Source organism: Camellia sinensis, chromosome 2, assembly GCF_055761805.1.
Source record: "Camellia sinensis isolate YWXY chromosome 2, ASM5576180v1, whole genome shotgun sequence".
Taxonomy (NCBI): domain Eukaryota; kingdom Viridiplantae; phylum Streptophyta; class Magnoliopsida; order Ericales; family Theaceae; genus Camellia; species Camellia sinensis.
Genome location: NC_138962.1, coordinates 114,357,824 through 114,429,912, shown reverse-complemented (window position 1 = coordinate 114,429,912; position 72,089 = coordinate 114,357,824). Strand labels below are relative to the sequence as shown.

At 38.5% G+C, this 72,089-nt stretch overlaps 2 protein-coding genes across 2 annotated transcripts; one reads left to right on the top strand and one right to left on the bottom strand.

The window, feature by feature from the left end:
* Positions 1-18,600: 18,600 nt before the first annotated feature.
* On the top strand, positions 18,601-19,353 carry LOC145818701 (uncharacterized). The gene has a single exon (XM_082912917.1). The coding sequence runs from the start codon at positions 18,601-18,603 to the stop codon at positions 19,351-19,353; it is 753 nt and encodes a 250-aa protein (XP_082769043.1).
* Positions 19,354-29,400: 10,047 nt separating this feature from the next.
* Positions 29,401-45,014, bottom strand: LOC114280516 (Bacterial sec-independent translocation protein mttA/Hcf106). Its single transcript, XM_028222895.2, has 2 exons — positions 44,525-45,014; positions 29,401-29,721 (listed from the first exon to the last, which is right to left on the bottom strand). Exons 1-2 carry the CDS (start codon positions 44,867-44,869, stop codon positions 29,590-29,592), a joined length of 477 nt encoding a protein of 158 aa, XP_028078696.2. The 5' UTR covers positions 44,870-45,014; the 3' UTR covers positions 29,401-29,589.
* Positions 45,015-72,089: the final 27,075 nt, after the last annotated feature.

The window sequence follows — 72,089 nt, the reverse complement described above, 5'->3', positions numbered from 1 at the left end:
CCTAAAAAAAATACCACATCATGAATTGGTGGTAGATCAACCTACTAAAAGTTTGTCTGCACTGCACTTGTCTTCTTCCTACTCCTACGACTTCTTGTTTCATAATCCCAAAATTTTATTACATATACATTTTTTTAATTAAAATTTGATTTTTTTTAATTTTAAAGTAGTGTTTGTTTGGTGGGGAAAAAATTATAGTGAAATAGACTTTATATATTTATATAACATCATTTTATTTCACTTATAATATTTTTTTATGAATTCTTATATCGTATTTGGTTAATTAGAATGAGATGAAATAGAGTGATTATGTGCTTTTATTACAACTTTAGTTATGAGTTCAGATTCTCTAAAGTAATTTTGGATTTTTTTTAGCTAATTAGTATTTAATTTTACAAAAATTGAAAATACAATAGTCAAAAGTTAAGAATATAACAACCATATAAATAATCACTCTAACATCACTTTAAAAAAAAGGGAGGAGGGGTAAATAATAAATACACAGCTTAAAATATGGCTTGCCCCTTGTGGTTTGCAAAATAACAAATATCTCCTTGTTAGAATATTTTATTTAACATAATTAATTGAAAAAATAAATTTTATAACTGTTCTCGTATACAATAATAAAATTACCTAAATTAGAATTGAATAAATTTCTGACATTACTAGAAGTTTTTAATTGACTTGATGATTTATTAATAAAATGAACTATTTGTTATGAAATTTGAAATTTGAAATTTGAAGGGGTATGATGTAATTTTTAGAACTACAAAAGACAATTTGTATTTAAAATAAACCTTAGGAGTGTGTATGTAAAATATTAAAAAAAAACTCAACAAAAATTTTAACTTTTAGACTATTAAGCTAATTACAATTAACTCAAATTTCTTAAATATTCTAAAAGCCCTCCTTCCAAATTAATTCACCAACCAAACTAAGGACAAAATAAAAAAATTCAAAAATAAACTTCAGGGCAAAATGAGAAATAAAATACGAGCTACCAACAACAAAGCCATTCTTATAAAGATAGATATATTTATTTATCTAACTTCTTATTATTTTATCTTCAAAAAAATTTTCTTTCAAAATGGGTGTTCTCATTTATTGGCTTGCCGACAAAGGCCACCTTTGAAATGATCTGTTCAAGAAAACGACGTTCTAAAGTGATTTAAAACGAAACATATAGTGAGGAATATTAATATGGCCATGGCTTCTTTTCAATCTTTTATCAAATTAGAAAGGTGTTGTTGAGTTTTATGAATTTAATTTTGGATTGCATTTTGATAATCTGAATTGTTCATATTTTAAAATTCGTCGAGTACATTATCTCTGTAAAAAATTAAGTCAATCGGATAACAACAACCATGTGTTTGGATCAGTTTTGTGTGAAAAAAATAAAAGGTGAGAAAATAAATGGTTCATACAAAATTGATTTGAACACGTAATTTCTATTATTTGATCCACTTAATTCTTTGCAGAGATAATGTACCTAACAAAATCTAAAATATGAACGATTCGAATTATCAAAACGAGATTCAAAAATAAGCCCATTAAACTAGATTAGACTATCCAATCCGATTACAAATGGGAGACAGTCCAATCCCCATCAATATTTACTATTTGATGCAATACACATGCGTAAATTCAATATTAAAAATTACTTCCCTATTAATATTTACTATTTGATGCAATACACATGCGTAAGTTCAATATAAAAAACTAAAGTAATTTTATATGAATGCTGTTGATATTGTACTACCAACTTACCAAGTCATACAATGGGGGCGTTTGGTGGAGTTTTTTTAAGTTAACTTATGGCTTTTGATTTTTAAAAAGTTATTTTGGACTGTTTGGTTAAACTTATTTCAAACAGCTTCTGATTCTAACAACTTATTTTAAGTCAAAAAAGCTGATTCTGAGAAGCTGCTCATCTCTTACTTCTGATTATCAGCTTCTGCTGTGGACATGTTAATTCACGGTTATACTCTTAGATTTTTTTTTTTTTTAAATAGAAAAAGACCCAAATGGATTATTAAATATTATTATTATTTTTTATGAAAAATGTAGACAAATAGTGAATAATAAAAAATAAAAATTAATTGAAAAAACTACTTCACAGCTTATTTAACAAACACTACTCAGTAACTTAAATCTATAATCCAACAGTTATACCAAACAGATTAACAGCTTCTGATTAAAGTCATAATCTATAATATGTTAAGCTATAATCTATAATCTGTTTTAGCAGCTACACCAAACAGCACCAATAAATAGACATTGGGGTTGGACCCGATTGTCCAGTTGTCATATTTGGTCCCTACACTCTAGGTTTATTATTAATTTGATCATTTTGTCTAAATTAGAGATTAAAATTAATAATTTTAGAATATTTGTCAATTTTCTAAGGTTTTAATTTCATTTTTCCATCTAAATGAAAGGTTAAAATTAACAATTTTAAGACACTTGTCAATTTTCTAAGGTCTATACGTAGACAAAATTAACAAAAATTTAGACAGAAAGACCAAATTGAAATTAGACTTAAAAATGTAGGGAACCAAAATGTTCAAATTAAAATTACAGAAAGTAGAGTGAAATTTGGATCAAACTACAAGAGTGACAAGTGTTATTAACTTCAAATATAGGCCCCGTTTGAAAAATGATTATTTTAATTAACTTTTTGACTTTTTATAAAAAGATGAATAAAAAAGTAGAAAGAGATGTGATGGAGTGTTTTGTTTTATTGACTATTTTAGCCAAAGCCAACCCAAACACAATAATAATAAGAGAAAATGGCTATTCTAAGTGAACTTTCCTAATCAATGTGGAAAATGCTATGGTATGCTCAAAATGGTGTGTACCTTATGTATGTCATGTTATATGTAAGTTTGATTATCACAAATGACATAGTTTAATACTATGAGAATTATAACTAAAAAGAAAATTGAGTTATAACCAAACATCATATGAGGTATAATTAAACAACTCGTGTATCATAATCAAAATAATGTTGAAAGGGCAATTTGTATAGCTAAATTAGGTCGAGCTAGGTGGAAATGGGCTTAAGATTTGGGACGTGTTGTTAAATCGGGCTATGTGCTGGAGATAGCCAGGTTTAGGCTGAACAGCGATTCTATCGGTCAAAGAAGTTTGACAGGGTTGGAGAATGCCAACGTTCTAAGACCGAGCCACCCTGCTATGGTGGTCAAAGGTTTGATCGAAGTATAGAGGAGCCACACAACGTCAACATGGTGGTGCGCCGAACAAGGTTTGCATGGCACTGTGCGTTGTATGGCTAGTTTAGAGGCAAGTAGCGAAGTTAGTCTAGCTGTTCGGTTAGAAGCCATACAAAGATTTATGCCATCTCACTTGGCTTGTAGTGAAAAGGGTGTTAAAGGATAAGTACTATCCTTTAGGAATGTGACTTCTAGGAGGATTTTACAAAGAAGAGATAGAGTCCCACTAAGATTGTGCCATGCAGAACCTACTGTCACAACCCCATTCCACCCCAAAACAGGATAGAAGTTATGACTGGCCAGTAGTGCTAGACTACCAAAGGCCCAACAAAACAAAACAAGGTTGGACTAAAACTTTAGGGCTTATACGAAATTACATCATTGTCTATTAATTACCAAGAATCCATCCAGAGCCTGTGCATAGATCATATGGTACAAAAAAGACAACTTTATTTATTCATATCTGATATTTACAAGTTCAACATCCCTCAAATGGCCCAACATATCTCGGAGACAATTTTTCCTTTTTCCCAAATCTAGTTTGGCCCATCATTTGAGTAACTTTCAAGAACACATGGTATCCAACTTCAAACTCAACACCCTTTCTTCTCAAATCTGCATAGCTCTTCTACCGACTTTAGGCGGTTTTAAGTTGTTGAATAACTTTAATCTTTTCTATAGTGACTTGAACAATTTCGGGCCCTAACATTGGTTCGTCCCCAACTTCTATCCAGCAAACTAGTGATCGATATTTTCTTCTATATAGTGCTTCATAAGATGCCATGCCAATACTTGCTTGGAAACTATTGTTGTAGGCAAATTCTGCCAATGGTAAATGAGTTTCTTAACTTCCCTTGAAATCCAATGAACACAAATGAAGCATGTCTTCCAAAGTCTATATTATCCGTTCCGATTGGCCATCAATTTGTGGATAGAAGGCCGTACTAAATTTTAGTTCTGCGGCCAATGCTTTCTATAAACTTTGCCAAAATCTAGACACAAATTTGGAGTCTCTATTCGACATAATAGAAACAGGTACGCCATGAAATCGAATAATTCCATCTATGTATAAGGTAGCTAACTTGTCCACGTTATAAAAAGACTTCACAGGTAAGAAATAAGCAGACTTGGTCAATCCATCAACGATGACCCAAATCGAATCCATACCTCTTGGCATGTGAGGCAAGCCAACTACAAAATCCATTGTAATGTGCTCCCATTTCCATTTCGAGATAGAGAGAGGTTGAAGCAAACCAGAGGTATATCACTCATGGTTTAGACCCGACCAGTTGATATTTTGAATCCGGGTTTCATTTGTCTTGTTTAGATATTCATACCGTGTTTCCCCTTATTTCTCATTGAGTTTGAGTATTGAAGTGTCTTGGTTGTGTTTGGAACACGTTGGTTGCTAGTTGGTTCAAACTGTTGTTGCCTAGAATTTGGCCTCTTCACTCGAGCGAAACTTCTTGCGCTCGAACGAGCTTTGTGAGCTCTCAGTACTTTTGCAGGCCTGTAGAGATACTAGGAAGGCAGTGTTCTTCGCTCAAGCGAGACTTTTTGCACTCGAGCAACAATCTTTTGTTTGTAAACTTCTGGGAGTTTATATTCTGTGCTGAAGCGAAACTTCTTGCGCTCGAGTGGAACAACTTATTGTGTCTGGTCGCTCGAGCGAAAACTCTTACGATCGAGCGAGCTACGCGTATTTTCGTTTGCAAAAACACCTTTTTACATCACTTTTTTCATCACTTTTTCATATAATTTTCTCTCAAAACCCTAGATCGACTTTCTCTCTCTCTAAAACCCAACTTCTCTCTACAAATACACTTAGATCTAAGGATCTCTCTACCCTATACTCTTTGATAAAAAAATAGAGCACTCTGAGGGCTCTCATTTGATTTGAATAGAGTTGAGTTTTGGCATCTTTGAAGTCTCTCCATTTCTTCCTTTGGTCTTCTAAGCTTGAGGTAGGGATTTTCTACACTCGTTTATGATTTTTAACTTAGTTATTTGTTTTTCATAAACAATATTATGAATTTGGAGGATTTTGAACAAACCTAGGGATTTGAGGGGTTTACAAATGGATGTATCAAAAATGGTTATGAAAGTGAATACGAAGTTGTATTGCAATAAAATTGTTGACTTTGGTACTTAGGGTTGGATTTTGGGAAGGAAATGGAGTTTGCCCTAAAATGTCTCAAATATTTATTTTGTATAAATAAATAAAATTAGTATTGAAAATGTGAAATTGGGTGGATGTTTATATAAATGATGGAGTTAGATATGCATTATCATTCACCTACGGAATTTGGATAATTTATCTATCTTGGAGATTGTATATCTGTTTAGAAATATCTGTTTTTGGCTATCGGTGGAGGATAGCTATGGTTGTTGTAGAAATTGTATGAGAATTAGGTGAATTGAAACCAACTTCTCATCCACTTGCATTGAGTGTTGTCACATCTTTAATATATTGTAAATGTATGATGTTTGGGAAGAGAAATGGGATGTAATCCATGTTTGGGACAGGAAAGGGGATGCACTCCATTGAATTAAATTGGTTGGAGTGTCCAAGGTGAAAGTCCTGAAAACCACGAGTATACATGGGTACCGATTCCTGCAGACGAAATATCCGTAAAATGGAAAATAGAAATATCTATATGATGACTGTATTGGTTAGAGACCCACTGAGTTGCATCCTCAGTTTGGTTGTCCGAATAAAATGGAATGACTCATGAATGAAGACAAAATGGATCGAGATAAGAGTTCGGCATAGTATAAGTTATAAATGGTTTTATCACGGGCATTGTATGTGCGTATTACACTTATATCTTTGTTAAGATTCATATATTGTGTTAGATTATTTCTACTGGGCTTTGGCTCAGCCTATTTGGGAAAACCGTTTTCAGGTGCTGGTGATACGCCTCCACCAAGGACTTAGCTTGGGATGACTGTGGAGCTAAAGGCTTAGTTTTGTTATTTTGTTACTTAACTTTTGTATAGCCAAGGGCTTTAAATGTATTGGACCTAAAGTTCCCTTTTGTTGTAACCAAAAACTATCTTGGAAAGTTGTAAGCGTTTAAGGCATTTCTTATCTGTTTAACTTCCATTCTTTTCTGTTATTTGTAACATATGCTATATATTTAGGCCTAGACATTATGAATGTATGCTGCATATGTTTCCCTTTTGTAATCCCAATTAGATTTAATGGAAAATAATTATTTTATCATTATTGTTGTTTATGAATGTTGTCGAGGGATTATGTTAATTATTTCGGGGAGTTACAAGCGTGCTTTTGGTGTTCGACTTTTACTTGCTGGCATTGAAGGCAACGAGAAACAAATTCAGCTATGTCCCTTTTCATGTTTGGCCACCAGTAGACTTGCTTAAGATTGTGGTACATTTTGGTACTTCTAGGGTGGACTGCAAACTTGGAATGGTGTGCCTCTTCCATTACTTTTTTTTTTTTTTCCAACTTCGATATATTTGGAACACATAATCTGCCTTCAAACTGTAGTACTTGTTCTTTGATTGAAAACCCCGACCGTAGCTTTGAATCCATCTCCTCAAAAATCTTCTTGCAGTAGGCATCCTCCATTTGCTTTTGTTTGATTTCTTCAATGATAGATGGTTCGGCTGAGATTTCAACTAAAGTTCCTCTCATCTCGTGTAGGACCAATTCTATCTCCATCTTTTGAAGGTCTTGAAGTATATCTCCTTGTTCGGTGAGTAAGCATGCCAAGTTCTCTATTGACTTCCGATTAGAGGCATTTGTTACTATATTTTGCCTTGTCAGGATAATACTGTATCTGCAAGCCATAATCCTTCAACAACTCTAGCCATCTCCTCTGCCTCATATTGAGCTCCTTCTAGGTAAACAGGTACTTCAGTTTCTTATGGTCTGTGAACACTTCACATGTAACCCTATACAATTAGTGACGCCAAATCTTTAATGCGAAAACAATGGCTGTCAATTTCAAGTCGTGAGTTAGACAGTTCTTTTCATGTGGTTTTAATTGGGAAGAAGCATAAGCAATGACTATGTTTTGCATCAAAACACACCCTAATCCTTTGTGTGACGCATCATTATAGATAACAAACCCCTCTGTACCTGATGGTAAGACAAATCCTAGTCTTTAGGTCTTGAAAAGCAGAATCCCTCTTTTCTGTCCACTCAAAACGGTGTTGCTTTCCTTGTCAATTGGGTGAGTGGCACTGCTATCTTGGAGAAATCCTTAATAAATCTTCTGTAATAACCCGCCAAACCAAGAAACCTCTGAACCTCTGTCACACTAGTAGGTCTTGGTTAGTTAACTATTGTTTCAATTTTCTGGAGATCTACGAAAATGCCTTCTTTGTTAATTACATGTCCCAAAAATGTCATGCTAGATAGCCAAAACTCACACTTCTTTAACTTTGCATATAATTGTTTATCTCTAACAGATTGAAGGATCAATCTTAGATGTTGTTCATGGTCCCCTCACTTTTAGAGTAAATTAGAATATCATCAATGAAGACTACTACAAACTCATCCAAATAGGGTTTAAAAATCCTATTCATTAAGTCCTTCAATGTTGCTGGAGCATTGGCGACCCCAAATGGCGTAACCAAAAACTCGTAATGGCCATACTTGGTTCTGAATGTCGTCTTCTCAACATTCTCTACTTTAACTTTGAGCTGATGATATCCTGATCTAAGATCAATCTTGGAGAAAACTTGTGCCTCTCGAAGTTGATCAAACAAATCGTTAATTCTTGGCAATGGGTATTTATTTTTGATGGTCACCATATTCAGCTTTCTATAATCAATACACATACGAAGAGTTCTATCATTCTTTTTCACAAATAGAATTGGTGCACCTTAAGGTGAAGTGCTAGGTCAGATGAAACCCTTATCTAGCAAGTCTGCAATTGCATTTTCAACTCCTTTAACTTTGCTGGTGACATTCTATAAGGAGTCTTGGAAATTGGTTGGGTTCTTGGCGCAATATCAGTTGCAAACTCGATTTCTCTATCAATCAAATTAATCATCAATTCATCAGGAAACACATTTGAAAATTCCCTCACTACTGGTATGTCATTCAAACTGTTATCAGATTCATGTATAGTCAAAACACTACACAAATATCCCCGATACCCCTTCTTGAGTAATTTGCTTTCATAGATGAAACAAGATACTGTGGTGGCACTACGCCTCTACCTTGCAAAGAGAACCCTTATTGATTTGGGAGTTAGAATGAGACAGAATTTGACACATAGTCTATTGTGGCACAATTAGTTAACAACCAATCCATTCCCAAGATGGCATCAAAATGACTCATTTCTATAGGTTGCAAATCAACAATCAAGCTAACATTCCTAACTAATATCTCACAGTCCTGATAACTAGATGTACATAGCATCGACTCATCGGAGGGTGTAGATGCTATACATTAGAAAATTCAAGGGTTCTGGCAACTTTTTCAATTTATTCACAAATTGGCTATGTAAATATAAATGCATGGAACCCGAATCTATCAAAATATATGCATCATGAGTATATATAAGGAGTATACCTGATACAACGGGCTCCGTACTCTGAGCATCTCCTGGGACTAGGGCAAACACCCTTACTTGTTTGACTGGTTCCTCTCCCGTGGTGCTATCTCCTGGGAATGGGGCAAACACCCTTGTTTGACTGGTTCCTCTCCCGTGGTGCTAGGCTTGGCGATTGATCTCTGAACCGATCCCAATGGACTACTTGCACCTTTTGAAGAGTTTTGCCAGATTTTTTGACGATCCCTTATCTGGTGTCCCATTTGTCCGCATCCAAAACAAGCCCTAGTGTTTCGACTGCAGATCTCATAATGATTCATTCCACAATCCGGACAGACTGGCATAACTTTGCTCCCCTGACTTGTACCATTGGCGGTTTCTACACTTGGCTTCTTGACAGATAAATTTATTGGCCCTTTCCTGGTATCATACCCAGGTATTTTATTGAACCAATTCCTGGATTTCTGTTCATCCTTTGCATTTGCCTCTGTCATGAGTGCTCTGTCCAAAACTTCCATATTGGTGGAAAATTTGAAGAGGCTTACGTTATCTCAAAGGGGTCCTCGAACTTGTTTTGTTGTACTTAGTATTAACCATGTGGATAGAACACACACACACACAGTTCTTCAAAGCATAGGATTTCCCTAGAAGAACTTTAGGAATGTATTCATGATGATGCGCTATCTTATGTGTTAATTATTTCCCTTAAATCATCATATGCATATATGATATTATTTGATATATGCTTTGCATGCATAGCATCATGGTGAGAAAAATAGCTGAGTCCTCTACCAGCCGTATGGACTGACTGGAAAGAATGTTAGAAGGGTTAGCGGAAGCAGTAGAGGCCTTAAGATAACAAAGAAACCAAGAACAACCACAACAAAAACCATAACCACAACCACAACCAGAGTAACAACAACTACCACAACAGTAAGTACCTCTACAAATGGACTTTCCAGACCAGGCAACAATGGCACTGATCAAAGAATACAAGAAGATAAAACCAACTCAGTTTGAGGGAGGAGTTGATCCACTAAAGGCAGAAGCATGGGTGTTAGAGGCGGAGAAGTTCTTTGAGGTTTTCCCCTGCATAGAAATTCAGAAAGTCGCAGTAGCCACTTTCACTTTAGCAGAGGAAGCATGCAGATGGTGGATGTTAGTAAAAGGCTATCAAGACGGTATTACTTGGACCTGCTTTTTGGAGATCTTCTATGATAAGTACTTCCCACAATCAATCAGGGATAGAAAAGCAACAAAATTTCAAGAACTTAAACAATGTGGGGGCACAATAACAGAATATATGCAAGGTTCACAGAGCTAGCTTGATCTCTCATCCATAACATGATCCTCGCCATCACCTACATATATATAGGGGAGAGAGGTGAGCTAAAGCCTAGTGAGTAGTAGTGCAGTAAAGTTATGTTCTTAAAAATTATGATTCGAAATGCAAACATATGATATGTTTATGAAAGTTAAATATTGTTTTGTTACGAATGAACATCCCATATTTTTATATTATGTTTTAAGATGACTTCTTGGAATCTATTGGTTATTGGAAATCAAGCCAATAATCTTTTGTTAACTGAGCTCTTCAGCCACCTGTTGTGGATTATGTTCCATTCCAAAATGTTTTGGGAATTTCATCGCTATGTATATGCTTGCAAGTTCGATTTTATTATCATGTGCAAAATTATATTACGTTCAAGATGAGATTGTGTTTGGTTTTAAGTAAAGTTTATCGGTATTCATTCATTTACCACTTTACTACTCTACTATTCATTGGGCTTTAGCTCACTCATCTCCCTTATATGTATGTAGGTGATGACGAAGATCATGTTACGGATGAGAGATCAAGATAGAAGTCTTTTTCTTTTGTTTTTGTACTTTTGGGAGTGGGAGCTTTTAGACGAAGGCCTTGTCTTCGAGTTTTGGTTTTTGTTAGTTGTGTATTTGTAAATGTTGTACTTTTCTTTTTAGATGTTGAACTTGTAAATGTTAGATATGAATAAATAAAGTTGCATGTTTGTACCATATGATCTATGCATAGGCTATAGATGGATTCTTGGTAATTAATGGACAATGATGTAATTCCGCGTAAGACCCAAAATTTTAGTCCAACCTTGTTTTGTCTTGTTTGGCCTTTGGTAGTCTGGCACTATTGGCCAATCATAACTACTATCCTGTTTTGGGGCGGAATGGGGTCGTGACACCTACAAAAGCTCAAACCAAACCCTAATCCTAGGTATTGCTCTAGAGTCTTTTTGCTAACTTAAGCATCAGAGTGATTTCTGATACGCCCATGTCGGCTAATTCACGTTTGTGATTTCAAGTATTACGACGACGTTTGGAGGACCGCAAACTTGATCTACGGGATTACACAAGTGACAATTATTTTTTCATCATACAAATGCCATAATAAATATCAAAATGTGTCAAAACTAACAGCACAATAAGTCATCACTAAACAAAAAATACAAAAGACATAACTAAAGATACATAGGTGTATCATAGAATTTTCCTTTTTTATTTTATATATATATATATATATATGGAAATCAATTAAGTTGGTTTTGTATTTCAGATTACGTTGCGAATTAACACTTTTATTTCTTCAATCAAAACTAATTTAAGGCCTCATATTGACATGAATTTTTGCCTTGAAATGGCACGACCTTTACACCAAAATCCCAGTTTTATGTTTCGAAAAAAGAAAATATTATAGGTCATAAAGCCATACCAGTATTTTTTTTAAGATTTATGATTTCTTCATTTCATCTCTAAAATATTAGTTTCATCTATTTAAATTTTAAATTTTTTGATTTTTGCCCATAAAAAAAATATAAATAAAAAAACTTTTGATTTCGGTTCGTGTTAGTGACAACTGTAAAAATCACTAACATTTGAAACCTAATTTAATGGTTAAAAAGGTAATTTTATAAGGGATAATTTGATGGTTAAAATGGTAACATTTGAAGCCTAATTTGAGAGTAATTCCATTTCCACAGGCCAAAACATCTCACTCCACATCCTCTCTCAATACATACACTAACTAATTTCGAATTTTGTAATTTTATTCAATGCACAACCCTTTTTGCCAAAAATATCCCTCTCTTTAACATTGAAACCCTAAACCAACACCCATTTGTAAGTATTGTTTTTTTTCTCCCCTGCTTCGGTCTTGAAAAGAATTTTCATTCATTCATTCAAAAAAAAAAAAAATTTGTTACATTGAGGCACTGTAAATGGCATGGTGATTAGAGCTATGGTTTAATTATGGATTTATAAGTTATTAAATTTTTTTTTTTGGTTATATATTCATCAGAATTTTTTTTTGTTTGTTTTTGATTTTTGGGTTAAATCTAGTTGATATTTGAAATACACAGCCATTGATAGACCTATTATAGAGCTTAATTAATCATATTTCACTTATGTTTCTGGATCTGTGGTTCACCTGTTTTAATTACCATGTATTATGCATCTATTTGTAAATGAATTTTTTTGTAAATATTCTGCAGGATTAAATTTGTTCAAATCTATTCACTCAAAAAAATTTTGTTCAAATCAACATGCATTGTTTCCTATCAACAAGCCTAGCCAAACGCAATCTAAATCCTCAGGAGGGGATGTCGGTTTTGCCGCAAAGAAGTTGTAGTGGAGTTGACGGCAGTGGCGTTGGCAATAGCGGTGGGTGGGAGCTAGGGTTAGGGTAAAGAAATTGGGTTTTGGTGAAGAAGATAAGTACACTTTAGTAATTTTATTTTAGAACAAAACTGTAACAAAAAAATAAATCATTAAGTGTGTGCACAGATGTAGGTAGGTCTGTGGAAATAGAATTTCCCCTAATTTGATGGAAAAAAATTATAGAGCCAAACACTTAGTGGTGGGGTGTAGTTTGTTCAAAATAGTTATAATTTTTTTTTTTTAAATGAGCATTTCGTCGTCTCTATTTCATTTGGATTTTTTTTTTTAAAAAAAAAATTGAGTTTTCAATTTGTATTTTTGTGATTTTTTTAAATATTTTAATTAATTTTTTTTTTAACTTTTTAGATCCACTTAATCTTTAAATACTTAAAAAATATAAAATTTGTATAAATTTTTTAAAAAAATCAATGAATACAACAAAATACAAAAATGTACTGAATTTTCATATATTTTTATATTTTTTTTATATTTTCAATTTTTTAAATTTGTTTTCACAAATATTATACTCTAAATTAAGTGTATCTAAAAAATAATTTACATAAAATATTAAAAAAAAATCAGTAAAAGAAAAAGATACAAAAAATAAAAAACTTGATTTGTTTCGACGTAAAATATTTTACACCCAAAAATATTTTTCATGCAAATTCATTTTAGGAAAAATTAGTCTAAGGTCCCTCTTCCATTTTTAGTAATAGAAGATATCCACAATATTATTTTATAATGTCTAAGATCCCTCAACCCTACACCCATATATCATAGAGAAATTTGACTCTCTCAAATCAAATGTCATTTCTCTCTCTGTCTTCCCTATTTTGTCTCTCTCTCTCTCTCTCTCTCTCTCTCTAAATCCAAACCTCACTTGATCGAATCCCCAAATCTCTCTTCTGAAAACGAATCGGAATCGGAATCCAAATTCAGAGTCGAAATCGCATTTGAGTTCATCAACATCGTGTAATTCTCTCTCTGAATTTGCAAATTCATCAACTCAAATCCGGCGATGCAATTTGATTTGTAGTGCCCTAGATTGCTCAACTCCGGTTGGTTTCCCCAGAGAAGAAGCAACTTTTCTGGCAAGTAATCGACGAATTCAACCCCACTACCACCACCACTCTATTTCTGCTTGGGTTTCAGCCTCCGATTCCTTTTCGTGCGCTTCAACACAGCGAGGAAGAAACAGTCGGTTACCATGACAACCGCCGCAAAATTCATCTTGCCGGTGATGGGTATTTTTCCGGCGAACCTCGATAGATGACTCTAATAATAGCTCCCACAAAGGCTAATCCTAAGTTTCCATTAGCTGCACCAATTCAACCAGGTAAGAACTAATCCTAGTGGAATTTTGAAAATTGGAGAATTATTTTCCATTCAATAGTATCTGTCAAAATTGACTAGGTAGATATTTGGTTTGGTCAAATTTCTCTGGTTGATCAAATTTCTCTAGTAGGCCTCTGATTTGTTCAAATTTCTCTAGTAGGTCTCTAGTTGTTCAAATTTCTTTGGTATTGGATTTTCTTTGCATTAGCAATTTTTTCAACAAAATCAAAATTTCTCTGGATTTGATTTCTATTTTCAACTCTAAATTGATTGTTCTTATTGCATTTATGGTTCTGACTTTGGATTTTCTCTGCATTAGCAATTTTTTCATCAAAATCGAAATTTCTGTGGGTTGCTAGGAATTATCCTCCTCCTGCCCAGGTGAATTGACCCAATTTTTCGTATAAATCTACATCACAATATGCTAAAAGTTCAATACAAATTGAAGAATCTGATATCAACTATTAACCCTAGACAAAGCACTAGCTATACAAGCCTCTCAATAGCCCATTCTCAACAAAGAAGGCTCACAGTAGGAATATAACATCTTCCATCTCCTTTGACTTTTAGTGCTATGGTGTCATATGCATCCAGATCACTGAAGCCATTAAATTGTAGACAACACAAGTAAATTTCTCTAGTTTGGAGGGGGATTTTCTCTGGGTTTGAATGAATTTCTCTGGGTGGAGAGGGGAATTTCTCTGGCTTTAAAGAATTTCTCTGGGTTGAGAAAATCTAGAGAAATTCTTAGTGAGATTTTCTCTGTAAAGTCGAATTTTCTCTGAATCAATTTGAGAGACCTTAGACATTATTAAAATATTGAATGTCTTTTATATTATAAAATCTTAATACTAGGGATCCTAAAAAAAAATCCCCTTCATTTTGTCCATAATTCTTTTTTATTTCTCCATATTTGTTGACACTAATGCGTTGGTTAGAAAGTCGTTGAAAATCCTTGAAACAATATGTTGAAAGGGCTGAATTGAAAGTGAACTTGCTAAAAGTTGACATACAAAAATTCTACTAGTAAGTTATTTTGAGAATTATGATGGAAAATATTTTTTTAAAAACATATTTTTATTACGTTTTGGTTAATTAAACAACGAAAAGTGCGCACAATATTTTTCAGGAGACAAAAAAACGAAACCAAAATAAATAATAATAATAATAATAAAATTTAAAAAAAAGAAAAGAAAAGAAAAGTGATAGTTTAACCATTACCCCACCTTCTTAATCACGTCATGGTATGTTCTTCCAAACACGTGCAATTATATTATTTTATTTTTTGGCACTAAGGTGTGAAAGATTTATTTTTGAATTTTTTGGTAAATAAACTCAAATTTCAAAAAATAAAAATAAAATAGGTTAAAAAGATATTATTTGTCCAAAAAAATATTTATTTATTCAAAGTTTAAGGATTTGTCTATTTATTAAATGTCACTTATCTATACACGTATCACCTATTTGTCCATCTATCTATTCAAATATTACTTATTTATACGCGTGTCACCTATTTATTTGCCTATTTGCTCGACATCACTTATCAAAACACCTCATTACCCACCAATCACCATAGCCAGTGACTTTTTGGTGATTTCAATTTTTTTGACAACTTTTCAACGCGTATCTTTATTACTAAAAAAGAAAAATTAAACCTTTGATTAAATAACCTATGATCCAATAAAAATGACTTTTTCTCCAATTAACCCTTTACTTTTTTCTTCAATTGAATAAATTCTTAGTTAATGTATAATGATAGGTTAATATAACAATTTGTGTTGTCAATTCACAAATACAGTGGGTCCAACTTTAATCAAGTAAAAAATTACATCAAACCAAACCATTATAATACATTACATAGTCCAACAACCACCATAAAGAAAACCTATAATTCAAAGAAGAGGAATTTGGTTAGGCAATGGCTTATATCTAGTTTAAAATTAGATTGTAGCATATTGTTGGATTTCTGTGAATTCAATATGGAGTCTACAGCAATAATTCGAACTGTGTAATGTGTAGAGCTCGTAGAGCAGTTTATCCTTACAAAAAATCACGTTGATCGGATATCAATAATCACTTGATTAGAACGAATTTGTGTCAACGAAAAGTATATAATTTTTTTTATAAAAAAAAATGTAATTTACACGATATGTCATTTTGCTCCTTTTAATTTTAATTTGTTCAATTTTGGCGCTAAATTTTAAACTATGTGTCAATTTGGTCTAATTGAAAACGGAAGTTAAGGAATTAAACGGAAAATTTGCACGTGAATGACATGTGATTGGTTTCCAAGGACAAAATAGACATTTTGCTTTCCCTTTTTAGAGCCTTCTTTGCTTGTGATTGAATAGAGCCACCGACCACTACCGTTCCATTGCCTTTCGTTGCCGCCCACCACAGCCAAACAACAATCCCAACATTAGAAAACCATTATAACTATCAAAAATTACAAAACAAAATTCAATTTTCAACCCTAGATCAAAAATCACAACACAAAAATCAAATTCTCTTCTTTGTGGATAGAAAATCAAATTAATTGCATTTGAGAAATGCATTGTGATTGGTTTGTTGAGAACTTTTGAAAAATGTTGAGAAATGAAATAAATACGTTGGTAAATCCGGTTAAGGGGTGTAGATATAATTTGAAAATTAAATTGACTTGAGATTCATGATGAAAATCCTAAAATATGTGCGAAGTAGGTTTTTAATAAGAAGGGGTATTTGGTAGTGTTTTGAGAGACTACAAGCAGACGCACATCTAAGGATTTCTAGTGTTGTGCTTTAAGAGATTACTAACAGACACACACCTAGGGATTTCTAGTATTGTATTTACCACCCAATGTTTTGATGAAATGAAAGTTGTGAATTCATTTATGATTTTGGAAAAATGCATGGCATGATCCTTTGGAAATAAAACGTGTATTTTGAGTATGGCAAGTCATTGCATCTCGTGATCATGATAATATTAAAATTTATGCACTTTGTTATGAATTATCTTTGCTGGGCTATATGCTCATCCCTTTGTGAAATTTTTTAGGTACTTGAAAGGGAGATTCATAAGCCGGTTTGGGCCGTAGTAGAAGCCGGGCAGGTGATGTCCGAGCGTGTTTGGGCCGAGCTAACTTGGGCTTGTCCAGAGGCGGTTTTGCTCGGTCAAGACCCAGGACTATGTTTGGACCAAGCTACTTGGGCTTGTCCATGGCCAGAGTCGGTCTTGCTCGGCCAAGGATCAGGCCCCGTGTTTGGGCCGAGCTTACTTGGCCGAGATGGTCCCCTACCAACCCGGGTTCCATGGTTCGCACGTTTAGCTCGGCGGGAAGGCCTTCTGTTTACCGGTTCGACTTGTCTTGAACTCGGCTCTGCTACTAAGCTCGGTTATGATGGAGCTCCGCGAGTGGAGCCCTTGGACTCGTTACGTAGCACGGTCGTATGAGGCCGAGGTGATGCCGCCGGGCTGCCTAGTTCCCGCTAACGTTGTCTGGCAGTTTGGTTAGGTGGTGTTAGCTGGATTTGTGCTGATAGATGGGAGAGCAGCTTCCACGTGTCAATAGACTAATGGGTGCAGAGCTGAGCGCAGAAAGTATATAAGCATGACTGCGTCCCCCATGTTGGGGATGGAATATCATTTGGTGAGATACAATTTGACATCAATTGAATTTCTCTCTCTCTCTCTCTCTCTCAGTGTGTGCTAACTTGACCGTCAGAAGGGTTTTCCAGCGACACACCGCCGGGTGGCTCACCGCCGTTGTGTTCTCAGGTCCATCGGATAGATTCGGAGCTTGAACGAAAAGAGTATGGACAGCAACGAATATTCCTCCTCGTACAATTGGCGCCGTCTGTGGGAAAGTTTGCAGACACAACCTTGTCCTCCGAGCTCATCTGATCACCTTCCATGGCGAACAACGACGAAATACCGTTGTCTGCCATTGATGGAGTTACCCCGGAGTTAGCCAGACGGAGAGATGGACTCCCCGCCGTTCAGAACATGGCGGACCTGGAGACTTCCCCAGGAGGACTTCCAAGAGATGTGTGAGATAAGCGCGCTAGAAGTTTTGGTCACTCTCGGAGCCCAGACGGACACCGGCGGTGAAGAGAATCGCACACTAGACGTCTGGAGCACAAGTCAAGGGACAAAGACACCATCATGCATAGAATGGCGGTAGAGATGGAAGCACTCAAACGGCAGGTCAGGGGGAAGGGTGTTACTGGAGTGGGAGACCACAGTGAGCGCACCCAACCACGCCGTTCAGGCAGCCAGAGTCAGCGACACGCGCCCTCCCTTTCTATCACCAGAAGTAACAGGGTTGGAGATTCAGACGCGCCTGTAGAGAAGTCTAGCGCGCAAGATAGTACCTACCATCCCTTGCGTCCGGCGACGACGTCGAGATATTCCTACTCTGTTCGCTCAGAGGACTTGCGGGTTGTTTTGAAGGAACGGGCTCGCCGACGAGAGACTCAAAGGGTGCCCGCGTTCCAGCGGCTGTCATACGGGGGTCACACCAGCGAGGAGGTCATAATGCCGCCACCCCACCTACCCGTGCCTGTCCCTCTGGACACAGATTTGGCGAGGCTGAACGCCACCCCCTTCTCCCTTGAGATAGAAACCACTCTGCTCCCAGCGGGCTTTCCAGCCCAAGTTTACGCTTTATGACGGAAAGACCAATCCATACATGCATGTAAGCCGCTTCCGGCAGGTTATGGCCGGACATAGGCGCAATGACACTCTTATGTGCCTTATTTTCCCGTCAAGTTTGGGCGAGTTGGGCTTGAAATGGTTTGAGAGGCTGCCTGAGGAGAGCATCGAAAGGTGGCAGTAGATGGCGGAAGCATTCGTGACTTGTTTCAAAACCAATACCAAAACGCCAAAGGAAGTGGACCACCTTCTCAGTGTCAAGATGGAGTCGAGTGACACTCTCAAGGCATACAACTCCAGGTACTGGAAAACCTTCAACGATATTCTACATTTCCCGATCAACCTGGCAATCACCCAATATAAGCGCGGTCTCTCGGTCAGACATAGGCTGCGGGACTCACTTACAATGAACCAGCTGACATCCATGGGGCAACTAATGCAGCGCATTAATGAGCACATCCGAGTAGAGAATGATGCGGCGGCATCCACCGCGAAGACAACACCGGTGGTGACAGACAAGAGGGTGGCTGGCAAGGTACACGTGGTCGGACAAGAGACTAACCGTCCAAATGATCACGCCAGGAAATCTGACCGTGGACCAAATCATCGAAATCGGGGTAGGGGTCGTCGAAACGACCGAGCAGAATATCCCTGCGATGATGCGACTGATGCCAACAGAAGGTTGAACGCTCGGACGGCCATCACCACGGTATTTAAGATTCCAATCTATCGCATACTTAGCGAAATTCGTGACGAGGATTACGTCTGGTTTCCTACTAAGCTAGGCGATGCGCAAAAGGGCTTCAATCCGCGGTACCGCTGCACCTATCACAGAAAGCGTGGACACCGGACAGAGGAATGTTTTCCTTTAAAGCAACACTTGGAGGAGTTAGTCGCAGCCGGTCACTTAGACCTTTACATTGATGGGGGGCGTTAAGGCCGTGCATCCCACCCCAGCTGATCCGAATGGATCGAATGACTTAGAGGCGCCCCCTCAAGGAGTGGTCAATATGATCCACGGCATAGTGGAGCCGGCGCGTGTATGCGAGCTCCGAGGAATAATAAAAAAGGTGGAACACATGAGGGAAGTTTTGTCAGTCCAGCCCGCAATCAAAAGGGGGAAGACCAAGAATTAGTTTCTCATCTAGGGACCTAGAGCGTATTCAAACGCCGCACAACGACGCCCTGGTAGTCACCCTCTGCTTCAAAGACTTTGATGTCAAGCGTATTTTGATTGACGAAGGAAGCTCGGTTGAGATTATGTACTACGACGCGTTCAAGCAACTCAAACTCTGGGATACAGACTTGGCGCCGGCAACTTCGCCACTGGTTGGTTTCAACTCATAACCGGAGTGGCCTATGGGAAAGATCATCTTATCGGTCAAAACCGGATCCGTGGTCAAGCAGGTAGAGTTCTGGGTATTAAAGGTGCTGTCCACTTACAATCTGATCCTCGGTAGGGGATGGCTTCATGCCATGCAGGCAGTAGCGTCAACCTATCACCAGGTTATGAGATTCCCCTCGGCTATGGGGGAAGTTGAGGAAATTTGGGGAGATCAAGTCATGTCGAAGCAATGTTTCGTGGCAGTGAATGGGAGTCGAGCTGCCAAAGGCTTCATGCAAATGATTGAAGGTCCAGAAAACCAAAGTGTCATTGATGATGTGGGCACCAGGGTCGAGGGCAAGGCTGTTGAAGAGCTGGTAGAAGTACGGATCGACACGGAAAGTCCAAACAAGTTCTTTTTGCTAGGATCTAACCTGACCGCCCAAGAACGGACCGAGATGGTAGAGTTCTTGATGGCGAATATCGAAGTCTTCACATGGACGCCATATGACATGCCTGGCATTGATCCGAGCTTTATTTTCCACGAACTCAATGTTTTCCCTGATGCACGGCCTGTTATTCAAAAAACGAGGAGATCTTCATCACGTCGAGGTAGTTGCGGAGGAGGTAAGGAACCTGCTAGAAGCACGGGCTATCCAGGAAGTGCACTACCCTCGGTGGGTTTCAAACACGATCGTAGTACCCAAGAAAAATGGGAAGTGGTGAGTTTGCATTGATTACAAGACAATCAACCGGGATTGCCCGAAAGATAGCTTTCCTCTGCCCAGAATAGACCAGCTGGTGGACCTTACGGCTGGGCATAACAGGCTTAGTTTCTTGGATGCCTATCGCGGTTATCACCAGATCGCCATGCATGCTCCTGACCGCGAGATAACCTTTTTCACTACCCCAAGGGAGCTATTCTGCTATCGAGTCATGCCTTTTGGTTTGAAGAATGCCGGGGTGACTTTCCAAAGGATGGTGACCAAAATGTTCGCTCCTCTGCTCGGCCGGACGATGGAGGCTTACATCGACGATGGTGGTCAAAAGCAGGCAGCAGGCTGACCACTTGTCCGACCTAGCCGAGATGTTTGCCATTCTTAAACAGCACAAGCTACGCCTGAATGCGTCAAAGTGTGCCTTCGGCGTGGGATCCGGGAAATTCCTAGGCTTCCTAGTCACAAACCGAGGCATCGAAGCGGACCCCACACAAATCAAAGCCGTACAAGAATTGAAGCAGCCCAAGTTGGCAAAGGACGTGCAACATCTTGCTGGTATGGCAGCCGCGCTTAACCGATTCATAAGCCGGTCATCAGATCGCTGCCACCCTTTCTTTCGAGCCTTGAAATCCAAGTTTTCATGGGATGAGGAATATGACAAGGCTTTGGCCGAGCTAGAGGCGTATTTGTCTTCTGCTCCATTATTGGTGACGCCCAAGCCTGGCGAAGAACTCTACCTATATCTGGCAATTTCTCAGCATACAGTTAGTGCAATGCTTATCCGATCAGAGGGTATCCAGTATTTCCCTATCTTTTACGTGAGCAAAACCTTGATACCGGCCGAGTCGAGGTACTTGCCACTAGAAAAACTTGCATTGGCGTTGATGATGGCCTCTAGGAAATTGCCGCACTACTTTCATGCTCACACAATCGTCGTGTTAACCGAGTTCCCCTTCAAAGCCTTGTTCGAGTGAGCGGATTTCTCCGGTCGAATCCTCAAATGGGCAGTCGAGTTGGGACAATTTGATGTCAAGTTCCAACCCCGAACTGCCATAAAAGCACAAGCATTGGCCGATTTTGTTGCTGAATTCTCGGCTGGAATTCTTCCAGTATGCCCAGTGGATCTCACCACGGTAGCCGAGGAGGCGAATGAAGGCTCAACGAAAATTGCACTACAAGGTGATGGTGGCGACACGAAACTTATGCGCCCGTCCATAGAACCTCCTGTCGGAATAGTACCACAGCTCGACAATGCGACGACGGACTTAGGCATAACAGACCAACCTATTGGGTCCAATGCCGCATCGCCGAGGGGGGATGAAATGGAACCAAACAGCAGCAAACCAGAAATCGAACAGCCAAGCGACCTTGATCCCATCAACTTTCAAGCCTCCTAGGACCCCTTAGAGTGTTGAAAACTTTTCGTCGGTGAAATATGAAAACTTTTTGTAGATGGAGCCTCAAATCGTCACGGTGCCAGGCTGGGCATAGTTTTGATCTCACCAAATGGTCTGACCATCGAACACTCTATTACACTCAGATTCCCTGCGTCTAATAACGAGGCTGAGTATGAGGCGTTGTTGGCCGGGATTAAGAATGCGCTTCAGTTGTGCGCATCCAAGCTGATGGTTTACAGTGACTCCCAACTGGTTGTTAACCAAGTGTCTGGGGTCTACGAAGCCAAAGATGACAGAATGGCGAAGTACCAAGCTTTGGTAAGAGAACACATCAAGCGATTCCAAGCAATAAGGGTCTAACAAATTGGTCGTGAAGATAACGGCCGCGCGGACGAGTTAGCTGGCCTAGCTTCCATGGTCGATCGTTCATCTCCCAATCCTCTCCTTATTGAGTTTCTTCCAAGGCCTAGTATTGAGGAACCCGAGCGGACAAAGGTACTCTGCACCGAGCTTGGCCCTTCTTGGATGGACCCTATTATTCTTTTCCTGAAAGAACAGACCCTTCCAGTTGACAAAAAGGCAGCGCATAAAGTCCGGGTGAAGTCGGAGCGGTTTTGGCTCTCTCCATCTGGCGCTCTATAGAAAAAGTCATTCACCGGTCCGTACCTCAAGTGCGTACATCCAAACAGCGTAGAAGCTTTCCTATACGAAATTCACGAAGGCATATGCGGAAGCCACATTGGGGGAAGATCGTTGGCCTACCGAGCTATCTCGCAAGGATATTGGTGGCCGTGCATGCAAGCAGACGCTCAGAAATATGTTAGAAAATGTGAGAAGTGCCAGAAGTTCACCACCAAATTCACCAGCCGGCCAGAGAACTTCTTCCCCTCACAAGCCCTTGGCCTTTTGCAATGTGGGGGCTAGACATAGTGGGACCACTCCCAACGGCACCTGGCAACCGGAAGTTCTTCATTGCAGCTACAGATTACTTCACTAAATGGGTTGAAGTTGAGCCCCTAGCGACTATCAATGAGAAAGACGTCAAACGGTTTGTCTGGCAGAATGTAGTAACGCGGTTTGGCGTCCCCAAGATTCTGATTTCTGATAATGGCACCCAATTTGACGGGCGCTTATTTAGAAGATTTTGTGAGGAATTGAAGATCGAATTCTATAACTCCACTCCGGTTTAACCGCAGTCCAACGGCCAAACCGAAGCGTCAAACAAGACCATTCTTGATGGGTTGAAGAAAAGACTAGAGAAAGCCAAAGGAAAATGGGCCGAAGAACTCTCAAGTGTCCTTTGGGCATATTGGACGACCCCGAGGCGATCCATCGGGGAAACCCCTTTCGCCCTGGCGTACGGCATGGAGGCGGTCATTTTATTGGAAATCGGCATGCCTACCATCCGCAGTGAAAATTTTGAGCCCGAATTGAACTCTGAAGCAGTTGCCCTGGAATTGGACCTAGCTGATGAGCGTCGTGAAAGAGCTTTGATCCACGTGACCGCATACCAACAAGAACTGTCTAGGAAATACAACAAAACCGTGCACCCTCGACTGTTTAAAGTGGGCGACTAGGTTTTAAGGAAGGTCATGGGCAACACACTGGTGCCGGGCGAAGGCAAGCTAGGGACAAACTGGGAAGGGCCCTACAAGGTAACCGGTCTAGCGGGTAAGGGGGCATACCATTTAGAAGATTTGGATGGCAAAGGTGTACCCCGGCCATGGAATGCGGCTAACCTCAAACTGTACTATTTTTAGTATTTTTCATTCTTATGTAATTTTTTGAGGAAAGATTTGTTTTCCCCACACTTCCGAATGTAACACTCTTTTTGTCAAATATAATAGAAGTAACTTATCTTTGCTGAAGCATTTTCTTGTTTTTGATGCCAACTCTGTGGTTTCAACCGAGATGTTTTACTCCGGTTAAATGAGTTGGTGATTTACTCAACTCTGTGGTTTCAACCAAGATGTCTTACTTCGGTTAAATGAGTTGATGATTTACTCAACTCTGTGGTTTCAGTCGAGATGTTTTACTCCGGTTAAATGTGTAGATGATTTACTCAACTCTGAGATTCTAGCCGAGATGATTTACTCCGGTTAAATGAGTTGATGACTTACCCAACTGAGATTTCAGTCGAGATAATTTACCTCAGCTAAAGGAGTTGACGTTTTAATCAAAGCTTTAGCCAAGATGCTTTATCCCGGCTAAAGGTGTTGGTGACTTGCCCAACTTAAAGGTTCTAGCCGAGGTGCTTTACCCCAGCTAAAGAAGTTGTTGTTTTGCTTAGATGATGAAATATGGTACAAGGAGCAGTGCAACAAAATGAGAACTTTTCATTGCTGGTAAATTGTAATACATAAGGTGGGGCAGACAACCTGATTACATTCTTAAAAAAAAAAAAGAAAAGCTAAACTAAGGGGGAAAGGTCAGTGAAGTCATCCCCGGTTGCAACTGCCTCCAGGTCGACCGCGATTATGGTTTCTTGGGCGCCGGGCTCGACCTGGCCGGTTTCCTTCGGGCAGTTTGCTCCCTCAGCATCCTCCTCGGCGTGTTCCCCGCCTTCTTCCTCGGCCTCGGCCTCGGCTTACAGTGCACTGAAGACGTTGTTGGCATATGGCACCATGTAGGTCGGCAGAAAGGCAGCGGGGGGAGAGGCAAACACGTCGGTTCCAGATTCTTGGCCGAGCTATTCGCAACCAGCCTTCTAGCCGGACTTGAAGAAAATGTCCTTGGTGGCCTCGACTTGCTTGGTGCAGCTTTCCTCGGCCTCCTTGAAACCTTCGTTGTTTGCCTCGTCCAGTTCATCCTTCCTTGATTGCTTTAACGCATCCAGCTCGGCCTGGAGAGCATCCCTTTCCTTCTCAACGGCTCCGAGTTGGCCGAGCAGTTTGGAGTTGTCGGTATTTGCAATCTCCAAGGAAGCCTTCGACCGCCCCAGCTCGGTTTGAAGGTGCCCGACCTGGCTGGCAGCGTTGGTCGCCTTCTACCGGAGTCTATGAATCCGCTCCATCACAAGATGTTGTTTCTGGATGGCCTACAAAAAGAGAGTTTGAATAAAGAAAGCCAACCGTGCAAACACTTGAAAAATTTGAATAAAGCATGCGAAATTCTTACCCAGGTCATAGACTTGATCGAGAACTTCACGAGCCAGGTGTCAGGCACGTGGTCACTACCGGTCACGTCGCCCGGCAGGAGGAAGGCTTTTGTTAGGTCAAAGGCTAGAAGGTGTTCTTTGTTGCCTTTGACCGATGCGCTTGCCGAGATCTCCTTTCCCCGATGCTTCAACTGAGGCTTCCAAGGGGGTATTGGCTCAAATGCGACCGCAGGTTGCTCGGTGTTCAGCTCCGCAACGAGTTTGGCCGTGGGATCGGTGGTCTGAGGCCTTTTCCCGACTCGGCGGCTGTCCTTGCTAGTCTGCGCCGCGGCAGTTGAGGCCAACACAACCACGGCCCCACTTGTTTGTCCGGCAGCAGCTGCACGGGAAGGGATGCTCGGTAGCTCGGCGGATGTGGCGGTGATGAGATTTTTTATGCGGCTTCGTTTGGCCATCTCCTCTTCTTCGGTCAGCCAGATTAAGGGCACGTCCAGGAGCGTTGTATTAGGTGGTGGAGATGGTGCTTGGAGAAAGTCTGTTGCACTACTCTGGCAAGGAGCTAATTATCTGTAGGTCGGTACATAGCCGAGAAGTTCGTGGCAATCCCGGTTACGGTATCGGAGCATGGTTCTGATGGCTACTTCATTGGGGTTGTAGTAGTTGGCTTGCAAAGCTTCGATGGCTGCAAAGAGGAAAAGAAGAAAAGGCATTAGTACAGAACGGTAAAGGAAAATAATTTGACCGAGCAGTGAGCACGGCTTACATGTCGAACCGAAGTTCTTGCTGATGTACCAGCCGGGCACGTCGGCTGTTTCATAGTTTCCAGACACCCAGAAAAGTCGTCGTCGTGCATATCTTTATCCGGGGTGCCGATTACTATCTTCTCCTTGCCCGGTCTGATTTTTAGGTAGTAGTTTAGTCCATCGCTTGTATGCCCGAGGGTGTACTGGCGAAGTATTTCGGCTAATCCTAGGTTGAGGCCTAGCCGGTTGTTCAGCTCGGCTATCCCGTTAATTATTCTATAGGTGTTGGTTGAGACTTGAGTTGGTGCTAGCCCGGTGCGCCTCAAGAACTCGCACAAGAGAGGATTGACCGGGAAGCGAAGGCCGCCTTCGATAATGGAAAGCACGGTGAAAGAGCACTGGTCTAATCGGCCCCAAGGGGTTGTGTCCTCGGCACTGAGCTCGAGATGTACGTCTGTGGGGATGCTGTATTCTTCTCGAAACGCGGCTAGTGCGACCGGCGTGTCAACCAGGAAGCGGTAGCACCCCATGTGAAGCCGGCTAGTTTTAGCATGGTTGTGTTAGTTTGGGAAATAATCGTTTGATGGCTGCTCGGCCTTTGAGAGCCTCAGTGTTGGTGCATGGTCCCCTTGGACTCTGCAGTAAAAAGAAGTGTAAGTGTAAGTAGGAGCGCGGTCGCGCAAAACTAGCTCAACTTTAGATTGGTCATATGGAGTGCCAGACCATCTCGATCACGGAGGTAAACCCAGTAGCTCGGCTGCTCAAGCGGACCAGATTTTAGCCCGGTCGAGTAGTCCAGCGCTCTGTTACTTAGTTCTTACGCGAGTTTTGCAAACTCGTAACTTGCTCGGTCTTGGTGTTTTTTGGGATCAAAAGAAGATCTGGAGTCCGGTCCGCCCCAGATCCTCGCGTGTTTATCACAAAAGTTGAAGAACAGTTGAGTGAGAAGGGGCAGAGGTGGATATTGGGGGGCTACATCCTAAAACCTACTCCAATCATGCCCTAGACTCAATATCAAGTGAGAAACGATGAAGAGATTCAAAGAACTTACCAGTTTTGGGGCAAAAGTCGATTCCTCGAGCACGAATTCAGCCCCAAGCAAGAATGGTGTTTGAGTAGGGAGGTTGGCACTGCAGCGTTTGGACGTCCGGAATGAAAGAGAAACAGTAAGAAAAAAATGTGAAGGGGCAAGCGACGTCCTTATAGGAGAAAAGAACTGCCAAAATTTGAATATAAAGGAACGGCAGGGTTGAAGGCTCCAGGCTAATAAATGATCGACGTGTGTCCATAATGGCGGCGGCGTCAGTACTGAAGAGATAAGATGGCGAGCTGAGGCGTCGACCGAGCAAGTCTAGAAACCGAGTGTGGGGATTAGCGCGGTTAACATCTTGCGGAGGAAAGACCAACGGAGAACGTACCCCGGTCGGATCATGTAATCTCAGTCACACTTTTGCAAACGGAATTAAGGGGCAATTGAGAGAGAGATTCATAAGACGATTTGGGCCATGGTAGAAGCCGGGCAGGTGATGTCCGAGCGTGTTTAGGCCGAGCTAACTTGGGCTTGTCCAGAGGCTGTTTTGCTCGGTCGAGGCCCTGGACCATGTTTGGACCGAGCTACTTGGGCTTGTCCATGGCCAGAGTCGGTCTTGCTCGGCCAAGGATCAGGCCTCGTGTTTGGGCCGAGCTTACTTGGCCAAGATGGTTGCCTGCCAACCCGAGTTCCATGGTTCGCACGTTTAGCTCGGCGGGAAGGCCTTCTGTTTACCGGCTCGACCTGTCTTGAACTTGGCTCTGCTACTAAGCTCGGTTGTGATGGAGCTCGGCGAGTGGAGCCCTCGGACTCGTTACGCAGCACGGTCGTATGGGGCCAAGGTGATGCCGCCGGGCTGCCTAGTTCCCGCTAACGTTGTCTGGCGGTTTGGTTAAGTGGTTTTAGCTGGATTTGTGCTGACAGATAGGAGAGCAGCTTCACGTGTCAATAGACTAATGGGTGCAGAGCTGAGCGTAGAATGTATATAAGCACGACTGTGCCCCCCATGCTGGGGATGGAATATCATTTGGTGAGATACAATTTGACATCGATTGAATTTTTCTCTCTCTCTCTCTCTCTGAGTGTGTGCTAACTTGACCGTCGGAGGGGTTTTTCGGCGACACACCGCCGGGTAGCTCACCGCCGTTGTGTTCTCAGGTCGATCGGATAGATTCGGAGCTTGGACGAAAGGAGTACGGACAGCAACGAATATTCCTCCCCGTACAGTATTAATGGTGTGCCTCTGCTAAGATGAATGCGTAGAAGATTTTGGAGTGTGAAGCTCATTTCTATTTCCTTTTGTAAAGCCAAGGGCTTAAGTTCATTTGGGGTCGAAACTTTCTTTTGATGTAATAGGGCAAGACCCTTGAAAGTTTGTAAACCTCTAAGGTACATAAGTGGATATTGTTCAATTTATGTACTTGTAGGTTACATGTTATAGATTCAATCTTTAAGGTTGTGAATGTATACTGCATGTAATCATATTTTGTAATCTCATGATGGAACTTTGGAATGAAATACAATGAAGTACAGATTTACTATGATAATGACTATCAATCCATGTTGAATTAATTTATAGCTTCCGCATGTGTAATTCAATTGTTGAATGAAAATGGAGAGTGATTATGGATTGCATCCGATGAGTTAGGTTTTATGAAATTGAGAGCGTTACACATGAACCCATATTCCAATCTCAATGTTTGTTTTTTAGAATATTGGAGACAACATTTCCTATTGTGTAACTTGTGACAGTGTTTGAATCCCAGAATACACGGCTCCGTTTACATGGTTGTTCTTGTAATTTTGCAACCTATGGGGACTAATTGGAAAACAAGAAATTAGTTTGAATTAATTGAAACATAAGTACTAGAAGTATGATTTATAAATAAATAAAAAATGGGACAATTACAAAAAAGATAAAATAAAAAAAAAAAAAACCAGAGTTCAAGCCCTATCACAAAATATACTTTGGAATTTCAATTTTGTCAATTTAAACTTTAATATTTTGATTTGTTTTCAATTGAAACCATTAGCCTGTTTTCATTAAATAAAATCAATCGAAAAAGAATTTTTCATTTTGTCTACCGTAACTTTTTCCCTGAATTTAATAACTAAAATATCTATTTTTTCATTGATTTTACTTAACAAAAATAAGCAAATTGTTTAAATTGAAAACAAATCCAAAGTATAAAGTTTAATAAAATTAAAAATTCAAATTTATTTTGTTACATGACTCAAACCTTGGAGGTTTTTTTTTTTTTTTTTTTTTTTTTTGTAATTTGCCCTAAAAAAAAAATGCCCCTAGTTAATATCCAAATTGACAATATGTTGTAAACTGAAAATAAGAATGATATGCAAATAAAATCTTGCCATGTCTAATATCAAACAAGTTATTTTTGCTCTTCCTCATAAAATAAGCGAGATCAATTGCTAGACTAAATACCCCCACCTGCATTCCTGCATGGACTTCATCCAATTTACCTGAATAATTTTTCATTATAATAAGCCATCAGCCGTACTTTTTCTTCATGATTTTTTTATTTAAGTTTTCAAAACGCAATTTAAAGGCCTTGATCCTAAAGTTGGACTAGAGGCAAATGAACCCTTGTTCAAAGTAACATCAAATAATCTACTTCTAATGGCCTGTACTACTATGAATCTTCAAACAATGAACGAAAACATAAAAACCAAAAAAACTTGTAGATGATACAAACTAAGGAACAAAAGTAGATGATCATCCAACTCATGTGCACCACTAATCTACATTATAAATAAATCTCTACACCTTTAAGAAACATCACCAGTAGTAGCAGGGCATGAGCATAGAAAATGCATAAAATGTGTAATTGGTATTTCAACAGTCTCATAAACTCTCCTTTGTGCTTGAGACCTTGACTTCTTTCTCCTCTTCAATTGCAGCTGTAGGTTTCTCCACAGGAGGCTCTGCAGCAGAACCAGGCTCTTTTTTCAGTTCTGTCTCAAACTCCTTTGCTGCCTGCAACAGTAAAAAAAAAAAAAAATGTGAACAGTTTTACGCATTACATGTTAACAATGGTCGCGTGTAGAACAATTTAGTTGAAGAACACTCAAAATACATTAGTTTATTTATTTTTTTAAAAACATAGTAATAATTAAATAATAAACAATCTAGTATAGTAATAATATACATTTGGGAAAGCATAAAGATTGTTTTCTGTTGTAACATTTTTCTTTTTCTGTATTAAATTTCAAGGGTTGGAATATTCATGATGAGTAAATCCATGGGGCCGTTAAGGCACAATTTGAAATTTTTCTATCATTCTCTTAGGCAGCAATGAATCACACAAATTGGTAGTGTAATAATATGTGAGGCACCACCAGAAACTCAAACAGGATTGTTTAGAAAACACACCATTATTTGAAAATCATTGTCATTGACTAAACTAAATCCAAAAAGGTGGCTACTGCTTACAGTAGAGTCTGGGAGAGGTAGTAGGCAGCCTTAACCCCACTGTTTAGTGGAATCTCTAACAAAAGGATAGATAAAGTTTTAGCTCATGTCACAAATAACACGGATATTAATAAACACATCAATCAATGGCCAATGACTTTTTCTTCATGGAACTGAGGTGTAAAATATTATTAATATTAATATAAAGAATTCAAGAAAAAGACAGGCACTAGAGCGATGTCCAACAGATAACATTTTGTGGGTATTTCTTTCATATTGATCAGAAGATAGGGTATCAAAAGCAAAGACTTTGGAAGGCAATTCCACCAGAAAGAAAAGTATGTGCTGCACTATACTGCCTAGCCTTTATGTCAGTGCTGACTTCATCGGTCATATTCAAATATAATCAAATATTTATATATTTAGCTCATACATCACTAAATATTATTTTCATGAGATAGACATTTCCAGGATCAAAAAATGTCTAGTCAGTCCAAATATATATATATATATAATAGCCTAGAATTTTACTTCTACACCATAAACCACAATCCCGACCACACCCTCTCAAACACAAAGAGAAGCAAACAAAGATATAAGAAATTAAACATTGAGAGAGAGAGAGAGAGAGAGAGAGAATCACCCTTGCATAGAAGACACCATGGGCAAGAATAATTTCACTATTCTATATAAAACAAAATTTTTATGTTTTGAGCAAAGAATTACATGTATATATCTTGATAGATGAGGATAAATGTGCTCAAATAATTCAGTAGTATGTGCAACCTACTACCCTACTAGAAAAGAATCAATGTAATCAAATCTTTATCTAATTTCATTTAGACCCTACAAAGTGCGTTTTCATCCCCAACTTTTACTGATTTGCTCCTGATCACAAGGCATGGATTCTAGAACAAAGCTACAATGATCACCTAAATTCCACAATTCCATACTTGCCCAAAATAATCAAGAAGGCAATCATCAAAACTGAATTTCAAAAATCATGAACTTAGGCCAAATAAAAAACAATATATGAAGCCGTGAAGGCTTTGGCAACAGAAAATTCAATATGGAATCTCCAACAATGAGAGAGAATTCCTAGGAAATGTGTACCTTCTTTTTTTTTTTTTTTTTTGATGACCAGGTGTCCAGACCAGCTTACACGCACCTGGACTAATTCCGAGACTCATGCAAAGCACCCCCTCTACATGAATTAGGCAAATCTCAGGGTACAGCCCGTGGGTGTAATCCCAAAAGTTGATAGCACCTAATGGGAGTTAAACTTCAGACCTAGAGCACACTCTCAGGCCCCAAGTTGCACCCGCTAGGCCAACCCCTTTGGGGTTTAGGAAATGTGTACTTACTCTGATGGGACTACACCACAAGGCTTAGACTCTAGCCCAGTGAGCCTTTATAAATCTCCATCACTCCATCAATTAGGTTGTGCTTGGATTGTGAATTTTGTAGAGGGATTTATTTATGGTCGAAAATGAAAACGTAAAGGGAAGGAAAAGAAAAGAAGATAACGATTATGAAGTAGAAAGGATCAAATTCAATTCTTTGGTTTTCCAATTATTGTCCTTCCCCTTGGTAAATCCCTCGACAAAATCCATGATCCAAACACAACCTTTGGCCATTTGGAGGTAGTTTGTGATCTGGACTTCTTTGGCCACATGTGGTTGTGGATGATTGTTTTAATTTCAAAAAATTAAAAATTAAAAAAAATAAATTAAAAAAAAAATATATATATATATATATATGGGAGTCTAGCCTAGGAATGCACTGGTCAGATGGGTTGCTGGCCTCAAGTAAATCTAATTGAAGCCACCAACTCTTGGGACAAAGCTCTTCAACGAAATTGTTAATGGGGATGTGTTTGAGCACTCGCAACAAACAAAACATATACTAGCAAATGGTTAGTGTTTGTCTATTTCTCAAGATACGCCAAAACAAGAGGTGCCTCACCCAGCAGGACCAACAGTGAGTTTCACCAACCTAGACCCTAAATTTTATGCTGACCCAAGAACAGTCGCTTAAAATGGCAACGTGGTGGTTGCACATTTGCAATGACAATAAGGACAAGCTCCAAAGCTCCACACCAATTCAGTAAGCATCTCACTGCATCCTCTTCAATCCCATTAAAAGTCATTCCCACAAATTTAGTAAAGCCCTCACTGTGATTCAGCATCCACTTGGTGACCTCATCCTCATTAATCTCTTCAATATGCACACTACTCTCACCCAAGAAAAATTAACTAGGCCACCAACTGGCTTCACCCTTGTGACAGGAGTGCAAACAAGGGGCTCTGGCTACGGGGATCTATGTATTCATCTAGGGTTTAAGTGCTATTTACTTATTGAATACCTCACTGAAATAGCTATTTCCTTTAAGAAGTAAGACTGTATTTTTATTTTTATTTTTCTGTCAGACTTGTGTTTACACTTCCTGTTTCTACAGCAATTACAAAAGGTTCTTTCTCTGCTATGAATTGAATATTCTCAAAACTAAGCTTCGCAACAAGATGGATAATGATTTTTCTCACCAACTCTTTCTTTGTGTACATAGTAAAGGAAATTGCTAAAAGTACAGTATGGATTCAATCATAGATGAATTCCATGATAAGAAATAATGTTGGGTACCGCTTTAATAGATGACTAACTGACTATGTTGATATGAATTTAAAACCAAAGGAATTTTTGTTTTGTCCTCTAGTATGTTTGTTTAATGTGAATTTTTTGTCTGATATATTTCAATTCATTGCAAATTAAAGATATAAAAAAATATAATCATAGTCTATATTATTTGTCTAAATTTTCATACATAATGTTGCCGCCCCCAACCCAACCTGGTGTACGACACAAATCCAAATGTGTCCCATTTTTTTTAGATTTTTTAAATGAGTTGGACAACCTTTGCACTTAGAAACACATGTCCATTGTTTAGATGCATATCAAACATATTACAAGTTTAAACAAAATAACTTACGATCCAATGATTGAAAAACAACGAAAATTTATACCTAATCCATCCCATTTTAAACTTCAAAAATTTATCTTACGGTTTTATTTTTACTATTTTGAATGAAATTTCATATATGTGACAAAAAATATATAAAACTATATATTTTGCACGTGTTCCTCTCATGTCATGTCCTTTATATTTTTTTTCAAACTGTTACGTAAATAGTTATTTGCTCCTAATGCTGTGAGGTGAGTTCGAATCACAAGAACCAGCCCTCTCCACAAAAATGGGAGGGAAGGTTTCCTACCTAAAACCCCTTGTAGACCTTCCTATAAGTGGGAGAGCCTTGTACACTGGCTACAACCTTTTTTATTAAGAAGATGTCGCACAACTATACGAGAGGAAACCGTGAAAGAATACAAAAGGAGATCCTAAACACTTGCATCCTAAAAAATCAGCAACCTTGTCCAAAGTTCCAAACGATATCTCCTCTGACAATCTCAATTAGCCTCCAATAGTAAACTTGCCAGGAAGCAATCTGCCTGATCTCATCCTCTCCTCAGTGCCCCAAATTCTCCCAATCCAAGCAGCCAAAAATATCTTCAATTATCCTTAATTCCCAATCATAAGCCGCTAACCAAAACACCACACTGCAAAACACCTTGTCTTCCTCTACCCCCATGGAATCAACTACTGGCATTGCACAATGTACCACAATCCCCCAAAAAGCAAGTTCTTCCTTAAAAGACAAACCCTATACCAAGCATTCATCTAGAATCTCAGCTGATTCCCAACACCAATAGAGAAGCAAACATGCTTTCCAAACTCAATCCATTCTTTCCTAATTGTTTTCCACATCCACACCCACACCCAATAAGCACCATGACCACCAAGGATGTCTAATCCCCACAACCTATTACATGTTTGGTTGCTACAACTTTCCACAATTTATCCCTCTCACAAGCAAACCTACCATTTCCCCAACAGTGGTTGATTAAAAGCAACCAGTCCCCAAACACTCAGCCACTTGAATTTATTTGAGAATAGTCAGCCTCCCAGTTATGTAGTTAACTATACAATATTTCTTTTTCTATCCTTATATATCGCCTCATTACCAGCAACATGGGAATGGTGAACAAAGGCATAAAGAATATGGAGCTGACAGAGCTTTGAGTAAGAGTTAGATGACCTCCTTGACAAATATTGACACTTCCATCTTCCCAGTCTCCTCTAAATCTCTTATTCGCAATCTTAGTTGCACGAAGCGGAAGCGGGAGCGGGAGAGTGGAATCGTGACCCCTAAGAGAGTCGTAGTTTGGGAGCGTTCATATGTATTATATATATTTTAAATAATATATATTTATATATTGCAAGATATATTTATCACAACGGAAGCAGAGAAGAAGTGAAGATTGAGAATCAAGAACTACCTAAGAGTGAACATTTTCGTTATTTAGAATCGATTATCACAACGGCTGGACAGATTAGCGCGAATATGGTCCATAAAATTAAAACAGGGTGGCTTAAGTGAAAGAGTGCGTCTAGGGTATTGTGTGATAAACGAGTATCCACTAGACTAAAAAAAAGTTCTATAGAATGGCTATTAAACCAGCGATGTTGTATGGGACGGAATGTTGGGCAACTAAGAAACAACATGTGGATAAAATGAGTGTTGCTAAGATGACGATGCTAAGGTGGATGTGTGATAAGACTAGAAAAGACAGAGTTAGGAATGAGCATATTCGTGAATAGGTAGAAGTAGTACCGATAGAAGATATGTTGAGAAAGAATAGATTGAGATGGTTTGGTCATATACAATGGAGACCAATAAAAGTAGTGGTGAAAAGATGTAATACAGTGACGGTAGAGGAAAGTGTTAGGGGAATGGACAGACCTAGATTAATGTGAGCTATTGTAGTAAATAGAGATATGAATCTCCTTAATTTAACAAATGGTCGTTGATAGAGTCGAGTGGAGAAGAACGATTCATGTAGTCGACTCCATTTGATGGGACTTAAGGCTTGGTTTGGTTTATATTGTGAGATATAATTTTTTTTTCTCTAATTAATATTTGAAATATATTATAACTATCATTAATTCTTATAAATTGTATTTTATTTTGTATTGTTAGATTTTACTTAGAATTAAAATCTATTTAATTTGTAGATATATTTTTTGTATTTTATATTTTTGTATTTGAATTTGTGGAGAAAACAGTCCAAAAGCCCATTTTTTCATGATGGTTATACAAACCATCTAATAACCCAAACACTAAATAAAACAGCCTGTAAATCCAAATAAATGTTTGTCTGAGTCTAATAAAAAATGTCAAGCCCAAATTATTTAAAAAATCCCAATCCCAAGCCCATTAGGGTTTAGCATACAAACCAAGTCAATCAAACTCTATCTCTCTTCTCTTCTCTCCTATCGGCTGCAGCACAAAACATGATGGAGACTCTCTCTCTCTCTTCTCTCACGAACGCACAACACAGCACAATCCAAAAAGAGAGAGAAGGGGATCGAGACAGAGAGATCGAGAGAGAAGGAGATCCAAACAGAGAGGAGATAAGGAGATCCAAACAGAGAAGGAGATCGAGATAGAGATTGTGAGAGTGAACATGATGAGATTGAAACAGAGAAGGAGATCGAGATAGAGATTGTGAGAACGAAGAAGATCAAGTGACAGAGAGATCGAGAGCTCAATATTGCATTTCCCTCACATTAGAAGTGCAATTCTTTCTCAAAACAGCAAAATCGTGCTTCCTCCTCAGAAACGTGAGTCCCTTCCACGATTCCTGCTACTAAGGTCGCACTGCCCAACACCACATTGACCTTAAACAAGGTCCCAAGTAGTAATCTACGATAAATGGTTGAAAGAGATCTAACCCGACACCCCAAACAAAAGCCCAGTTCAAACTCTCAGTGACTTCAACATTCTCTGCTTGTGGACTTATTTCCAACAGAGAAAAGAAACAAGGAAAATTAACTAGTTGGGTCATGACACACCTTTATACTAGTGCAGAAAAATAAAGGCAAACAATGAATCCACTCGTTTTGATATCCACTAATTATTTTCATTATTCTATCTCTTGTTTTCCTGTTACTAAGTTAAATTTAGTTGCATTCTAATATATATTAGACCCCATTTGATGGGACTTAAGGCTTGGTTTGGTTTGGTTATTCTAATATATATTAGACAACATAAATGTAACGGTGGCTTGTACAGATTCTTGGGGTGGCTCCCAACATGTATGGCCCATATAGCTGAACGTAAGTCCCGCTTTGCTACCAAATTGTAACGTCACCATCCCAAATTGTAACAATATTGTCCACTTTGGGATGGGCCCTCGCGGCTTTAAACGAGCCAAAAATTTTTCCTGCCGGACTGACGTGGGGCAGGATGTCACAATACAGATCTTCTGGTTCCATCTAAACACACAACATTACTTGCATAGAGCAACAAGGACCAACTTTTTCTAGATAATTTTCTGAGGAAACAGAACACTGGAAAAAATATGCATCTGAATTAGGGGCGAAATACTAATTGAAAATTGTGCATAACATATAAATGTTTATTGTGTAAAACAGTACACATGTCGGGAGATGGACTTTTTTGATTGCGGTCTCCAAGCAAAAAATGTAGCATAACAAAGGAAAGGTTGCCTACATAGTAGAAGGGGTTGAACTTGAGAAAGAATTTCAAACAAATTTAAATAAAAGGACAACCATATCAGTACTATCCTCTGTCCAAATGGTATAAATATACATCAAATGAAAAGTGTGAAATTTCATACAAATGAGTAAAATACAAGTTCAAAAAGAACAAAACAGAAAAATATATCATATTTTGCAGACCATATCTTATTTGTTTTGGAAAAATGTTATCAGCATTAACTAAGTGAGAAGCGTTTACATTTTAATCACTTTGGACTCCAAATTGCTGAATGAATTGTAGTTGAATAAGAAGAATAAGAAATGTGAAAAAAAGAGAAAAAGAAAAAAAAGGTTGAGAAACTGAGATATAAAGCAGATTTATGCTATTAATTTGATTCTTTCAGGACCAAACTAAGAAGAACAAAGCAGGTACATGGAAAGCGAGGAATTAAAGAAAGAATCCATATAAGATCCATTTCCACGGTGAATTACACTTGCCACAATCTCATATAAAGAAAATTTTGAAAATTCCTGTTACTGAATCCCAAAATTGGTACAGAAAAATTACAAATTGGTTGCAATTCTTAAATACTAAAAGTGATTTTAGGAAAGTTTGAATTGACAAAAAATTGGAAGTCCTAGACAGGCCCACTCTCTCTTGTATCCATACCTTTCCCTCTCCTAAGCTGCCTTTCTACAAGGATCACATGAATACCCTAGATTATCAGACTTAAAATGACAACCACAAGTGCAAACTTAGCTAGAAACTTGAGCAATATCTATCTTATACCAGCCAATCTGTTATGTTCCAGGCCACATGCGTGTAGATTCAAGATTGACAACTTTTTGGGTTCAGTGATTGCTCTTCGAGGATACAGGCTTCCCACTCTCTGAAGCATTATAATTGACAATACTATGTGATAATTATAGGCCCGACACTAAGGATTTAATTCTTAAGGAAGCCACTTTGTGAATGGGGACAATGTATCTACTCAATCCACCCTTCCAACCATTACAAAATGATGGGACCAGCCATGTGTAATGGTCCTAAACCACAACAGAAGTTCAGCTTTAAAGCTCCTAGGTCTTTTCCTTTTATTCCCATTTCAATACCCTTGGCTTAAACTTATAATTCACAACTACCAAAACTTGCTTGATTGACCAATATCCGTCCTCCAAATCCAAGAACTGTTAGAAACATTCCCAATCCCAATGTCCAATACACTTAAAGGGGTTGCTCAAAGCATCAAACCCTGTCCAAAGGGGTTGCTCAAAGCATCAAACCCTGTCCAAGAGCACAAAAATAGTAAATTTAATCAAAATTTGTTTCTCTCCCACATTTTTAACAAGGCCTAGAACAAACTTATCATAAAACACACATCCATTAATTTCTTTTCACTACTTTTCTACAATTGGTTTTACCATGTCTGAAACCAAATTAACCACTTCATTCATTTTAATGACAAGGGAATACTAACATTTATGTTTTAAGATTCTGCAAGACAAGAAGATTACATAACCTACTTTGGGTCAAGGAGGTAGGGCGAGCTTTCGGAAGGCTAAATGGTGCATATCACCCCGAAATCTTTTCCTAATTTCTGAAGCATGGCAATGAATAAAGATACATTGGCTTTGTTTATTTATTTTTGGTGCTGGAGATAAAAGATTCATCAGTGACAAAGATGACTAAGGGAGAGGATGCTTTTTGGTGGGTACTCTCCCAAAACTTGAGGTGAAATCTTTCTGTAAGGCTTTGACTGGTCGATCTGACGTTGTGCTTCCCTTAGTTATGTATTTGGGCCTTTTTGCGTATAGTGCACAGCAGCGCACGGGAAGATTATAAAGACTGGTACTTTGCAAAGGAGGGGAAAATATCTTCCCTAGTGAGTATTGTATGTTGAATGAGGCTGATGAATGAAAACAATCATTCGCTTATTCATTGTAGAGCAGGCAAGGAAATCTAGGCCTTTGTTGGACTTTATTTGGAGTAGCTTAAATTGGGTCTGCATGGGTGTTTACTGGTTAGATTACTTCAAAGCTAGAAAAAAGGCAGAGGTAGATGGGTAAGAAGAAGACATAAAATGAGCATCTTTGCTTGATGTGGTGCATGTTCAAGAAGACAAAGAATGGACATAAATTTGCTGGAGTAGAGGACTTTATCCACAGATTTGGAGTCTTGTTTTTGGTTATTATGGAGTTGGGAGACAAGGAGAATCTGTTTCTTCATAATTCTGTCTTTTATAGAGAATTTGGATGTTTCTAACTAAAACAGGGATATCTATATTCTTGCTTTTAGGTGCTCTCTGGAGAAATACTACAACCAGTCAGAAAAAGATACTACATAGATAGCACATCATTCATCAAAATGGTTAGAAGTAGATGTAATCTTCAGAGTAGTATAGAATGATGGAAAAATTAAATATTAAACTCCAATCAACAAGCCTTTGTCCCAATTACCTGGGATGGACTACATAAATCCATTCTTTTAGTTAATTATCTGAAGTCATATCCTCAGTTAACCTTGAGGTAACCATGTCCTTTATTGTTGCATCAACACATCCTGTCCTTTACAGATCCATTTCTTTCAGTTAATTCCATCCAAAGTCATATCCTTATTTAATCTTCAGGTGATCATGTCCTTTATAATCCCCTCAATACATTCTCCTTTAGCTTCCGCTATTTCTTTTACCACCCTACACACACATCAAGTCACTCATCCTTACAGGTGTGTTCATTGGTTATTGATACATATAATCAGACCATCTCAAATGACCTGTCCTGCATTTGACCTTCAATTGGTGTCACTTCTACCTTCTTTTTTAAATTTCACTCATCCATCTCAACATTCTCATTTTGAGCTAATTTTCTAAACATGTTTAAAATAGACAAATTGAAAGAACTCATTAAGATGAAATTAGAAATTGAATGATTAAAAGAAACAAGGTTAAAGAACTCATTAGGACAAAGTTACAATGTTAATGATTAAAAGAAACAAGGTGAAAGAACTCATTCAATTCAACCAATACAAAGGTAGTTGTTCAAAAATAAATAAATGATACCATTCATATCCATCTTTTAGATGCCTATAATGGGGGAAGAGGGATCCCTCGAAGATGAACATGTCCAGATGTTACAGTAAGTGCCCATTTGAAGATACAAATCTATTATTCAGAGTTCTGTTCCACAGTCAATTTTGGCATATATTCATAATCATTGTTGTCAAATGGAGAATCTAGTAGTGAATCATTTTGCTAAAATAGTGAATTGTGAAATGTAAGATTCACTTTCTTTAAAATAATATATAATGTTATATATATGTACATACATATAAAAATATGCACACACTGTTTAAAATGAAACACTAAATTGAATATATGTTCATACATATAAAATCAAGTATACCAATACAGCTAATTGATCCCTTTTTCTTTTTCTTTCTTTTTTTTTTCTTTTTTTTTTTTTATAATTTATTTGCAAAAACGACACCGTTTCATGCATTAAGCAAACAAAACTGAAACGTAGTGAATCACAATCAAATTGTACGATTAACTCAATTTAAGATTCGACGGCACGAATCAAATCATTTTGGTTAAAACTTGTACCAAATCCTATGAATCGAATCGTTAATTGCAAGATTCAAACAACTATGTTCATAATTAATAGGTCTACCAAACTTCTCATAACTACACTAATTTTCCTCCATCATAACCTAATTTCAAATGCATTCACAGTTTCATATGAAGCTCAAGACCCTCATTAAATAATATTGTTCTCAGTAGCACTCCCTTTCTCTTTCTTATGTTTATAATTCATTTTTCATTTCCCTTATGAAAACACACAAGCATACCCTAAAATAACCACCACAAATTTTCACAGTAATACAAGCACACAAATATGTTTGGTTTCATAATTTCGGATTCACTTATATGTTTTCTGTATTTTTTTATACTTCATTTTTTTAATATTTTAACCAATTTTTTTAATTTTTAAAAACACTTAATATAAATATATTTAAAAATTATAATATTTGTGAAATTTTTTTTAAAAAAATTACTAAATATAAAAAATATAAAAAAAAAATTACGAAATTCATATTCTTATGTATTTATTAATTTTTTAAAATATATTTTTATATATATTTTATTTTTTAATACATATGCATGGGAAAATTAGTCTAAGGTCCCTCTCCCATATTTAGTAATGGAAGAGATTCAAAATTTTATTTTATAATGTCTAAGGTCCCTCAACTCCCACACCCATATATCACAGAGAAATTCCCACCTCTCTCTCCCCGATCTCATCACTTCACCTCCACCGCAACTGCCGTCTCCTCCACTGTTGCTTCGTCAAAGGGCACAATCTTCGCATTTGGCACACCTGCTTTAGATGTAGATATATATATATATATATATAATATGGGTAGCACATTACCGCTGTATAGGTTTTAGGCGTTAGTTTGTGATAGGATACTGGTCGTATATTTACATGATTCATGTGTGACATCCTGAACTTCATATAATTCGTGTACCACTTTACAACACATTTGCACCATTGTGGAACTTTTTTATGTCATGTCCTGGGAATATACTTTTGCTATGAGTCTGTTAGTTGAATCCATTGATTCAAACGTTAGAACAAAACATCAGAAACATCAAGTAGTTCAGTCAGTTTTGTCCCTCAGTCGAATCGGTTGTTTTATTTTTCTAGTAGTTTATTTATTTATATATATAGATATATATATATATATTGGTCAAAACACAAAGAATCCAGAGAAAATTCAGAATTTCTTTGGAGAGAAATTCCGAAGTCTAGAGAAATTTGGTTAAAACACAGAGAATCCAGAATTTCTCTAGAAGAAATTCCGAAATCCAGAGAAATTTCAGAATTTCTCTGGAGAGATTTTCTCTAGTAATAGAAATTTCTCAAACTGAGTACCTACCCTAACACAGGTGATTACTAGAATTCCCTCAATCACACACAGTTGAAGTGTCAATTCAGTGCCGAGAACAATATGGTAATAGAAAGGCTGCTGTGTGTTATGGTCATAGTGAGTATCTGTGTTGTTCTTGGTTGTGGCCAGTATAGGCATATCGAAAAATGCACTGTGTTTATAGCTAATAGCAAGCATATTTACATGATTCATGTGTGACCTCCTGAACTTCATATAATTCGTATATCACTTTACAACACATTTGCACCATTGTGGAACTTTTTTATGTCATGTCCTGGGAATATACTTTTGCTATGAGTCTATTAGTTGAATCCAATGATTCAAATGTTAGAACAAAACATCAAAAAAATCAAGTAGTTCAGTCAGTTTTGTCCCTCAGTCGAATCGGTTATGTTCTGTTTTATTTTTCTAGTAGTTTATTTATTTATATACATATATATATATATATATATAAATTGGTCAAAACACAAAGAATCCAGAGAAAATTCAGAATTTCTCTGGAGAGAAATTCCGAAGTCCAGGGAAATTTGGTTAAAACACAGAGAATCCAGAATTTCTCTAGAAGAAATTCCGAAATCCAAAGAAATTTCAGAATTTCTCTGGAGAGATATTTCTCTAGTAATAGAAATTTCTCAAACTGAGTACCTACCCTAACACAGGTGATTACTAGAATTCCCTCAATCACACAGAGTTGAAGTGTCAATTCAGTGCCGAGAACAATATGGTAATAAAAAGGCTGCTGTGTGTTATGGTCATAGTGAGTATCTGTGTTGTTCATGGTTGTGGCCAGTATAGGCATATCGAAAAATGCACTGTGTTTGTAGCTAATAGCAAGCATATTTACATGATTCATGTGTGACCTCCTGAACTTCATATAATTCGTATATCACTTTACAACACATTTGCACCATTGTGGAACTTTTTTATGTCATGTCCTGGGAATATACTTTTGCTATGAGTCTGTTAGTTGAATCCATTGATTCAAATGTTAGAACAAAACATCAGAAACATCAAGTAGTTCAGTCAGTTTTGTTCCTCAGTCGAATCGGTTATGTTCTGTTTTATTTTTCTAGTAGTTTATTTATTTATATATATATATATATATTGGTCAAAACACAAAGAATCCAGAGAAAATTCAGAATTTCTCTGGAGAGAAATTCCGAAATCTAGAGAAATTTGTTAAAACACAGAGAATCCAGAATTTCTCTGGAGAGAAATTCCGAAATCCAGAGAAATTTCTCTGGTAATAGAAATTTCTCAAACTGAGTACCTACCCTAACACAGGTGATTACTAGAATTCCCTCAATCACACACAGTTGAAGTGTCAATTCAGTGCCGAGAACAATATGGTAATAGAAAGGCTGCTGTGTGTTATGGTCATAGTGAGTATCTGTGTTGTTCTTGGTTGTGGCCAGTATAGGCATATCGAAAAATGCCCTGTGTTTGTAGCTAATAGCAAGCATATTTACATGATTCATGTGTGACCTTCTAAACTTCATATAATTCGTATATCACTTTACAACACATTTGCACCATTGTGGAACTTTTTTCTGTCATGTCCTGGGAATATACTTCTGCTATGAGTCTGTTAGTTGAATCCATTGATTCAAATGTTAGAACAAAACATCAGAAACATCAAGTAGTTCAGTCAGTTTTGTCCCTCAGTCGAATCAGTTCTGTTTTGTTTTTATTTTTCTAGTAGTTTATTTATTTATATATGTATAAATTGGTCAAAACACAAAGAATCCAGAGAAAATTCAGAATTTCTTTGGAGAGAAATTCCGAAGTCCAGGGAAATTTGGTTAAAACACAGAGAATCCAGAATTTCTCTAGAGAGAAATTCCGAAATCCAAAGAAATTTTCAGAATTTCTCTGGAGAGAAATTTCTCTGGTAATAGAAATTTCTCAAATTGAGTACATACCCTGACACAGGTGATTACTAGAATTCCCTCAATCACACACAGTTGAAGTGTCAATTCAGTGCCGGGAACAATATGGTAATAGAAAGGCTGCTGTGTGTTATGGTCATAGTGAGTATCTGTGTTGTTCATGGTTGTGGCCAGTATAAGCATATCGAAAAATGCACTGTGTTTGTAGCTAATAGCAAGCATATTTACATGATTCATGTGTGACCTCCTGAACTTCATATAATTCGTATATCACTTTACAACACATTTGCACCATTGTGGAACTTTTTTATATCATGTCCGGGGAATATACTTTTGCTATGAGTCTGTTAGTTGAATCCATTGATTCAAATGTTAGAACAAAACATCAGAAACATCAAGTAGTTCAGTCAGTTTTGTTCCTCAGTCGAATCGGTTATGTTCTGTTTTATTTTTCTAGTAGTTTATTTATTTATATATATATATATATATATTGATCAAAACACAAAGAATCCAGAGAAAATTCAAAATATCTCTGGAGAGAAAATTCAGAATTTCTGTGGAGAGAAATTCCGAAGTCCAAGGAAATTTGGTTAAAACACAGAGAATCCAGAAATTCTCTGGAGAGAAATTCTCCGGATTGAATTTTCTCTGCATCAATGTTGAGAGACCTTAGACATTATAAAAATATTTAGTGCCGTTTATGCTATAAAATCTTAATAACAGGAGCTTGAAAAAAAATCCCCCATATCCACCTATAAAAAATAAAAAATACTTACAATTTAAAAAATATTTATTAAAAACAAAAACACCAAAAACAAAAAAATTCAATTTAATTGAAACCAAACTCAAGTGATTTTCAAAATAAGCCCCAGAATATGAAAATTGAAAACCCTAGAAATGAAGAAAGCTGACCTGTTGGAAGCTCTTGACTGTCTTGCCAATGCTGCGGCCTACTTCGGGCAGCTTTTTGGGGCCGAAAACGAGGGCGGCAACACCAGCAATAACCACGAGCTCCGGCACACCAAGGCCGAACAAGCAGGTGCAGGACAGACCCCTGCTTCTGGTTCTGGTTCTGGTTCGACCTTGAACCTGACCACTTCTGGCAATGTTTTGGTGGGTCAAGGTGTTGTTGAAGAAGGAAGATTTGGAAGAAGTGAAGGAGAGAGATGGTGAATTTGTTATTGTTGTTCTTGGAATTGTACTACAAATTGGAGAAGGAGAGAAAGTTGCAGATGGGATTGAGATTGCCATCTCCATTTTTGCTCTTGTTGTGGATTGATTTTTGTCAGGTAATAATGATAATACGATTACTCTTTTTCTGTATGGTCTAAGGAATTTTCCAAGTTATTTTGTTTTTAAAGTTGGAATTCCAAGTTATTTTGTTTTTAAAGTTGGAAAATCCGGATAAATACTAAGGAAAATGATTGGTGGTTCTAAAAAAGTTACCCCTAATACCCCTAATTTCTATTTTTAGAAATTGTTTTCTTTTTTTCTTTCTTTTTTCCTTTTTTTTTTTTTTTTTTACCTAAAATGGAATTTCGGGGCATTCGAGCCCCGAAATCTCGGGCCCTCAATCACTCCCCAAATACTAAATGGGTGGCGGCTTATGAATGGCTGACTTATGATACGCCTACTTATGTTTACGTGCCACGGATGCCAGCTGTGGGGTCATGGTTTTGTTGCATTCATAAGTTTGGCTAAAGAGTCGTGCTGCATCTAATATTGAGGCGCGAATTTGATTCGAATTTGTTTAATCGATCGTTTAGTCAGTTATTCGGTCGGTTGGTCGTTCGGCAAAGAGGCTGATAGTTGCGGTTGGCAAGGTGACAACCGCGATAGATAAGTGCTTCACCCGGTCGACCGGTGACCACAAATTCATGCTTGAAGTTCCCAAGGCCTGAAGCATTAACTTTTGGATAAATTATATTTTGTACAATTTTACCGTACACATCCTTAGCATATGCATTTTTAATTATATCATTTTTTTTAATTATGATTATTTTTTTCTTTAATTATTATATTGTTTTAGTTATAACTCATAAAATCTTTAATTACTTCATCTAGTATTTGATTATAATTTTTTTTTTTTTTTTACAGTTATGATTCAAAAAGTTTGAAATTATATCATTTTCTTCTTTAGGTATAATATACATATTAGTTTATGCTAAATTTAAAAATTTTACATCGACAGATTGTTGACATAGCGAGATTAGTTTATATAGTTGACATGCCAAGATTGGTTAATGTGGCTCACATGGCATAAGGATGTGTTGAAGATAAGTTAAGAGGCTTTTTTAGGAGGATAAGGAAGATGGCAATAGAAAATTAAGGAAGAAATCAAAAGCTAAGAAAACAGTTTCTAGATTGGGATAGATATGCAAAAAGACAGAAAATCAAGAAGGATCAGAGCTGAAAGCCAAAAGCCAAGTATAAAAGTGAGCTGGTTGCAAAGAAAAAAGGACACACAATCAATCGCACTCGTGAATAATTATTTAGGAGTAGTTTTAAGTTAACTATTTTAGCAATAAATTAAGTAATTTTCAAACCCTCACTTCTCTTCTCTTCTCTTCTCTCTGTCGACTGTTGTATTTTTCATTTCTTTGTTCTTATTTAAGTTCTTGTAACTACTGACAAATGACAATTTAATTATATAAATACATATTCTATTCTATTATGTTCCATTTCTTGTCCATTTAATTACCTCCAAGGAAGTCCTTAATTTGTTTATAATACAATAGTCGATTTGGCTCAAGTTGAATTTTTTGCTAACATAAATTAGCGTGCCCAATGGGACCTTTCTAACTCGGAGTAATGGTGAAAAAAAAAACCAAGAAAACTATTACTACTGATACCAGTAAGAAGGTTGCTAATGATCAGACCTTCTCAGGGATTCAAGTAAAAGGACTGTTGAAGATGTAGGTTTCTTTGTGATTTTCTGAGTTTGGAGAGGACATGGAAGTCATTGCGGACAGCCAATCACTAGTAGCCAGGTACGAAGAATGACTGAAAGATGGTTAGGAAACGACCAATGGAGGCTAGGACCATGGCCTGACAGTTGAACAAGGAGAAGAAATGATTGCCCAGCTTGGTTATACCTTTGAAATGAGGCCAAGCTCAGAATGCTTGGGGGATTCAACCTTATTCTTAGTCCTCTACCACAAACCGAAGTGGAAGCACAGGTGGCTAAAGTACAATTCCAAACTCCTAAGGCAAGTAAAATTCATTAGGGTAGTGCCTCTTTTTATAAACCTCCAACTCTCCAAGAGGAGGAGCAAGAAAGGTTTCAAATGAACCCTAAAGATATATATAAAGAAGCTAAAATTAATATCAATTATGGAGAGCAATATGGCCCTTCTAGGTCTTCTGCTTAAAGACAGACCTTGGAAGGAAATTCACATTATAACTCGACTTTTGAAATGAACAACAGACCAATGCAATGGGGGCAAAATTGGCTCCAAAACAGGAAGAACCGATAAATGACATAACCAGGCCTACACCAGGGGCCAATTTGGAGCCCAGGGTATAAGGAACCTGCCATCGACAGACCAATGTTAGGGCATTACAACTTTGCTGACCAGAGGTTTAGAAAACCAAATTACAATAACCCAAGGCCAAGAGGTAACCAAAGACCTAGGCAACAAACTTATCGGGAGAAGGGCTTTAGAAATCATGAGCCACAAAGAGGGCTTGGACCACCCCTTTAGCATTTTGAGGAATGAGGTTTTGGTTTTCACCTACTTCAATAGGAACACTTCTAGCTGTATGTGGGGTTTACTGAACTAAACCTTTAGCCACAAATAAATGAAGGGATAGGGTATGACGCCTATCATGAGGAGCCAAACTTTAGCCCACCCAAATCAACAAACACCAGATCATGGAAATAATTCAAGAAATGTATGGCCCAGGCCTAAGAAGGCCTAATAGACCAATGTGTAGAAAGTCATATCCTTATTGGGTGGATGAGACTCCCCTTCCTAGAAACTTTAAAATGCATGAATTCTCCTTAGTCACTATGGAAAGAGGCAGTCGATTATAGAACATATAGGAAGGTTTACCATGCAATGCGGAGAGGCTAACTCAGATAACCTAAAACTTAGGCTTTTCCACATTCATTATCAAAAGTAGCTTTCACATAGTTCATTAACTTGCCAGAAAACATAATACCCACATGGCAGGACATAGAAAGCAAGTTCTATGCACAATTTTATGGGACTAAGCCAGACATAAGCATAGTGGATCTAGCCAAGTTTAGACAAAAACTTGGGAAATATGTAGAATAGTACATCGACAGGTTAAAAAGGCTAGAAATAGATGCCATGTTTACACGCTTGAGATAGTGTTAATAAGGTTGGCCCAGAATGGCCTCGATTTTGAATTAAGGAAAAAGTTTGAAGGGATGAAATTTAGGGATTTATTTGAATTTTTATCTAGCACAACCAGTTATGAGTCTATCCTTAAGGAAGAGCAGCAAAGGAGGGCTGCTTCCCTAGGAGCATATTACCAGGATATAGAATTGGAAACAGAAATGGACATAGATATCGCTCAAGTAATAGGCAAAACACCAATGACTTGTGAAGCCCTAAAAAAAGGCAAAGAAACCAATAAACATGCCTTCTATTTAGCTAGCTAGAAAAAATGTGCCAATAACACATTGACAATACTCCTTTGATTTATCAAAGGCAGATACTTTGATGAGTTATTGGTTGGGAAGTTTCTGACATTATCTACAGGCCATAGTATCCCAAAGGACAAAAAATAGATTTGCAAAGAATACTATAAATGACATAATTCGTTTAGATATTCAACTAATAATTGTGTAACTTTTCGCAATTGTGTGCAAGATTTGATTTAGAAAGGAATGCTGAAATATGCTAAGAAAGACAAATGAGTTATGGTTGTCGATGGAAATCCTTTTCCAGAGATGATGGACATAAATATGGTGTCTACTAGGTTGAATGATCAAATTAAAAATCCAAGAGTGTTATCGAGTAAACTGGAAAGGGTTCACAATCTGAGAAAAGAACTTCTTGTTGAAGGAAAGAGGCTAATTGGTTATCAGGACCGGTTTGTATGTTTTGGGTGTGGGACTAAAAGAGAGAAAGCACAGGCTATTGTGGTCGATAAGGTGCAGAAGCAAGTGAAGGATTGTGGCCTAAGGTTTAACACCATGGGCCAGAATGATTTACAAATATTCAATGGTGCAAAACTACTATATGATGGGGTGGACCCAAGTGTTTATACCATAGAAGTAGTAGATTATGGGGAGTAGGATGGGCCCTTTCTTTACCAAGGGTTATCAATGAATCCTTGCTTGGAAAGAGCTAGTACTATCAGTAGGGTTGTGCAAAATACCACCAAATCCGCTAAAACCGCACCGATCCGCATCAATCCACACCGCTCAAATAGCTAACCACAGTTTAAACTTCAAAATTTATAATCCGTCTTCCAAACCGCTCCACTATAGTTAATACATATATATTTTTTAACCTTCAATAAAATATCAAAGTAAAAATGAATGTGAGAAAGTGAATGTGAGAGAGATTTAAGATATGAAATTTATTACAAATTAGTAATTATATATGTGAAACATATTACTTTGTGTTATATATATAAAAAAATATTATACAAATTAGTGTTATATATTATGCAAATGTATGATAATTAGTTAGAATATTCTTTAATTTGCCAATCTGCTAAAAATCGCCCAAATCGCAATTTGTCAATCCGCTAATCCGCCAATCCATTATTCGGTTTGTAATTTTACTCTTAAACAGCCTGAACGGCTTCGTGCACACTCTTAGCTATCAGGCTATATTTGAGATAACACAAACAACAAAAGCAGAGTGGCCAACTAAGGAATTTTAAGGTTCAGAGGACCTATAATGAGCCAAAAAGCAATCAAGAGGATAGGACATACTCACATGGCCTGGAGAAGAGGTCAAAAGAAAACAGGTTGCCAGGCCATATAGTGGCCTAGCAAAACCAAGATTAGTTAGGGAGGTAGGACTGAAGTAGCCCAGAATGATCAAACTAGGGGTGAGCATGGTCCGAATTGGTTCGGATTGGGGTAAAACCAGGACCAATCTGTTATCTACGGTTCCTGAAAATTTGGAACCAATCCAATCCGTTTAAATCGAGGAACCAATCGTATAAACATGGATTGGATCGGTTTAGGACCACGGATTCACATAATTAAATAACAATAAAAATATAGAACATTTTAATTTTTAAAAAACATAACCACCATAGCAGAGTTATCCTAAAACTAGATATACATTACATAAAGGAGGGGAAAAAAAAAGCATGAATGCAACACATCATGGATACACATTACTGATATTCTGGATACACATTAACAAACTCCATAAATAAGGGGAAAAAGTGGTGATCTGAGATGAAATCAAACAGATCATATATGAGCAGAGTTATCAATTATGGCTTAAAAAATAGAGCAATCCAACAGATCATACACAAATATAATATTAATCTGAGAGTACAATGCAAAAAGCAGAGTTATAAAGAAAACAAACATAAATCTAAGATTACAATGCAAAAAGAAACAGAACACAAATGAAACCCACCAAAAAATATATATATGAGTTATCAAATGTAACAAATCAAGGATTGAAAAAATCAGCAAACGGGTTACAGAAAAAACCCACAAAAAGAAAATATAATATATATATATATATATAGAAAGAGAGAGGGAGGGGAGCTCACCGAGAGAGAGTGAGAGAGCTATAGCTACCAATCTGAGATGGAGGATCTGAGAGAGAGAGAGAGAGAGAGATGAGAGTGTGAGAGGCAATGAGTGAGTGGCTTGTGAAGTTGAAGATCTGAGATGGATGATCGGAGATGAAGGATTTGAGAGTGCCTAAAGAGAGAAAAAGTACCAAGAGAGAGAGATGAGAGTGTGAGAGGCAGTGACTGAGTGAACGGCGTCTGAGATGCATGATCAGAGATGGATGAGAAAGAGAAGAGAGAGAGATGAGAGTGTGGGAGGCACTAAGGCAATGAGTAAGTTGTTGAGCGGCGTGTAAATTGAATTAGGGCTAGTCCTGAACTTTATATGAAACAAGAAATTATATTATGTGTGAGGGTACATGGTATAAATAGACTTAAATGTATACGGTCCGGATCGATTCTAATCTGGAACTGTGAGGTTTAATCCGGAACCGATCCGTGACCTACGGATTTTCAAATTCCCAATCCGGAACCGAACCACGGATTCAAAAAACCAATCCAATCCTACTGGATTGGACTGGACCGGATCGGATTACGGATTATACGGATTCCTTGCTCAGCCCTAGATCAAACCCCTAGTGCCACCATACTATGGTTGGTAGGGAGTGGTGCATCCAAAGTTCCCTAGGGGCGGTTGGAGACCTATGGGTGAAACAAGAAGACAAAAGAGAAGAGAGCAGAGAAAGTTTTATGCAATGATGTCCAGACTTGAAAATCAAGGCATGAAACCCCAAGGGCCTAAAACCTGACTTGTCCAAGGAAAAGAGAGGTAATGAAACATATACATTGAATGATGCAGTAATACTAACCCCAGAGAGCAGCATTGAAGAGACTCCTAAGCCATCAATGGCATATGAGGAACCTATACCCGTCACAGAGGAAGCTTTGTTGAGGCAAAGAATTAGAGAGCTAGAAAAAGAACTACAAGTTGATGAAGAGGCTATGGCCCTGTTTGGTAGGGCTTATTTCCAGCTTATTTCAGCTTTTAGCTTAATTTAAGCTATTTTGATGTGTTTGGTTTAGCTTAACAATACAGCTTATAGCTTTTTATAAGTCAAAAATCAACTTATTCTTTGAGTGGGGGAGAAGAAGCTTAATTTATAAGTCAAAAATTAGCTTATGTTCACAGCTATAAGCTATAAGCTGTTAGGCTATAAGTTATAGGCCCCGTTTGGTAGAGCTGTGGGAAAGTTATTATAGATTATAGCTTAACAGCTTATAAGTTATAACTGCGAACATAAGCTGATTTTTGACTTATAAATTAAGCTTCTCCTCCACCACTCAAAGAATAAGTTGATTTTTGACTTACAAAAAGCTCTAAGCTCTATTGTTAAGCTGAACCAAACACATCAAAATAGCTTAAATTAAGCTAAAAGTTGAAATAAACTGTAAATAAGCCCTACCAAATAGGGCTATAATCACTTTTCCACAGCTCTACCAAACCGGGCCTATGAAAGGTAGCCAAGAAATGGCTCCAGAAGTCAAGATGACAAAACCTGTCGACATGGAAAAGGATGAGGTTAATTCAAAAAGTTCTGGAGACTTTGAAAGAAAAATGACCATTCAGTTTGACAGTTTTCCCCTCACTAATTGCAATGTAGTCATGGCCATCCCTATGAGTTTTTAGGCCAAACCAGACCAGCCAACACATCTGGTGGGTGATGTGGAAGACTTAACAAAAGCAGTGGCCCAGATAGTAGAACCTAAGGTCAAACCAACAAGGTCAATAGAGGTAGTCAAGTCTGTCGATGGGGACTAAGTGGTATTGCAAAAGCCTGGGGTGGACTACCTATTTCAGATCAAGATAGATCAAGATTAAAAGAACTATTTCAAATTTTTCCCAAATCTGGCCTTCCTAGGGTTCGTAGAGAATTTTATCTTTTTTTCAGAACATTTTTCGGAAATGGAATAGCTTTTCTAGATCTTTAGTTATTTAAGAAACGCTCCAGCGCTGTCCAGATTCGTCGACCGTTACGAAAATCAAATGTTCTTTCCAACCGCTCACTCTTTTTCAATGAAACTAATTTTCCTTGAAAGATAACTCCTTAAGGAAGATTTTGACATGAAATGGAGGTCCAGAAGATTTTTATACATTTTTATAGAATTTTTTCAAGTTGGCTGTAAAATAGATTTTTCTGGCACAGTTTTTGAAAATAGAAATTTGGTGAGAAAATAGGTCAACTAGGGGAAATTTTCCACTTATTTTGTGATAAAAACATGCTAAATAATGTATCAATAACTCACATTTTTAGAGAGATGGTATGCCTCTGGAAATAATGTAAGATACGGGAAGAAAAAGGTAGTTTTGCATCTATTAAGAGAAAACATGAGTAGAAGAAAGATCAAAGCCCAATTCATTAATTTTGAACACATGAACACCATTACAACACATTTGAAAATATTTTTTTAAACTCCTAATAACATGTATTCGAAAAAGGAAAATAAAAGAGAGAGTTATGTGGTGGCTTATTTGAGGGTTGTTGGAACTGCTAGCAAACTTTTTATTTCTCTCCTCTCTTCTACCAAGCTCACCCTCCTTCCTCTCTTATCTCTCAGCTGAATATAGTATGTATAAGTGTTGTTCTTGTATGTAAAATGCTAAGGAAGGGGTTGTTTATATAATGAATTTGGTGCAAAAGGTCCTAAATGCCCCTTGGTTGGAATTGGATTGAATAGTTTGGATTTAGTTTGAATTCAATGGAATAGTGGAGGATCAAAGGTCTTAATTAGGTTCCTAAATATGATCTAGTTAGGGTTTTTCTCCTAATCAAACTAACCTAGTTGCATATATACATATATATAAAAGTTTGTACTAAGTCAAAGATTTTTTTCTTAAATCATGCAAAATTGTCTCAAAAAGTACATTCATCATATCTATGTAGGTATGGCTGGCCATAAATGGTGATTTAAGGGACTTATTTTGTATAAATATGTATATATATACATATATTTGTATACAAATCTTGGAAATTGTAAAATATAATGTTAAAAAAAGATTTTATGGTACAAGTGTATATATAAATATATAATGGTACTTGTTTGGGGTGAATTTGTGATTTAATTAAAATGTGAGGGCTTGGGTTCAATTAAAGTATCTATTTCAAGTGTAGAGTTAATAAATTAGTGTTGGGAAAAATAATTCGGTTTGTATTATCTTGCTTTGAATTTAAAGGTAAATAACCGAACGAAAACTGTGAAAATCGAAAGTTAAGGTTTAGAGTGATTAATCTAAAATTTGAGAGTTAAATAATTAATATTAGAGTGTTAGAAATGATTTCTAAGCTTCTAGGGTCGATTAGGGTTTGTATGGGTTAGCCCGTGATGTGTTTTCGGTTCTAGGGTTTAATTTGCGAATAATCGACGAACTAAGGACTTTATTATAATAACTCAAAATTTAGGGACCTAATAGGGTTTACTAAAGTTAGAAGTCTCATAGCCTATCGACAGAGTCTTGGTTGACAATAGGGTTATCGTTAAAATCATTCTTTCCAAGACACTGAGGATGTTAGAAAAGACAGTGGATGACTTGATGCCTACTGACATTTCTATTAGTAATTTTGTAGGAGGCTCTTCTGATGCTAAGGGAGTAATAGTTCTAAAGTTACAGATTTGAGCAAAGTCCATGAGTACAACTTTCTTTGTGGTCGACTCTACCTTTAATTACAATCTGTTGCGAGAAAGAGATTGGATCCATTTGAATGGATGTGTGCCATCTTCATTACATCAGGCTCTCATCTTCCTGACCAGCCAAGAGGAAAGTAAGTCTCATGGAGAGGATGGCATGGAAGTTTGCTGGGCTGATGCTAACCCTTTCATAGTATATGTACATAACATTGAAGCAGCATTGTATGAATAAAGCTTAGGACCAATAGAGATGGTTGTTGAAGAGTTGAAGTCACAAAGAAGGGGTATGACTCTTGAGGAATTTCAAGCCTACATAGATGAGGGTTTCTAACAAATTGGCTAGGACTTGGCCAAGCCTAGCCTGATGCAAAGGAGGCAGGATAAGCCAATTATCGAGCTGATGACTGAATAAGATTGTTAAATGATGAGTATGGTGATTGATGATGAAGAGGACGTAAGTGTAGTTAGGTGTACTTTATTTAGATTGTTTTGTTTCTTTTTAGCAATAAAGTCAACCCTAGAGTTTTAACTTCATGCTCATGGGTTGAATGTGTAATTAACAATAGCCCTCTTAGTTATAGAGAGGTCCAGTTAGAACATTTGCAGGCAACAGCTGCTAAGTTATATGCTCTCAAAGCTAATATATAGGATCTTTTAGAGGAATTTAACTTAGGGGATGAAGCATGTAAGAGGCCCACCTTTGTTAATGCAAAATTGTCTAATAAATGCAAGGAAAGACTAGTTGGCCTTTTTTTTTTTTTTTATGATTATATGGATTGTTTTGCATGAAATTATGATGGTTTAGATAGATCGCTAGTTGAGCATAAGCTCTCAATACGAAGTAACTATGTTCCTCACAAACAACCCCCAAGAAGAATGACTAATGAGGTAGTGCTATTGGTTAAAGAAGAGATTGAAAGACTGCTTAGGGCCAGATTCATAAGGACTAGCAGGTATGTCGAGTGGCTATCAAATGTGGTTCCTGTCATGAAAAAGAATGGCAAATTAAGTGTTTGTATAGACTTTAGGAACTTGAACACTGTAACTCCCAAAGATGAGTACCCAATGCCTGTGGCTGATCTACTGGTAGATTCAGCAGCTAAGCATAAAATCTTGTCTTTTATGGATGGACATGCTAGGTATAACTAGATATTTATCAACCCAGAAGACAACCACAAAACAACTTTCAGGTGCCATGGGGCTTTAGGTATTTTTGATTAGGTTGTTGCCCTTTGGTTTAAAAAATACAAGTGCAACCTACTAGAGGGTCATGAACTTGATATTCCATAATCAAATTGGAAATTTTTTAGAAGTCTATATAGATGATATGGCCATCAAGTCAGAAGATTTTGATGAGCATCTAGACCACCTTTGACAGACCTTTCAAAGATGAGGTCTTACAAACTAAAAATTAACCCATTAAAGTGTGCATTTGGGGTTTCTGCTGAAAATTTCTTAGGTTTCCTGGTTCATCAAAAGTGTATTGAAGTGGATGCAAATAAGGCCAAAGCTATACTGATAGCACCACCACCAGCCAACAAGAAAGAGATGCAGAGCTTTCTAAGTAAGGTGAATTTCCTAAGGAGGTTCATAGCTAATTTGGCTGGAAAAACTCTAGTTTTCTCTCCTTTGGTGAAATCTAGATTAGATATGGATTTTAATTGGGGGAAGCCTCAACAGGAGGCGTTCGATTTAATTAAGAAGTATTTTATGAATCCACTAGTTTTGATGTCTTCCATCAAGGGAAAACCATTGAAATTGTACATTTCAATACGTAAGGGGTCCATTGGGTGCCTATTGGCTCAGGATAATGAGAGTGACCATAAGCAAGCATTTACTATCTTAGCATAAAGTTAAATGATGCAGAGACTAGATATGGTTGAGTGGAAAAACTATGTTTGGCTTTTGCTTCCATCAAGCTAAGGCATTACATATTACCCTCAGAGGTGTGTGTGGTGGCCCAACCTGATGTTATTAAGTACATATTGTCTAAGCCTATAATAAGGGGAAGACAAGGCAAATGGCTATTGGCTTTAATAGAATATTGCTTCAAATATGTTCCTTAGAAGGCTTGGCCTTGGTTGATAGCCTGGCTAAGCACCCTTGTTCTTTTATCAATGAGGATTTGTTTGAGGTAAATTATACAAGAAATACCCCTTGAAGGCTAATGTTTGACGGCTCTAGGATAGAAGAGAGTGTTGGAGCTGGTGTTGTATTTGTAGCACCCAATAGACAAGTGCATCAAATTTTCTACCAATTGGATGAATAGTTTATCACATCAAATAATCAGGCTGAATTTGAAGCCTTGATTATAGGTCTAGAATTAGCCATAGAATTTAGAATTACCAGTTTGCAAGTATTTGGTGATTCACAGTCATTAAACAAATTAAGGGTGAATATAAGTGTGCTAACAAAGCCCTAGAAGAGTATTTAGTCGAGGTTAAGTGGATGACAAGTTTTTTCAGTCATGCCAGTTTTCAGCATATGTTTTGACTAGAAACTAAGCAGGCCAATGAAATGGCCCAGGTAACCTCTGGTTTGAGAATTCCAAAGAGGTGCCAAGAAAGAATAATCATGATTCAAATGAGAAATTTCTCTAAATTGAGGGATCGATAGAGAAACTTCTTGCCAGTAATGCAATTAAAAGTGGCAGGAGGAAATTGGAGATATCCTTTGATTAGGTAGTTGATGAACCCTAGAGAGAAGGTTGGTAGACAAGTCAAGTATCAGGCTTTGAACTATGTTATCATGGGAAATGACTTGTTCAGGAGGGCTCTTGATGTAATGACATTACTATGTATAGGCCAGGATGAACTGAAGAAAATAATGGTTGAAGTGCATGAGGGCATATGTAATGCTCATCAAGCTAAAGAAAAGATGAGGTGGATGGTCAATAGGTATGTCTATTTTTGGCCAACAGTAAAGAAGGATTGTATAGCTTATACAAGGGGTGTCAAGCATGCCAGAAGCATGGCAATCGCCTAAAGGTGCTAGCAATTTTTCTGCATTCTATGGTAAAACCTTGGCCTCTAGAGGATGGGCAATGAACCTGATTGGGCAAAATTTTCTCCCTTCCTCAAAGCAGCATTTTTACCTTTTAGTGGTACTGATTATTTCACTAAATGGGTAGAAGTAGTGACATTGAGAATGGTGACTCAGAACCTTGTAATTGATTTTATAAAGAAACACATAATACATAGGTTTCGGTTACCCTAGTCAATCACAATTAGATTAAGGAATTTGCCAAGCAATATGGCATTCAAATCCTCAATTCATCACCCTAAAATGCTCAAGTTAATGGGCAAGCTAAGTCCACCAACAAAATAATAAAGAATACCTTGAAAAAGATGGTTGAGGAAAATCCTAGGGATTGACACAATTTGCTATCCAATATATTATGGGCTTGTAGGAATTCCAAGAAAAACAACATTGGGACTACCCCCTATGAATTGGTGTATGGCCCTGATGCAGTATTGTCCCTAAAGGTGACAGTCCAATCCAGCAGAGTGGCCTTGCACTATGACACTCCTATTGATGAGTAAGTTGGACCTATGATGGTAGAATTGCAGAACTTGGAAGAAAGAAAGGTTATGGCCTATATTCATCTTCTGGACCAGAAAAGAAAAGTTGAAAGGGCTTATAATAAAAGGGTAAGAGTCAAGGTATTTTCAGAAGGAGATTTGGTATGGAAAATGATACTACCATTAAGAAACAAAGATCCAAACTTTGGAAAGTGGTCCCCAAATTGGGAAGGGCCATTCAAGAATTACAAAGTCCTCAAGGAAGGAGTTTATCATCTTGCATCTATAGAAGGAGTATCACAAAGGAGAATTATAAATGACAAATATTTAAAAAAGTATTATCCAACAATGTGGGAAAATATCAAGCATGTGTAAAAAAAAATTAAAAAAAAAAGAGTTTGTTTCCATTAATAGTAATAATAAAATTTAGGTACAAGAAAGGTTATGTTACTGTCTAGTCTAAAAATAAAAAATAAAAAATAAAAAAGAAATCTTATTCCCTTTGAAGGGTATTTACAAAATTGGCCCAAGCTGAAATAATGACTCTTCTCTTTGCCTTGACTTGGAAGAGTTTCCCTTGTGCGCCTTTGAGGGCTCCTAAGCCATCTTGAGCTAACAGCTGATTCGTTTGTTGGTTAATATTACTTTTTTCTTCCATCAAAGTAGCTTGTTGAACTTCAACTATAGCCAACTCTACTTATAGTTGTTGGATTGTGCTAGAATGACAGTTTTCCTCTCATTATTGGAAGCATTGGCTTTAGAAATAGCTTAGGTTGTAGTAGAAGCACTGGCCAGAGTGTGGGAAACTTGCCTTATAAAGGCCATCTTGGCATTGGCAGCTTTAGTTTCAACCTTAAATTGTGCCATAGAGGAGAGGTGTTGAGGAAGCTAGCCCACGAAGTCTTGGAAGATGTGAAGTTGATCATGGTCTAAGGATTTTTCTGTTAGTGGCACAAGCTCTAAAAGCCACCAAGAAGTTTTTCAGCCCTAGTAGGGACGAGATCCTCAAAAGGATAGCTGAGTAGCAAAAAGAATTGATTAACTTCTTGTTGGTGGGCAATAGAAAACTGACTAAACCGTTCCTCGTAGGTGGTGTTAGCAACTAACAGTTGTAAAGCACTGGCTTGTTGGAGCAAGTCATGAGTTAAGTTGTCACAAATTAAACAAAATACAAGGGCCAGCGGAAGGAAATACAAACATAATATGTCCATAAAGCTATGTAGACATACTGTAGCTCGCCTTTTTCGCGCCCCCTTTCTGAAGGTTTGAAAGAAAGTCCTACAGTTCGGACTCTCGCGGTTCTGAATCTAATCTCACAAGTGCAATGTGAAATTAATAAACACCAAAGAGTCCAAATCTGGGAAATCCTTTGGAAAATTGATTTTAGGATAAAAAATGCCAAAATTGGATTGCTTTGCCAGATACAGAGTTGCCACCTAAATATTTTATTTTTGGAAAAAATTAGAAAACCCACGACTCGTGCCGAAGGCCACGTGTCCGTCATCACTAAAGTTGCCTCGGCTCGGGAACTTAGGTACGAGAGGGAAATGTCATGAATTGAGCACCCCCGCTCGCCCGATCAAAGATAGGCCTCTACTAATCATGATATGATTTTTATAAACATTATGTGCTCTTGTTCCAGTTATTAGGCTAGCTTTACTGTGTGATGCGCACAAGCAAGTATAGACTAGTTTGCTCAAATTGGAACAACTCAATTTCATGTTTGTTTTGCGAAAAAAAAGGATTTGAATTTGCCACCTCAAGTGGGTTTAAAGTTTACGAATTTGCCACTAAACAAAGTGGGCTTAAAACAGTGAATTTGCCACTAGACATAGTGAGCTTAAAACATACATTCGTTGAATTGTTCCAATTCAAGCAATAAGCCTTCATCCATAGGCATTCAAGCAGTTCATCACTTAAGCATTTAGCCTCATGACAAGCATGCTAACCATAGCAATCATTCACACTCATGCAAGTATGTTGAAACATTGAAACTCGCCTCGTACTCCAAGCTAAGAAGATATGAGTTAGAAAAATATGCATGATTTCTAACTATGCCAAATGTCTAATGCAACACACGCAATATGCAATTTAATAGGCTCAACTACTAATATGGCATATGATTCAATTAAATAACATGTGGTTAAGTATGTATTCAATGAAGTCTTGAAACGACAAAGCAGTTAGAATGATGCGCCAAGCCTCGGTGCATGCAAGACAAGATGAATGTATGCAAGCATAAGGTATGTTAATTGAAACATGTCCTTAATCTAACCATCAAAAGCAAGTAAATAAAAGGGAGAAAGATGTGGGATTGTAAGACATGCACATTATTACATTACGCTCTCACGAAGGAGAGTCCAAATGAATAAACTAGCTAACCAAGATAAGCTAAGCTAATTAAGCTAATTATTACAAAACTTGAATAAATAGCTAAACTAATTAACTAATTATTATAACACTTGAAATGAATAATTAACAAACTATCTAAGCTAATTAATTAAGAATTTAACTAGGCTAAGCTAATTAAATTATTACAACACCAAATAATTAGCTACAACTAATTAGACTAATTAAATATTACAACAAAATTAATACACAACCAATAATACTAATGAAATAATTAATTGCATTTGATAAGGACACAATGGAAGATGGCTGAAGGTTGCATGTGCATCACTTGAAAACTACTCTGTCTGCCCAGACCATCACCGTTTCACCTTCAGCCACTGCCTTTGTTTCTGCAAAATTGCACTACTGGCCACACACCAAGGGCCAACCATGCATCAATGATGGCCGGCCATGTATACAGATGGCCGGTCATGCATCAATTTGGTGCAAAGCTCTATTTCTGTGATCTGAGGTGAAATCAGTGCAGATAGAACATTTTCAAGCTCTGTTTGTCCTTCCTCCCTTCTCTGTCATGGGAAAGCCTCAAGAGAAGGTTGGGATTGATTCCAAAACCATCAATGAGCAATATGATTTCTTGATGATCTCGGATATCATTTTGGACAAAAATCAATGAATGTAATGCAATGCAAATGACCACCCCTCCCTTTTGTCATGGAATGAACTCAAAAAAGGAAGTTGAGACGCTTCAAGGACATAAAAAACACCATGAATTGATGCTTGATGACCCTTGACATAAGAAACTTGGCATAATGTCTGGTCAGGTTCAAGCTATTAAAGCCATTTTCTTTAAGTGTGTTAATCCAAGTTTTAAGTCAATTGTTTTAGTCATTTCCATTCATTAATCCATTTGTCCAAATGTGGTGTTAAAGTCCTCTAAACAAGAAATAGTGTCAAACAAGTGGTTCTTCTAAGACATGAGAGGGAGACTACACCGTTGACGATGAATCTCCGGAGAGATTAAGCCATTAAGTGTAGGTCTCCTTTATATGTATTGAACAACCTCAATTGGTTGAAACCATTCTGAAGAATGAAAGATATGGAATGGTTGATTGATTAGTAAACTTAGACTCCAAACATGGATAATGAACAAAGAAAGCATAACAAGTAACAAGTATGCCAACTTATGAGACCACAAGTGTATTAAACAAGGCATGAACCAATTGAAAAGGCCTAGACAACCTCAAAACAGCCCATAATACATGAAAATCATAGGTAAAACATGCATGAAAAGAGCTTGAAAAGCTGGGCAATAGAGAAGAGAATTAAGGCTAGTAAGCAAGGGTAAAGAGGGGTGGCTAACCCCTCCACTTTTGAAGCTTCAAAACATGGTTTTTAGCCTTTCCAAACCACTGAAAATCAGTGTAAATACCAAAGGAAAAGAGTGAAAATGAGAAGGTTTGAGTTATGAATAAAGGTATAGAAAGAGCAAACTCTCTCTACCCTTTTGGTAACTCTTCAAACCTAACTCCAAACACTTCAGACAAGCTCAAAATAATCCAAACAGCAAGAACTATGAAGTAAATGATAGAAATGAAGGCAAGAGAAGAGAAAACAAGCTTATACCTTTCAAGAAGTAAACTTGTTGTTGATGTTTCAAACTTGGTTTCAATGCACTCTCAAGCTTGAATTATACTTCTCCAAGATTAACCAAGGCTTTAGGGTGGTAAGACTAGGTTGTATATGGTGTATATAGGTGGTATAAGCAAGCTAGGTTAGCTCAAAGATGACTTGCAATGGAAGAAGGAGGAGTCAAGAGTTCTCAAGGTGTATATATCACTTCTAGAATTTTGTTCAACCCTCAAAACAATCCCAGAGCTTCGGTTTTATAGAATTCAAGCTCAAAAGGTGATAGATATCTTCAAAAATGGATAGCTGGCGGCCTCCCGCCTAGAACAGTGTTTATCACTATCGAGGGCCGGCCGACCATCACTGATGCACGCCTGGGCCTTGATGGCCTCCCCTGTTTTTTGGTTCAAACTCAGCTCAGGGTAGGAAAAGGTCCAAAAATGAAACTCATGGGTTCAAACAAGGTAAATATTGAAGATGTGAGGTTATTTCGGAAGCCTGATTGATTCCGAATTACTGCGAATTCATAATTCAACTTTCATCATCGAGTGCATTGAACCAAGCGTCTGAGTCTTACGGGCAGTCAAAAATGCGGTGTCTATAGTTTCCCCTCTTTGACAGAGCTCAAAGTCATAAAATGACGTGAGTGAATATCAAAGCCCAAAGACGACCCATTTTGACAAGGCCGTAAGGCTTGGACAAGAAAGCACGACAGAAATAAATTGGTTGCACCCGCAGGCTGCCTACGTATCCCTTTGCAAGGAATCAAACCAGCGTAGTTCTGGGGCGAGATGCAAACAATAAACATAATTTAAGAACATAACTTATGATCATGCAATGAGGCTGCGTAATGAAACATTTGAGTGCAAATGCAATGCAAAGAAAATGCCACAATTAAACAAACAGAAACAAGGCACAACAATTCCAAACATGAAAAGAAATAAGTAAATGAACACGTCACGCGTGAGAATCACGAGCCAAGCCAAACCACATTACATGCAGAAAGGATGTAAGAAAATTAAAGCTCAACTACGCGACGCGTAGGATAAGCGAAGAGTGACATAATCGTCGGGCACACCCGAGGTCTCAATCGAGATCCTAATGCGTTGCACGCGAGAGAAGGAAGGATGGTGTGAATACCGGGATGCACCTGAATGTTTTTAACCAATACAAACAATCTTAACGCCGCTCACACGAGAGGATGAAGAGTGGTATGAACACCGGGACATACCCGAATGTTTTTAACCGAAGGGGTGGTGTGAACACCAGGATGCACCTGAATGTTTTTAACCGAAGGGGTGGTTTGAACACCGGGATGCACCCCAATGTTTTTAATCGAAAGGGTGGTGTGAACACTGGGACGCACTTGAATGTTTTTAACCAAAGGGGTGGTGTGAACACCGGGATACACCCGAATGTTTTTAACCAAAAGGATAGTGTGAACACCGGGACGCACGCGAATGTTTTTAACCGAAAGGGTGGTGTGAACACCGAGACGCACCCGAATGTTTTTAACCGAAGGGGTCAACCCTAACGCTTCTCACGCGATAGGAGGATGAGGTCCCAATGAGATGAATGACTTTACCCGAAACCCCTCTGAATGAACTGTACTTACAATATCGTGCATTTCCTCGAATGAACCGTACATACAATATCGTTGGTAAGAAATGATGAAATGAATTACGAACTGAACAAGACAAATCAGCAATGACCAGAACAGTTTAAACAAGATAAATCACTAAATTAAACTAATGAAATAAAATCAACATAAATCAAATTATGCACTTCACACAACAAAACAAAACAAAATGGATACCTTGCTCTATCTCTTCATTACCTTTGATCTTCATGCTATTTTGCCTTCATTCTCTCTCTCTCTTTTCTTTCTTTTTTCTTATTATTATATTTTCTTTTCAACACTTATTTTTTCTTGTTAACATACAACTCCTCATTCCATTTAAATCAAAATCCACGATCAAAGACTCAAAATCGAAAATTAAAACCCAAAATTAAAACCTGAAACTATAACTCAGAAATTAAAATAATGAAACAAAATAAAATAAAATAAAATAAATCAGCAATGCACAAAACAACACAAAACAGAAAAGAAAAAAAAAAGAATTGAAATCACTGAAAGCCGGCCGGGCCTTGGCGATGCACGGCCGAGCTTCGATACGGCCGACCAGTCTTTGACAGCAACGAAGGGCAGTACGGTAAAAGCCACACCCGTGGCTCTTTAAAACACAAAACAGCCCCTAATTAGATCATAACCTAGGTCGAAAATCCTCCATTTTCCTCTCTAAACTTTCCTTCTCTCTAGATTTCCTCTTTTTCTTGAGTTTACCCAACAACCCTCACAAAAATTTCCTAAAAAACTTGTTTTCCTCTTCATTTTGAACCGTTTGAAAATTGTTTTGGTTGAAGCTTGGGTTTTCCCTTTGTTTTTTCCTTACTTTCTCACATGTTTGCCCAAACTTTTCATGTTTCCTTTTGATTTTCCATCCCCTCTTCACTTTTCCCTCTTTTAGGGTTTGGAATTTAGGATTTTACCTATTTTCACTCATCCCCTTTACTTTTTCTTCACTTTTTCCATGGCTAGTGACAAGGTTCCGGTTCTAGAGCCTGCCATAGGTATTAGTGCTACCCTTGGTGCAGACATGGAGGCAGAGGAAGCAGCCATATTGCTCCCCCTTGCTGAGAGGCCTTTTGATGCGGCCACATACCAGCCGCGTACATATGTGCCACCTCATGGCAGCAGCTTGAGATTTGAGGGCTTAATTCCAGGGTTGGATGAAGATACTCTACTACGAGAGCCCATGGAGCATATCTTTGCCGACGCTTCCACGGTACACAACTCTTCCTCCATTTTACTTTGCATTTTACTTTGCGCATATGTTGAAATGTTGAACTTGATGAACAAATCACTTATCCCTACTGCATATATACTAATAAAACTTCCAATTAATAGGTGATCTCCGGGAGGATAGGCGACTACGACTCTATTTTCGACCCTCGACGTTGGTGTGAGCGGCTTCTTGCAGAGGTCCGCACCTTGGCTTTATGGGGCCTTGGTAAAGAGATGATGGGACACCACCAGTTCATTTCACTTCTCTTCGACCGGGGAGATGACATTGACCCCATATGACTTCTTGATGTTAACCGGTTTACGGGTTGGGGTTGGCGGCCCAGTCCCTTTCGATCCAGTTATGACACAGTGGAGAGATACACGGCTCCAGCTTCTCGGGGCAATCTCAGACACTACCAGCCACGAGATGGTGCGCTACAGCTGGTTCTTGGAGCACTTCTCCGGCACACAGCCAGTCACTGCAGATGAGGTTGCCTAGTACACCCGTGGCTTCCTCATATATCTCTTCGGTACTACCTTGTTTGCAAACAGGGAAAATACCGTGGGATTATACATTCTAGGAGCATTGGTGCACCTTCCTCAGGTGGCGAATTACGACTGGGGTGGCGCAGGTCTGGCCACCTTACACTACTATATGAGCTTCGTTTCCCGCCGCAAGGCAGATTCACTCGATTGGCTACTGGAGGGTTTAGGAGGTACATCCTATATTCACCTTTCTGATATGCTTTACATTCTGTTTACTGTTGCATTTCTTGCTCATTTGATCCATTTTCTCATGTCATCTATCTGCCTTTGATCTGCAGCTTTGGGTCTACATATATTTCACTTCGTTGGCCCTAGTTCTAGTAAGGCCGGTCGAGTTATCTGTACCCCGCTTTCAGTACTACAACTCGTGGTTCGAGCGACGTTGACTTGTAGATCGTACCTTCCCATATTTCCACTATTTCTTTGACACTATCACGGCAGATCAGGTATTACATTGTTTCCCACACTATATGATCGCTTTTATACTGTTGCATTGTTGTACTGTACCATATTGCCATTCTCATACTGTATTGACTTCCGACATTGTACTACTATTTTGATGTTGTACTGATATCTGACACTGCACTGATTTTCTCGTATTACATTGATATCTAACACTACACTGATTTTCTCGTACTACACTGATATCTGACACGAGGGTGACCTATACAGCTACCTGGCATGCTTCCACGATGAGGATCCTATTCGAGGGCCCTTTTGGTCAGGTATACTACCTGGGAGAGAGATTCATCCGCCAGACTCGGGGCGTTGTTGACCCTGATATTCCACATTTTCCTCCTGCTGGCATGAGGGTAGTAGATGATTTACAAGATGGTCCTAAACTGGACCTCTTGATGATAGATGAGGATGGCGATCCTCACCATGAGCTCGGCGACTTCATGACTTTCTTACGCACTCGGGTGATGGCACTTTTTACTCCAGGCATGGCTCAAGTTGTACCAGAGGTTGCTGCTACTCCTGTTGCTGGGGCTGGCGATGCGCCCGTTGGAGGTGCTCCTACCATTGCTCCCATTCCTAGATTGCCTGTGCTTCCCACCGAGATCGTATATATGCGTCCCGATGGCGTGATCAAGTAGATCCCACTTGAGCCCATCGAGGAGAGGGATCGCAGACTTGTGTTTACCCCTGGCGTTGAGCAGGTACACTTTTTTTTTATGCTAGTCCATGCTGCACTTTAACTTATTCTCAGCCATTACTGTTCACTACTCAATTACTTCAATCTGTTTTTCTCAGTTTCTGTTCTTTTACAGGTTTCCGGGGCGTACAGTGACGAGCTCCTTCGGACGATCAACCGATTACTCATTATGGTACGGAGAAGGCAGACTGCCTTAGTCACCCACAGGATTGAGGTACATTCTGTGTGTAGCCTACTGTTATTGCCATACTGTACACTTCTGATCACTTTATCTGATATCTTATATCTTTTTGAGCTTGAGCTAGGGTCAGCAGGGCCTGCAGGGCCTTCCGCAGCCAGTAGGTGGAGATAGGGCCCAATGAGAGGCCGAGAAGGCGCTGATTGAGGGAGAGGTTAAGTGAGGCAGCGCTCACTTTCCGAGGAGTCTTTTGACCTGTCCACGACCCTTGAGGATGAGGGAGAGGAGATGGACCTACAATCAAGTAGCCCTAGTGATGACATCGATGCACCTCCTCTACAGCCGATGAGGAAGAGAGTGAGGATGGACTACTGATGACGATGATGATTTTGCTTTACTTTGCTTTTGTTTTCATTTTTTTATGTAGTTATAAAACTAGCTTCGGATTGTCCTTTTGTTTTTCAAAAACTTTCTTTTGTTTTGGTTGTATAAAACGATGATCGGGGTTAGGCACACCAGTTATGAAAAGCAAGTTTTGTTGAATGATCTCTTTGTTGAATGATCTTTTTGCGCAATATGATGAACGACATTACCTTTGTTTTTGTAATCTTCAGAACAGTAAATGCCTCGCTCTTGAATTGATTCATGAACCGAATAATGACTTACAACCGATCAAAACATAAAATACAACTCGATAATGGAAAAATGATATGAAAACAACTCGAAAAAGCTAACAAACACTTGGTACAAACAAAACAAAACTCAAAAGTACAATTAAAGTTCATTCAAACAAAGGTCAGGTTTTGTTGTAACAGATTTGCACTGGGCTAGTATCAAGACCCGGTCGGGCTTCACTAATGCACGGCCGACTATCACTAATGCACGATCGGCCATTAGTGTGATGTCGGTCAGTGCTGTCCAGGTGTCATGCTTAGCTCCTTCTCAGACTCTATAAATAATGCTCCCATACTGTTTTTCTGGCAAACTCACAAGTTCTTGATATTTTGCTCTCAAAATGGAGATGTTACTTGTCAACAGGCTTCGGGACTGGATAGCCGCTTTGGATGGCTCAAAAAAAGTAAATTTCCACGGCTTCGACCTAAACGCCCTTTTTCCTTTGAGCCGCACTTCTTTTTGCTTTTCATTCCTTCATGTCGCGGTTCGGTGTTGGAACCCAATCACACATGTCTTGAGCTTCGGGGGACAAGAAATATGCCCGATAATTGAAGAATTTCAGGCATTAATGGAATCTCGGCGTGATGAGGAAATCATACCTTAGCCCCGTTTTGACCACGTCCAAGCTTTGGGACGGATGTGCGGGCTTACTCTACACGATGTTCGATCCTTTGTCCACGATGGGGAACTGGATATTCCCAGCTTGATTCGTCGATTTTTCGAGGTCAACTAATCTTCTTTGGCGGGGTTTTCGGCAACACGCCCTTTGTTTGTGTATGCTAGCACATTTCCTTCTTGCCTCTAGTTTTGACGGGTCTAGCATTTGGCTAATTGAGGTGGTGCAAGGCCTCAAAGAGGGCAAGAGTTGCATTGGCCTGGTGTTGGCCAAGACTTTGATGGGCTTAGACGCCTTCCATCAACGAGAGACTACTAAATTCACGGGAAGTCCACTACTCCTTCAGGTAAATGTTTCCCACTCTTTCTAATATGTGTTTCTCACATCACTCGGCATTCATACTCTGTTTTTCTCTCAAAGCCCTTTTCTCTCAACATACACCTCTCTATTCTTTAATCTCTCTTTTCTTTCATCCCTTCCTAGGTGTGGCTAATGGACAAGCTGAAGGTAGTAGACTCTTGCCCTGCATACTCAGCTCGGGCATACTTTTTTCGCCAACAGCTAGTGAATTTCTTGAATGAAGGATGGTGGTGCCACTAGATGTGCAACAGGTTTGCTGTTGACATTGCTTGGCGTTGCTCCTGGCTTAATCTGACCGAAATGAGCTACAACATGACTCGGCAACTTGGCATTCAGCTGATTGGCCTGACACACTGTGTATTCTACTTTCCGTTCCGGTTCAGGCGTCAGTTTGGACATGATCAGACTTGCCCAGAGGAAAAGGTAGAATACCGGGCATCATTCCCCATCTAAGGTTCACATTTGGCTAGATACCTCACTGCTTGAAGGACGAAAGAGCTTCTGGCTCCTGCCCCTAGTTTCAGCTACGCCCTTTCTGGCGAATGCCTGACTTGGCTTGAAGATGAGGCACAATCCGGGCCTACTTTAACATCAGAAGCTTCCATAAGCACAAGCGAGGGACTCAGGAGGACCTGACTCATCAATTCCCCTAGTTTATTGCTTTGATCTTACTTTTCAAGTTTTATGCATGTAATAAAAGCAACTTTGATTTGTATCAAGAGTTGGAGAGCTTTGTATTGAAATCAATGAAATTAAAGTTGTGAGCACTGAAAATTTTCCTTTTGGTCCAAAAATGGTCTAAGTTATAAAAGGTAAAATTTGAGCAAAAATCAACATTTATTAAAACTTTTCAAAAAGGATCACCACTTGACATGCACAGAATCTATCCTCGAGATGTACAACCTCGAATCCAAAGATCACAAATTGCCCCTTAACTGAATAGCACTGCTCAGCATTGTAACTAGCTCTTAGAATAAAGATCACAACCGAACCTTTAGATAAAAAATAGACAAAGATGACCTGATCAAACACATGGACAGGACAGTTGAGTTGGAGGTATTTACGGACGAACTTCAAGATGAAGTTGCTTAAATATCCCGAAGATGGGAATCAGGACTTACGTAGTTCGGTTCGGGTTCATTCGAGTATTAACGATCTCCTTTTGCGCTCTAACTTTTTCCAGGGCCGCCCTTTAGGGTTTTTAACCTTGTGAGCTCAGTTTTTCTTTATTTCCAATTTTTTGTGCTCTAACTTTTCCCTAGGTCGCCCTTCCAGGTTTTCGACCTAGCGAGCCTCTCAGGGATAATATTTCTTCAACTTGTCCATGTTGATAGGTTGGGAAAATTCTAGGCCATCTAGGTCCATGAGAATAATAGCTCCACCCGACCAGATAGTTTTGATGATGTAAGGACCGATCCAATTAGGTCTGAACTTGCCCCTAGGGTCATAGATGAGAGCCCGGTTGTCTTTCAGCACCAAATCCCCTTTTTTGAGATTCCAGGGACTTAACCTTCTTGTTAAAAGCCCTGGCAATCCTGCGTTGATAACCCTAAACATGGTACAATGCTTTCAGCCTTCTCTCATCAAACAACATCAGTTCTTCGAACCTACTCTGCTGCCAATCCGCCTCTACTATTTGACACTTAACCATAACCCACAATGACGAAACTTTTATTTCGATTGGCAGAACAGCTTTCATCCCATAGACAAGAAAGTAAGGGGTTACCCTAGTAGACGTCCGGATTGAAGTTCTATAGCCCTAGAGTGCAAATGGCAATTTGTCTGGCCAGTCCTTGTAGGTCTCAACCATCTTCTGCAAAATATGCTTGATATTCTTGTTGGCGGCCTCAACAGCTCCGTTGGTTTGCCGCCGGTAAGTAAATGACTTATGGAAAGCTACATTGTATTTCTCTAACAAGTCTATCACTTCCTTCTTGAAATGGAAGCCATTATCTGAAATGATCTCGTTTGGGACTCCATATTGGCAAATGATGTTGTTTCGAATGAAATTAGTCACATGCGCTGCTTTCAACACTGCATAAGACTGAGCTTTCACCCACTTCGTGAAGTAATTAATTGCCACTAGAATGTATTCATGCCCATTCGACCCTTTTGGTGTGACTGCCCCAATGACGTCAATTCTCCAGACTAAGAAAGACCGTGGTGAAGTCATGTTGTATAGTTTCGACGGCAGAATATTCTTGTGATTGGCATGAATTTGGCATTTGTGGCATCGCCGAACAAAACCAATACAATCCTCCTCCATGGTGGACTAGCAGTAACCTTGCCTGAGAATCTTCCGGGCTAACATTACTCCGCTCATATGCGCTCCGCACTCTCCCCCATGGATGGCCTCCATTAGGCACTTTGATTCCTCTACTTCGACACACAACTTGTGCATTCCTAGATGACCCCTCTTATACAGTTTACGTCCGCAGATGATAAATTGAATGGCCATCTGCCATATTGCCCTCTCATTGTTGTCATTTGCTCCTGGTGGATAAACCTCCTTTTCCAAGAAGTTCTAGATATCATAGAACCAAGGGTTTTGATCTTGAACTTCATCTATTGTGGCAATAGACTCGTAGGCAGGTGTATATCTCTGCTCAATGATGATCGGACGCATTCGAACTCTAAACGGGATGTCTATCATGGATGATAGAGTTGATAAAGCGTCAACAAACCTGTTGTTCTCTCTTAGGCTTCGTTTAGGAAGCAAAAGTTGGGGCTTTTTGGCTATTTTAGCCACAAAAAACAAAATAGGCTTTTTAGCCTAATAAGACAAAACATCATATCCAACCCATAATCATTACATCCTTTCTCTCACAAAAAAGTCAAAAAAAGCCAAAAAATCCTAAAGCTCTTCCCAAACCAAGCTTTTTAGCCCCGGGCTAAAATAGCTAAAAAGGCCAAAAAGCCAACCCACTTCCCAAATGAACCCTTAGTAGATGAGTGAAGGTCAGCTTTTCAAACTTAGGAATCAGAACATCCAAGGTCTAGTGATAGATTTTCATCTTTTCTTCTTTGAGCTTCCAGTCTCCTTTTGCTTGAGACATAACTAGGTTCGAGTCCCCGATTATGTCCAACCTTTTTGCTCCTAGTTCCAGGGCGACTTCCAAACCAATGATACACGCCTCGTGTTCTGCTTCATTATTGGATACCTTGAACCAGAGTTTGAAGGCTAAAGGTATATGGGAATTATCAGGTGCTATCAGCAACACACCTATCCTGTAACCATATTGATTAGACGCTCCATCAAACTACATTGTCCAAATCTCTTCCTCGACTTACATAATGGTTTCATCTGGGAACAGGTATTCTACTGCTTCATCCCCTTCTACTGGGTGTTCTGCCAGGAACTCCACTACCGCTCTCCATTTGACAGACTTGCGAGTGACATACTTCAGATCGAATTCGGAGAGGAGAAGTAACCAACGAGCTAGCCTACCCATAAGCGCTGGTTTCTCAAAGAGATATTTGATGGGATCTAATCTCAAAACCAGAATTATGGAGTGAGCTAACAAGTAGTGCCTCAACTTCTTGGTAGCCCATACCAAGGCTAAACAAGCTTTTTCCAGCGGGGTATAGCAGGTCTCGTAATCCAGCATCTTCTTGCTCAAGTAATAGATGCCTTTTTCCACCATATCCTCAAATTACTGAGCAAGCAAGCATCCCATCATTGTGTCCGTGACTGATAAATACAGAATCAAGGGCTTTCCCGGCTTTGGCCGCGACAACACAGGTGGATTCTGAAGACATTGCTTGATCTGCTCAATAGCGAACTGACATCGATCATCCCATCGGAATTTCTTTCCTTTCTTCATGAGACTAAAAAGTGGTTCACAAGTCAAGGTTAATTTTGAAATGAATCGTCTTACAAATTGCACTTTACTTAGAAAGCGTCGCACCTCCTTTGCAGTCCTTGGTGGTGGCATTTCTAAGATGGCCTAGATTTTGGAAGGATCTACCTGGATGCCCCTCTGTGTGATCAAGAAACCCAACATTTTCCCTGCTGCTATACCGAAAGTACATTTCTGCGGATTCAACCTTAGTCTGTATTCTCTGATTTGTTGAAAGAATTTCTTCAAGGCGGTGTAGTGGCCCTCTCTTTCTTTGGACTTGACAATCATGTCGTCCACATACACTTCGACCTCTTTATGGATCATATCATGTAGAATTGTGGTTACAGCCCTTTGATAGGTAGCCCCAACATTCTTTAGCCCAAATGGCATCA

What these genes read in the sequence shown, in the direction of transcription:
- LOC145818701 (XM_082912917.1), top strand. Translation starts at nt 18,601, where the DNA reads ATGGCGGAAGCATTCGTGACTTGTTTCAAAACCAATACCAAAACGCCA.
- LOC114280516 (XM_028222895.2), bottom strand. Translation starts at nt 44,869, where the DNA reads ATGGAGATGGCAATCTCAATCCCATCTGCAACTTTCTCTCCTTCTCCA. An exon ending in CAGTCAAGAGCTTCCAACAG is followed by an intron (nt 29,722 to 44,524) that starts GTCAGCTTTCTT and finishes TTACTGTTGCAG; the next exon opens with GCAGCAAAGGAGTTTGAGAC.